The sequence below is a fragment of the Sander vitreus genome, chromosome 15 (assembly GCF_031162955.1).
Source record: "Sander vitreus isolate 19-12246 chromosome 15, sanVit1, whole genome shotgun sequence".
NCBI classification, from domain to species: Eukaryota; Metazoa; Chordata; class Actinopteri; order Perciformes; family Percidae; genus Sander; species Sander vitreus.
This window is the reverse complement of record NC_135869.1, coordinates 11,279,719-11,351,807: the sequence shown is the minus strand read 5'-3', so window position 1 is coordinate 11,351,807 and position 72,089 is coordinate 11,279,719. Positions and strand designations below refer to the sequence as shown.

Here is a 72,089-nt window from a genome sequence, read left to right as displayed (position 1 = left end):
CACTGCACAATCTGCCTGCATTGTGATGCTTTATACATTTGACTCGCTGCTTTTTAGGAGTTTGGATTTTTGCAGTTTGAGTTTTGTTTAGATGCTCCCGGTGAGCAGAGAGGTATGCTAACCCATTTTTGCCAATAAAAGAAAAACATGATGACATGACGTTTTATCCGAATACAGCATAGAAAATCTGCTTAGAAATATAGGAACTATTGGATAGGATAGAAGCCAGCGAATTTGTGAGCAGATGATAACCAGGACAAGAATGAGGAAAAGAGTAACATCTTTAATTACGGCTTTCGGTGTGTTGGGATGCGGAATCAGGGCCAGGAGTGGTGGGATTGTGACGTGAATGGCTTCATTGAAACAGATTTCATCCTGAATTTCTGGATGTCAAGGGCTACCTTTAACTATCCTTTAATTATCTGACAGTGTCTCTCCACAGCAAGACACTGAGTTCAGGCGTCCCATTTCCTTGACCGTTCACACTGTCATGAAAAAAAGTGAGCTGAGTCACATATGAGCAAAGCAAAATCTGATTTTGGCCACTTTTTTCTGCAGTGTGAATGTAGATGATCAAAACAGCTGTTTGAGATAAAAACCTTGTAATTCAGTTTCATCACCTCTTGCTATACGAGTGAAGTGGTCTTTTCCTGCCTCTTCATTAACAGTGTTGTTTCTAAAGACAAGAGGAATCTCAACTGTGGGAATACAGGAAAGGGACGAAAACATTCCCAGAATGGACTTACTGGAGGCATAATAGCAAAGGAGTGATTTGTAGGTAATCATGGTCTATTTATCTCTGCCAGTCTTCCTCTCGGGGATTTCTCTCTTTGCATTGTACCTCTTTGAATACCATTACTCCTTCAATCCCCTCTACCTGCGGTCTCATCATTTATCTTCCTCCGTTTGTCAACATGTCATTCCTCCATTCTCCTGCCTCTCATTTTCTCTCAACCCACTCTCATTTTTTCTGTCTGCCATCCCATTCTCTCCTCCTTCTCTCAAATCAAGTCCTGAGTGCTCAGCTCCCCCCCCTCTCAAAAAAGGAGTTCAGCAGCCCGGGAGGAAGCGCAGGAGAAATGGATCTCCTTTCTCTCTCTCCGTCATTGAGGCTGTTCGGAAGACAATTCCGAGCCCACATCCATCTCCATTAGCGGGATAGAACAGCGACCGGCATGACCCACCCACCCGCTGCCCTGTATCACGTTTCACTGCCTGCTATTTTTCCAGGTGGAAAAAGAAAAGCAGGCTGAGATATGGGCAGAGGCTGGGAACATGGATGGAGAAAGGATGATTTAGACCTGGTGTAAAGGAATCATCCATCCTCCACTTCCCTTCATGCTCTGATACGATGACGCCCCCCCAGGGGGTGATGTCTGGGACAGGGTACATTTTCGACCAGTGCACCTCAGCGGGAGGACTGACCTTTTCCACCCTTTCCAGCCCATAAAGAAAGTCTGTATCACGACCTCACAGTGCTACTGACAGAGAGTACAGTACAGAAACAGCTGGCGATCAGGCCCAGTCATGGTTGGGTGATGCAAGTTATTGGAAAGTGTAGTCCCAATCACTGAGGCTGAAACACCATTTAGGTCAAGGCTGTGATGTCACTTTGGTGATGCCACATGGAGTGTGGGCATGGATGCATTATTATTTTTAGAGTAAGCTTTTCTTCCACTTTAGGCTCCAGTTGTGTCAATTTCACACCAACAACATTTCCCAACCAGAGCATTTTGTTTATGTGTTTTGGGGCAGGTCCTAATCAAGTCTCATTTAAATCAAATCTCAAGCAACTCAAAACAATTGGTCAACTCTGGTGTTTCCTCTTGGTGTTTCCTCTGGTCTAATTTAAGTCCTTGAGGACAAGTCCAACATTCACAAGTCTTCATAAGCAAATTACATAATTTGCAAATCTTTCAGGTCTCTGAATGCCGACCATTAAAATGAAACAGCATTTAAACCTTTCTTATTTCAAAGCTGTGTTAAGAGTGTTTTTCTGCCCAGCTGAGATTATGTGCTTTCAGAGTAAAAGTTTAATAAATTAGAAAAGTGACCTGTTGCTGTCATTCTTTTTTTTTTAACATCCGAAATCGACAATCAAAGCTCTCTTTTTCATTTTTCACAAAATTACCTCTGTCACTTTTCGTGAATACAACCAGAGAGACCGTCTGAAAGTGTGCGGTGTAATCCACTCTTGTGCCATTCATTGCACCTCTAACAGCAGGCTTTTCTTTGTATTATTCTGTTCATTTAATTCAGCAGAACTTTGGGTCAAAGCACTAATGATGCAAGATGTGATCATGCTGCACAAAGCCCACCTGCTGCTGTCTTATTTTTATTTTTCCAGTTTCAGGATTTTCAAAAGAGGACGTGAGTCTTGAAAGTTTTGCTTTGAAGTTTTCAAGTCTTTAAGGACTGAGAAAGCTCCGGATCCCCCAGGGTGGTACTATATGGAGAAAGACTTCTGGGCTACCTTGTGATGGAGAATAGATGGACAGAAGGACGGATGTAAATCAAGTCTTCATGAATCTGTCTCACAGCAGCCAAGTCAACGTCAAGTCCTTGTTTTAGTGACCTAAAGTCTTAAGTCTTCAGCTCTGATTCCAAACTGTAATCAATCAAGGAAGCACAAGACATTAATGCAGGAGCTTCTGGCCTCATCGAGAACCCATTACAACGTCACGTTCAGCCTGTGGGAACAATTTCGCTGGAATTGTTCAGGAATAGTCTGAATAAGTCCAGGCTTCAAATGTGGAGGTGATGGAGGAGTGTGTGTCAGAAGTAAATGAGGTACATTTGGCTTTTGCTGGCACCTGGATTGGACCAGCATCAACCACACACACATGCACACACTCAGGACTCACCCTCTTCCATCTTCTCAAATCCACGTCTGTCACTGAGCCCCATCAGGATATGCCGGGTCAGGGAAAACCTCAAGGGCAAAGTTCAGGAAACAATTAAGGGTAATAACTGCACACCAGTGGACCGAATTCCAGCTCCATTTTGAATATGTTTCTGTTTCTCAGAAGGTCTCACTTGTTAAATCATTAACCCCGCGACTGGAGACCACAAAAGAGGAAAAGCAACACAGTTGTATGTTAAAAATTTAGACGCCATCTGCTTCACAAGTGGCTATTACGAGAGCTATTACAGGGAGGGATGAGAGGAGAGCCCCATGTAAATCAATGGAGGCTTACTGGGTTTGTGGTTTCACCCTGAAGTCAATTTCACCTTCAGACATTTAGCTCCCAACGCCGGCCAACGAGGCAGAATGCTTTCACAGCGTTTTATTACTGCGATATGTCAAAAGCACTTAAATAAGATATATATCATACAGAACCTAAACATCTGCTTTTACAACATGTCCACTATCTGCGTCCAGGATTGCAGCGTGGCAGCCTGGAAAATACCTTTATGGTTGAACTGCATCCAAACATGGTTTCATAACAGGTCACAAACCAAAAGTGTGGGATCCACTGGTTTATTGGCTAGTTGAGTTTGTTTGTGCATGAGTTTATTTGCAGTGTCACATTAACATGCTAATAGTGATTATTTTATACATGGCAGGATCCATGAATTTATTCTGGCATTGATACAATCTTTGACATTATATTTGGGTGGCTGACTTCAATCCTCTTTTGCTAGTATATGATACTGCAGTCTGTTTTCCCGAGGAAGACAATGTATGGTTGAGTAGAGAAGCCTGAGCCTCTGTGGCTTGAATGACAACAGCATAAAGGGATGTGAGGAGGTTATTGGGATGGGATGCATGTTGTGTAAAGAGAGATATGTGATGGTGCTTCCTGGGGCCCGTTTCAGTAAGGTTTAACAAACTCTGAGTCTAACCCTGAACTCTGAGTTGATTTACCCTGAGATGGGAAACTCTGAGTTTTCGTTTTCAGAACAGCTGATTTGAGTTGGTTCAATCAACTCAGAGTACATTCATATCAGAGAATCGGACAGCGATCGGCGGGTCTTTAATGGCAGTATCGCTTCAATGTACATATTTAATCAGTGGTTTTGTCACCAGCAACAACACGTTGCTCAGTTTTGTTCCAGTAAGTTATGCACCTTAATAACGTTTAAAAAAATCAGCGGAATACTCCGGAAGTAACGTAGTAATTACCGCTCGGCGGATAGGAAAGACAAAAATACATAATATTCGTAATATTTATGTTTTTGTCTAACGTTGTATTAGCAGAAAAACAAGAGCCGAACAAGTCCACCAGTAGAAGTTGGCAGTGTAGAATTTTGGCTACACCCTGGTTTTTTTTTGGGATGGGGAACACACTGGTGTCATCAGATTTTGAAAATTGAATCGTTAAATAGGTGAAAATAGGTTATTACCATATTTGACAGTGCTTACAGTGGGTAAACTTTGGTGACCATATCTACATGACAGCTGAGGTCCAGCGCTTTCTATAACAGCTGGTCCTATGTGTGGAGCACCTTCTGTTGCTAAATGACAAGTCATCAAACGTGTACTTGGTTCAAGGTTCAGAGGTCAATATTTCAATGCAGGAGTAATGTATCCTCTTCAGACTGACATATGTTACCGTCGAGGTTGAGACCTTTCCAACGATGTGTTTGCTATAGTCCTACGACGTTTTAATTTTTACATATCATGGAGACCACTTTGCAGGCGATAGTTGTCCCCAGAGGGATATTTGCCTTGAGTTCAAATGCTTCACACATAACACTTGACATATTGTTTTATCATATAGCTGACATATTCTTACAATAAAAAACAACATAAACAAAGTGATATGTAGCCAGACTGAAGCACATCACACAGCCACCATCTATTGCTCATCTTTCACAAACCTACACCTAACTCTATGCATTATATCATAAAGCTATTGCACAACCCCTGCAGCCTCAAGCAACATTATTCAAAGTTTTAATTGAGGATGGTCCAAATTAGGGCTATAGTTCTTCTTCTATCTTGTTAGTAGAAAAAAGAAAACCAAGAATGAATACAGATTTTATCTTTAGAGCAGTGAATTGTAGTTAATGCAATAAATACAATATATGGTGTCTCACACACACACACACACACACACACACACACACACACACACACACACACACACACACACACACACACACACACACACACACACACACACACACACACACACACACACACACACACACACACACAGGTTTTTTGTGTCTGTGTTGAGGATTTCCAGGACATTTGCAGCCAGCCATGTACGCTGGTTGAGTGAACATGTCCGACCCACACAAGGTTACAGCCTTTGATCACTCGCCAATGAGACGAAAAGCATGATGGGACAGAAACAGAACACGACTACACACCTAACAAACATGACACACAAATGCACCTAATAACTTTACACATTGCATGCAGCAATGGATGCATGGATTTTCAAAAAGTGATCAAGCATCTGATTTAAAGCCTTGATTACTTAATATTATTTGAGAGTATTGAGCTGTTTGTGGAAGTCCAGAGCTCAGGAAGATTAGGAAGAGTTAAGGAGGCTTGGAGGATGGTAGAGGAAGAGGATCAGGTTATCTGTGATTCTATTCAATACCATCCAACCAGCTAATCGTGTTATTTCCCTTTCTGTGCCCTGCTGTCGATACTCATCCTCAGGTTGCTCTCAGTCGACAGCTCACCTTTTGACAACCATCTCTATTTCTCTTTGCTCTTAACACCTCTTTTCATTTGTTTCGATTTCTCTCCTGGCCTGTTGTGCGTCCCCCTCCTGTCTCCTTCCACATGATGTTCCAGGTGCTGAAGAAGTCAGCAGCAACAGCGGCAACCTGTATGATCCCAGGATGCTCATACAGACCAAAGGAAGCCTAAAACAACAACGTCCTGCCTTATTCACAGACATGTAGCTCCTTTGATCCCAGGACGTCATGCCTGCGTGAGACAATGTGTGCAAGGCAAGTGAAATGTAAATGTCTTCACCTGCAGAGGGGTATTATGCAGATGTTCTATTTCTTCTATTTCAGCAAACAGAGAGAATATAATTGCTCAAATTTGAATATATTTGAATCGCAATTTTTGCATCACAACGATGGTTCTTCTGATTGGTGCTGAGGAGACAGTCCATTTATCTGCCGAGGCACTCAATGCACTCAAGAAGCAGGGAATAATGCCTCGATAGACATCAAGGTTTAAAATCACACCAATGCCATCATTGTTCCATTACCGTTACCTTGAGTGAAGCAGCCAATTCATTTGGCTTGTTATAGTGGTTAGCTGAAGAGGGCGAAGAAAAGCTGGTAAGAAAGCAGATAAGAGCTACTTCTCTAGATAACAGTGGTTCATAAATGGTCTTATCTGAGGCAGCGCTTCACCTCACTGCAGGGAGAGGAGTAGGTGAGGAATAAAGGAACTAAAGGATGCTTTGAAAACCACTTTATAAACATCTTTATTGTGGTTTTCAAGAGGAACAAATGATTAAGGCAATAACTCAGTTTTATGTAGCCCCTCTGGGATAATATAATAAAAGATAGGATTATTGTTAATAAGATGCAGCAGGAGAAAAAAAGTTACAAAAAAAGGCAACAAAGCATCATCTGGTCCCCTGAACACAATCACACAATCTACATGGGAAAATGTAAAAGTGTGCTACCTTTTGCAAAACTAATAAAGCTTTTTTTTTGTAAAATAAGTTATCTTATCTAAACAAGGTAAAAAGTAATCTCGTTTAGAACAATGTAGCACTTAAAACCTTTTAAATGGTTTTCTCTTAATCCAGTAAAGTGTTTTTATTAGGGCTGTCAAAATAACGCGTTCATTTCGATTAATTAATCTGAGAAAAAATAACGCGTTAAAAAAATTAACGCAGATTAATCCATTCCACATTGACGTTTGCATACAGACGAAAATCTGGTGCCACTGATATGTCTGCGCTTCTCTCTGTTGCTCTGAAACAGACGTTACAGGAAACACAAACACCGCTGCATGTGACGCTAGTTAACACAATACTCAACAGCAGCTAACGTTAGCCTACCGCTAGCTAGTAGCTGGATTAAACACGGTTAAAATGTTGACAGCTAACGCTAAACGGTGTAAAGTTTGACTGTGTTTTACAGTAGAGGATTCAACACCGGTATGTAGGCACTGTTAATTATGTATGCGATTAATTTCGATTAATTAATCACAGAGTATGTAATTAATTAGATTAAATTTTTTAATCGATTGACAGCCCTAGTTTTTATTAAATCTAATTATTGGTAGAGAACAGCAGATGTTCTGTGTTTATGATCCTTTCTGTTTACTGTAAATGGGAATAAGGGTTATGTTTGAAACTATATTCAGTCCAGCTACAGTACAGCAGAAAACTGAAGCAAAATATGTTATATATGTGTATATTTTCCCATGTACCCTCCTTATTCGATCATCTAAAGCCTTTATCTAACCATACAGATAGTTTCTGTTTTATCTGTGTTTTGAAAGATCTATAGCCTTCTGCTGCTACCCAGAAAGTGTGAAGAAAAGTGAATTGGATTTTGTGGTGTAAAAAACACTGAAAAATTAAATTGGAAAACTCAACTGGAGCCTTTCTTTCCAAAACAACATATTGTAATGCGTGTGCAAGTTAATTAAAGATGAATGCCCAAAACTATTTTATCAGCAGGCAAGAATTTTATTCAATTCACAACTTTAGTTTGTCTTTGATGGCGATACAGGTTAACAACGTTAACTACCTCAAAACAGTGGCATAGGTCTTAACACTCTGCTCCAACTCCCCCTTAATACAACAAAAGAATAACAGATTTAAGGATACAACCAATACCATGAAACAAACAATATAAACCCATAGACAAAGATGCGTACCGGTCTAAAATCATTGACTATAAGAGATATTCAGACGAGCCTCACCGCGTCCGCGCACCTTCACACTATAAACACAGTACAAACAAACGTTCACACACTTCATACTCAAACCATCTTCACAGTTCACATAACACAACAGTTTAAATAACATTAGGCATATAACAGGATTCACACATACCATTAATGAAGCCTAAGCGCCCGAGAGGAAGCGACTGCCTCACGCTGCCAGGCAATCAGCGTCCAGCAAACATTACCCTCCAGCTAAGCTTGACGCTTCCGTATGCCGTCATCAGCAGCGTGCCCAGCTACCATGCGCGCAACCACACCTGTAGCTGCAGCACCTTACATTCAGCCCCCCAGAACATAAATCATTGCCCCGATAATAGGGCTAAGAGCCAAAAACTAAGTACCTGCCAGGTCCAATTCCTTACAGTATTGAAGTTTTGCTTAAATTATCCATAACGGTGGACCGAATCTCTTTTAAGGTACCCAACCACAAGTTGTTAAGATGAGCCACTACCTGAGCGCCAGCCTGTCGTCCTCGACTTGGGACCGCAGATCGTGGTAGATGAAATGGACAGTCCTGCCATGCTTCTAACAGACCGCTGCAACCCCACTGGAGAAGGGTCCCGTTCCTCTGAAAACTCTGTGTCCGACACCTGTTGGGCAACAGCTGCTACATCCCTTACCTCACTCTCTTCTGATTCCTCAGGGCCAACCTGCATGCCCATCTCCGCCTCCTCTGAATCGCTGTCCTGTACCAGGGATTCATCAAAGTCACTTCTGTCCAACCCCTCCTCTGGAGAAACCTTCTTGAGCATCACCACCAGTTCCTCTTCTGACCCCTGATCTGCAGAAACCTCGTTCCGCTGCATGCCAGCTTCCGCACTCAGCCCCAGAGTTAGTTCCACGGACCGATCCTTACCACAGGGCCTGAGCTCCACCCGATGTACATTACTGGGGACCAAGGACCCATCCACTGGAGCCACGGTGTACACGCCCCCCTTGGGATTCGGCCAAGACAGCACTTGGTATGGAACTGGCAGCCACACGTCCTGAATCTTGTGCCGACCCTTGAACGTGTGATTCCGCCTGTAGACCAACTGACCCTCCTGCAGAGCACTCTGCCATGACGAGGTCCCATGGCTTCGTCTCCGGGTCTCCGCATGCAGTGCCATTTGCCTCTGCACATGACTGTGAGCTGCCTCTAACTGCTGCTGATGTGCACATATCCAATCATCGGCTGTCCCCTCAAACTCATCTTCTCCTACTCCCAACAGAACATCCACTGGCAGGTTGGGGGACCTGCCAAACATCAAGAAATATGGGGTGCAGCCAGTGCTGGCATGTTCTGATGTGTTGTAAGCAAAAACCACCTCTAGCAAGTGCTCCACCCATCTCCTCTTTTTCTCTGGGGGCAGCGTCCTCAATAGGTCGTGAAGGGTGCAATTAAAATGCTCGCACTGGTCGTTTCCCTGGAGGTGATATGGGGTGGTGTGACTCTGGTTCATTCCATACACCTTGATCTGAGTGAATTCTTGTACTCTGTACTTTTGAATCCACTCACCAAGACCCTTGCCACCATCACAGCCTTCTGATCTCGGGTTGGCACTGCCACTGTGAATTTGGAAAATACATCGGTGAACAGCACATTTTCGCAACCATCGCTTGATGGCTCCAATACTGTAAAATCCATGGCCAGCACCTCCAATGGCCGAGATGCCAGCAAACTTTCCCATTCCGTTACCACTTTCGGCAGTGGGGCCATGGCCACAACACAGCGCTCGCATCTCTGGCAATACTCCTCAATCTCCCGAACCAGCTTAAATGTCCTCTCCACGCCCTGATGCCCATGACCATCGTGCATATGGCGCAGGACTTCCGCACGCAAACTGTGGGGCAGCAGCAGCTGCTTCAGACGTCCCTGTCTCGGGTCTAGTAGCTCCTGATACAGCACCCCTGCCTCCTCCGTAATATTCTCCCACTGCCGCAGGAGCTCCATCGTTTTCCTGCGCCTCCAATACTTCAGGAACTCCATGAACACAGTATCAGCCTGCTGCTTGGAAGCCAAAAAGTCACTAGAGTACATTGGGAAGCTTGATGAGGCCCCCATAGTATTCATTGCAGCTGTGCACTGGCCTCCATGGGATAAGCCACAGACTTCACTCTCATCATAACTATTTCTTCCATAGATAGTATTTACAAATGTTCACAGTGATGTCTGTGATTATTCCGAGGAACCAATTCACATAATTGTTTTTAGTAGTTATAATTCAAAAACTACAAAAAAGTACCTAGTAACTTACCTCAAAAGTCCCAACTACAGTACAGTACAACTACAGTATAGGGGTATATGAGAAAATGTGTTTTTCAAAATTTGGATGAACTGATCCAGTAAGTCGTATTTTCCTGATGACACTTTCTTTTTTTCTAAATTCCTACTGCTGCTGTGGAAACATCTGACTAATATAACCTCACCCTCCTGAGAGAGATTGTACCAAGAAAAATAATTGAAAAAACTAAACATGAGATGAAGTGAGTTGGTAAAATGGACATTTTTTGCAGCGAGTGTGTCAGTAAAATGATCTGTAGACAGATTTCCAGAGCATCATCACCTGTGTAAATACAACCTGTCTTTGCTGTTCTTCTTCTGCACCTTTTAGCTTCTGGTTCCCAGGTACATCAGGGTCATCTATTCTGAGGGGTCATATGTTTTACAACCTGGTGCTTCTGCCTCCCCACCACACCGTGACAGCAGGGGATCTGAGGCTGAAGCACGCTCCGTCCACCAGCCATGTGGAGACAGAAACAGGAAGAGCACTGATGGCTTTTTTTTACGGCTGTACAGGAATGTGACAGTGCACCTGCTCAACGATACCATCCCCTGTATGTCTCTGTCTGGGTTTGTCAGGTATGAAACGATTGGTGTTTAGTGTCTGTGTGTTGGGTCAGCTGTATGAGGCTGGACTCAGATGCTTCACTGCACCTCTGTTGCATCCTGTCGCTGTCTGGGACACAGAGGGAGTGCAGAACACGAGCCTCTGGGGTCTGCAGAGAATCCACCCACTCTGTCAGGAAATATAGGCTTTCTGATGAGATATGCTCATCCTGCACATGTGGATCAGGGCCATCAACACCACTCTGATGGAGGTGCTTATGCAAGACCTGTAATTTAAATGTCAACTGGAAATACTTTACAATTGGGTGCACAAAATCCTGAGTAGCTACCCAGGAGGAAGGAAGTTTAAATGAATAGCCTACCCAAAATGAATTATTAGGTATTACAGTTATTATGATGGCCAGACACTTGCCAATCGTGGTCCCTCATTTGCACTCACTCACAGCATTCGCAAATCTAATGGCATTTATTTAGCACTGATTATACTGTAGTCATATTGTAACCTTACCTCGCACCAGATGTTTGGAAGTTATTTTTCATTTCCGCATGAGATGAATGAGTTTTCTGGAGCGGACAACACATTTCACACTCAGAAAGTTGGATGCAAAATAAGAGTCTACTGCCATGTACTTCGGCACTGTGCTAAATGCTAACATCCGCATGCTACTATACTCACCATGACAATGCTGATAAAGTAACATGCTGATGTTTGGCAGGTACGATGTTCACAATCCTAGTTTTAGCATGCTAACATTTGCTAATTTGCACTAAACAACGTACTGAGGCTGATGGGAATGCTGGTTAGGTATTTGAAATTTTGACTGGAAGATGGCACAAGATGATGGAAGTGAAGAGATCACTAAAGTTATTACTATTTATCCTGGGGGGGGGGCAAAAATAGCAAAAATAGCAAAAATACATCACAACCCATCCAAAAGTGCTATTTGATAAGACATTTTATTCAAAACCACAAATGTCAACCTCATGGTGGCGCTAGAGGAAAAGTCAGGGGATCACTAGACTGACTGCCACTAGCAATATCTAAAAAGGTAATCATTATATATAGAGCACATTTCTATAGATATGTTGATGCTGATCCAGAACGATACACAGTGTCTACGCCAGAACAAATCTGATGGGCGGGCAATAGGTTGCCACGCATGAAACTACAGGTATAATATATAGATCTGCAAACTACCTACATCAATACAAATAGCCAGACTGCTGTTCTAGGTTTCTAGGAGGCGATTAAGAATATTAGAGCTGATGTGTACAGCGCATTGCTGCTGTGTACAACACAGATGAAGCAAAATTTACAAAGGAACTCTGCGTGTATAGGCACACGCATGCGCGCACGTGCACACACACACACACACACACACACACACACACACACACACACACACAAAACCAGAAGAGACATACACAAACCTTTAGCACATACAGTACATTAGTTTATCAACCCACCATTAGAAGAACTAACCTTAAATTAAATTATACTGTCTGCGTGAGCGAGTGTGTGAGGGTCTGCTGGACTCAGCATGATGCAGATGTCATCATCAGAAGGTACATGCGTAGGCTCTGTGCAGACATAAGTGTAGAGCCAATTTTTTGTTAGCATTTAGTTCCTAAATTTATTCCTTGTTTGTTTCTTGTTACCTACTCAGGAATTGTTTTAATTTATGTAAACCGTTATGCTGTATATCTACTTTATATACTTTGTCATGTCTGCGTCCAACTTGGTGTCTCACATGAGCGGCTAGCTGCAGGTCAGCTCTCCTGGTCAGCTCTCCTGCTCCGTCAGTATGGAATGTACATTGGAAGTATATGGCTGAAAACAATGCTTTAACATCAAAGAACAATAAATGAGAGGAAAACTGCATGATGGAAAGTCCTGAATTTCAACTCTCTGCTTTGATTTTCCAATAAATTGCTCGTGAACTCTGAGAGAAAATTCTGGCTTTGTAAAAATGCACAGTAAACATTAGTCATTGCAGAACATTACCCAGGAAGACGGTGTTTGTTTCTTTCTCACACACACACACACACACACACACACACACACACACACACACACACACACACACACACACACACACCTTACGTAAAATAACATAAAGGGAAATTAGGGTTAATCCTGTTTGGTACTTCCAAACAGTGGAAGTCATTAATCACTTACCGACTGTGATTAGCAAGGGAGTTAATTCATACTTATTCTACTTCGTTTAAGAATGCTTGATTCTGATTGGCTGGGAGGAGGGCATTAACCCGGCAGGTTGCCCGCTGACTGAGCACAGCGTCATCAAATAGTAGATCAATACGCCGCTTGTATTTTTTTTTGTATCACAGAAATTTCAAACATGAGGTCCATTGTAAAAATAAACCTTGTTTAAAAAAGTTTCTAAAATATGTCGGAAATCTATCGGAGGGTCAGTCGATACATAGTTTCGCAAGCGAGATACAATGTAGCAACTACGTTATTAAATCATAATAGTGATAAAAGTCATAGAAAGTCATAAAAGTGATCAGATGCAGCCTTGTGTGGTTGCTATAGAAACTAATTAATGTTAGCTACAGTTGACCAAACGTTATTCACCATAGTTCTAAACATTACAGTGTTTTAAAAATGGACGAATTCATTGTCAATTTTAATATATTTGGCGGAGGGAAGACATTTGAGGACTGGTTAAAGAGCAACGAGGACGATGGAATGACAAAAGAAAAAGACAAGGCCCAGGGTCCCCGTTTCAGAGATCTGACAGATGAGGAGCTGCGTACAATTGAAGACGGGGCCCTTGAATCAAACACGAAAAAGGCAACTGCCTTTGCTATCAAGGTTTTCACCGAGTGGAAGAGCCACCAGAAGGATAGACTGTGACAACTGACCCGGACTGTGGTTGCTATAGAAACTAATTAGCTACAGCTGAGCTAACGTTATTCACCGTAGTTCTAAAGGGGACTACGTTTTGAGGGAGATGAACTCAAACATTTAATAAGCATGCAATACGAATAAGAAAAAGCATAATTATTAAAGTATTTGAATTGTTTTATTATGTTGTCAAGCAAGAAGTAGAATAAATGGGATAATCACCTCAAAGTAGGGCAATAGACAGTTTGATATGCCCGGCTTGTGGAAGGTTACCGTAGGTAAGGTAGCCGTCCACAAGCCGGGCATATCAAACTGTTTATTGTCCTGCCTCTCTGTGATTATCCCTTACTTCACCAATTCACTTGGCACTGCTCAGAGTGAGAAGAGCTAGTAAAAAGCTCAGTCGTTTAAACATGTAACAGTGCTGGCAGACTTAATATATCAGCAATAAATGTTGTTGAATGTAGGGAAGCCACAGGAAGGAGAAACCACTACCATTGGCCATATATCTAAACCCATTGATTACAGCTTGAGCCAGTCTGGGATAAAAAAATAAAACTGTAATTTTAAGGTTGAAAAGGTTTGGTCGGCATGTAGTTTTACATAAATATATGTGATATATGGGTATATTTCTGCAAGAAAAGCTCTCTGGGTTCTGTAATTATGCTGTAACATGGTCAGTTAAAGGATTCCGATGGGATCGTCTGCTTAAAAATCCATTTGTATTCTTCTCTTTGAACCTCTGATATTGAAGCTTAACATTCTGGACATAGGCAATATTTCAGAGTTAAAGTTAACCAAGGAGAAAAAAACAAAACCATGAATATGACAGCGTAAAGACAGCCTGCCAGAAGAAAAGTGTATGTTCCCCGGCAGCTCTGGCTCTGCTCCAGCTTTCAGCGTGTACTTTTTGTGGTTTATATTTGCAAACTATTTGTGAAGGGTGAATGCATCTCCTCCTGTTTCGAATGGGAACTATAATTCTTGTTTTTAGATGTTTAACCAGTCACAGGTGATGTCCTATCCCCTACTTGGCAGAGTGTTCAAAACATATGGTGTCCACCCTCTGGACTCAATATGCCTCCCTGAGCAGTTCTCTCAATGCATGCTGTGCAATAACTTTATACTGTGGCCATCCAACTCTTATATCAGCCCCAATCTGTCACCCCAATAGCACAAAGACAAGAAATCACAGCACCGCTGTAACATCACACCAGGGTCACACTGAAGCCTCTTGTCTTGACTAGACTTTTCTGTGTCTAAACAGTACAGCATCTGTATTTTATATTCAACAAGTACTGCATTGAAGAGAAGAAATACTTTCCTCCAGTTTGAATATTTCACCGGTTCTCTTTAGATCTTGAGCCATGTTTATGATAAAGTGCTGATAACCTGGACATTATTTTGTTTCACTCCTGCAATCAGGACGCAAACAACCAAAAAGTCATTATGTGGATCATTTATTCTCTTTACATGCAAGGCCAATGAGTGACAATAGGTGGCGGTAATGCTTTGCCGGCTGCAATATATCATTAAAAAGAAGAAGTGGCTCAGTTGGTAGAGCAGGCGCACATATGTGGAGGTTTACTCCTCGACGCAGCGGCCGCGGATTCGACTCTGACCTGTGGCCCTTTGCTGCGTGTCAATTCCCCTCTCTCCCCTGTCATGTCTTCTTCTGTCCTGTGAAAATAAAGGCCTAAAAATGCCCAATAAAAACAAACTTAAAAAGAAGAAGAAGAGTCATTTCCGGTCGATGTATAACGGCCGTTCGTTGAAATCTACGCACTACACAAGTACATAGTATACACAGTGTACTACATGTAAGTGTACTCAGGGATGTATCCGAATTGAGACACACCTCAACCACACACCACTTTCTTGATGTCGGTACATACGTTTTATACTTCATATTCAATTTTACTTTTCAAAATAAATATTTTCAGCAGCCAAAACGTCTAACTATTGCAGTGAAATGACTAACAGCAGTAATAGGCCTTTTTACACGGAAGACATTTTGACTTCACCACAGTAGCAAAAGCACAGATGTAAATAATGAAAGGAATGATGGTTGAATTCCATTTAGCAGCTTTGGGTATTAGTGCATGCCTGCTTACTGTCACTGGAACACTTGAATAGAACAGAGACATCGTTATTAAACACCTTTGCTTTTCCAACTATGACAAGTCAAAAGAGATTTCTACACAGACTGAATAAAACCGTGTTCCAGTGAATTTCATGTGTTGCTGCCCCTTGAGTTGCTCACCGTGACGACTTCCGCTGGGCGGCAAGTCATCTTCATCAAGATTGTATTTTATTAGTGACCTTGCAGCCTGACATGACATTTCCTTTCGCTGACCAATCATATGGCTGGAAATGTGATACATACAGAGAAAAATACATGTATCCTACCGAAGACCCCTGTCAGCACATATCCATATATCTATAACACTATTAATAGAGCTCACATCCAGAGGACATTTTTCTATTTCTGGCTATTGGGTGGATCCATTTCAGCCTAGGGTTGTAATACATCTGTTACACTGTTGTTGGGATCAAACAATATCAACAACATGCCTGGAGAGTGTTAATATTAATTATTAGCATTTATTTGACAAACGAGTTGGAGCCCATCAATGACCACCTGAACGCCCACGGTGATAGAGTGCCTTTCCTCAGACTGCGGACAATAAATACTGGATTCAAAGGACATGACATGCGAATACAATATCAAAGAAGAGGGTATTGATGGAGAGGAGTGCTGTCAGAGTCATCAGAATGGGGGTGAGTCGGAGGTGCTGCAGGGGTGATCTCAAAGGAGGATGTAGGAAGTGGGAAAATTGATGTGTCCCGAGATCAATACTGGAGAGCATTTGGATCTACAACAGTGTAACTAAATCACCCTGTGGCTGCTGCTGCTGCTGCTGCTTCAGGGGCAGCAGCCTCTGATGCAGCTGATGATCGGTGTGGAGAAGGTGGAAGTAGCAGGGTCAGGAGGATCGTACAAGATGGAGATCGGGAAAGATAAAGCCGTCAATTTTTTGGTGACTACTGCTGCTTTATCGTCACATTGTCTTGGATCAATATCCATCAACACTGGTTCTCCTTAAGTGTAAAGGCTAAGTACCTCGATGAGCATCAAACCCAATTACAATACTTAGATGTGCATTAGTGGTTTTGGCGTGGTCTCACCAAATTTAGTATCATCTTAACATAAAAATATCCGCGATGCAGCAGGCAGCACTTAATGGATTAAAACCTCAACATGTTCAGCAGTTTTCCCAAAAAAGTTTTCCAAACTACAGTATATCCATCTCTGCAACAGAAGTGCTAAACACTGTATGGTACAGCCTGTCATGGAAAATAGAATACTATTATATCACCACAATAAAATGATAAAATAAACGTCTTGTTATAAAAAAATTACAATACCATATCTATAAACTCACGTTTGAGCATCACAGACCCATTTACAGATACATCAAATCTAAATTGCCATGTTTTAATGGAAGCCACTGTAAATGTATAAAGTACTAAATTGTGTAGCAGTATGTTACAGTAACGTGTGAAGCCTGAGATCAGTAAAAATGAATCCTTTTCACAGTGCACATCCCTCAGTGAAGGGACTTCTCTTTAGAGAAGAACAACCTCATCCTTCATCGTTAAGCTGCTGCTGATCTGAGCTCAGCTGAGTCGCCCTCTTGTGGTGCATGATGATAATTCACCTTTGGAAGTTGACTGATGGGAATATGTTTGGACTTTGATGTTGCTCAGTAATTAGCTGAGACACACAAGCATTTGTTTTGCACAAACAAAAAGTCACAGAGTTCATTTAAAAAGTTGGATTTTGTTCAATTTACTCATCCGATTTGGAGAGCAAAAAAGTAAATCAATAGAAAAATAAAAAACACCTGTTATCCCTACAGTCATTGATGTAGTTGTTTGTGTGCTGACCCAGTTCTCAGGACAAGTTTTGAGGCTGTACTCTGTGGTGGTCTTGTCTTGGAGTGCATAAGGTGTTTCTAATATTTTGGCTGCCTCATCTACATATTTGGGGAAGAAACAAATATCAGAAACACACGTCAAGATAATTCAATCCAGCCCAACAACGGCACAGTGTCAACAACTATTGAAAATTAGATTAGATGATGGAGTATACACTATACGGCCAGAAATATGTGGACAGCCTGATGTTACACCCCAAGTTATTGTTAAACATGTAATGTATGTATGTCATGTAAAACACTGCAGGGATTTGGTCCATTTCAGCCACAAGAGCATTAGTGAGGTCACATTGCCACAAAATATGGTTGTACAGTATGCTGCATCATTAAGATTACCTTTAAAATGGAGCCACTGGGACAAGAGAAATACATGAAAAACAGCTCCAGACCAAAAGTACACAAAAGTACATGTGTCTACATACTTTTGGCCACATTGTATATAATAAAGAGATAGAGAAGATGTTGGTCCTTACAAATGTAAATCATGTTTGTCACTTTTGAATTTAGACAGACCTCACGTGAGATTAAAGCAGGAGAGAGAGAGAGAGAGAGAGAGAGAGAGAGAGAGAGAGAGAGAGAGAGAGAGAGAGAGAGAGCAGGTTGTATAGCTAATACTGCAGGAGTATAAGGGGTAATAAACTGGAGGGTGGACGTGCCCCCTCTCTCCTCCGCAGTGCACTTGCAGCTTAGCAGCACTCCGGACAGGACTCTTCTTCTCCTCCTCTCTGTGTGTTTGTGTGTGCTGGTAGTGGTGGTGGTGCTGAGGAGTGCACCGACAGTCGCAGCTGACTCCAGTCCAGAGGTCCCGGACAGAGGCGTGATGGTGCGGACTCATTGATAAAATCCGCTGCCGCTGGAATTAAAATGAGCACTCCCGCTGAGCGGCTCTCCTCCTCCACATAGCGCTGCCTTCTCTGCACAAGATCTGTTTGTGTGTTTGTGTGACTCCAGCAGGCGACGCAGGATGACTACTACCTTATCTCTGGTGATTCTGTGCGCTTTGGTAAGTACTCTGTACAGTAACTAGTGCGTGTTTGCTGGAATATTTGGAATAATTTGGGTTACTCAGAAAATGTAAATTAGTTTTTAGTGACTTAATGCACTTTGTGATATATATATATATATATATATATATATATATATATATATATATATATATATATATATATATATAAACATTTCGTTTCCATGTTTTGGTTTTTAATTTGCATGAACATTTTATGGAGACCTTTCTTAGATTGATATAATATAACATTATTAGTCCTGCTGGGACTTTAGTAGTGAGTTTTTCTTGACTTCAGAGCTCTTCGTGGCATTTATGATCCCTTTTTGTGATGCCTGTGATTCATGTAGCCTATACGATATTTTGAACAGGGTTTAAATGTGTACTGTATCAGTGCTGTGGTGTTTCCCTCTTAAAAAAAAAGCCATATTAAAAGGACCAATGTGTCGTTTTTTCCTCTGCTAAACATGCAGGTGCTGCATGTAGCAAAACAACTGATTTGCATGTGATATTATGCCGGTTATGTTATATCCCCTTCAGCTCCACACATGCAGCTACATGCGCGCACACGCACACACACACACACACACACACACACACACACACACACACACACACACACACACACACACACACACACACACACACACACACACACACACGTAAGTCTTGGTTTTCATTCACAGAGGAAAAGTTACAGTAGACAGCCCTGCTGGGATTAGTGTCTGGCAAATTGAGATTTCTGCTTCACATTGAGCTGCATCCAGTTATCCAGGAGCAGTCTGCTGAAAGGCGCCTTGGCCCAGACTTTAATAGCATTAATGAGAAGCAGTAATTTCCTTCTAATTTTTAGTCTAATTTCAGGATATTAAAATAAGAAGAGATAAAGATGCTGCAGTAAATTGATTTATTGAATTCCTAGCCGACACGAGCAGTTCATTATTTGCCTCATTTTGACATGAAACGTGAGGCTCTTGTCTTCTGATAATGTGAGAAAGTTGATTATGGGAGGATGGTGGTGATGAAGCACAGAGCAGACAGAGAGGGCACATCCTCCCAGCACTCTGGTATGTCCACAGCAGCTGGTCTAATTGGGCTGTGCAGCTCAGTCATCACGTGAACAGCCCTGGATGTGAGGGGACACTCTGTTATGACAGCTGGTTTAAAGGGTGGCGACGGTCGGCTGCACTTTGGTAGAATTAAATTTAGAAATAAACTCTCAAATTGACCATGAGATTGGGGAGAGTACAAACCAAGCACATCACAGCTGGGTCACCCTACATTGTTGTTGTTGCTGCGAGTGTGTGTGTGTGTGTGTGTGTGTGTGTGTGGGTGTGTGTGTGTGTGTGTGTGTGTGTGTGTGTGGATGCATGTTCCTGCTGCTGGTGAACAAATTTCCTGCTGATTTTTGCCATTAATCTGTATTTGAGTTGAGTGATATTCCAGGGAGATGTCACAGGAAAGGGAGCTGGCGCAGCAGTCAGGGACATGAATCCTCCCCCTGCAGATACAGGAGGAAACTCTCTTGAGATTTTGGACTGTATCCAGAGTTCATTTTTGCAGACAAAAACATGACTTTAATCCTGATGATATACTTAAAAGATTTGTGCAGAATTGTTGAGATAGCAGGTTGTAAGGTCAGGAGGAGAAATGCACCATAAGAGCAAAAAGTGGGATGACAGAATGGGGGAAATGTTGAGCAAGAACAGCGAGAATGAGAGAGAGAGAGAGCTGCTGGCTGCTCAGTACATCTGTTTCTGAATGAAAGCAGGGAATGCAGAAAGAGGATGGAGGGGAGGGACAAATGACTGAGAGCAAAGATTGAATTGACGTCTCAGCAAATGTGAATTAAGTGGAAATGAGTTTTTGCTCGTTACATAATAAGAGCCACAGAACATGAAAGTGTTTCAGTATAATGGTTTTCTTTGTTCTAAAACGTCTGGATATGAATTTCTTTTATTTAACATTGTTGCATACACACCAGTGGAACAAGCCTCAGTTCTTTTGCCAGTAGAGCTGCGTGGCATTTATATCAGAGGACTGAGGAAATGCAACAAGAGAGGTGGGAGAGTAAGAAGGTGATAACTAGAGTAGATTAGAAGGGATGAAGACATTCAAACCAAACCATGTACGCGAATACATATGTGTCAGGAAGAAGGACAAAAATAGAGCATATGCATGTGTATTTACAGTCCAATGTCTGCATGCCACAGGTATTTAAGGGAAAGTTAAAATGTGTTTATATGATTGATATGCAAAATAGGACAAAGTTATAGAAATAAAGCATGTATGCGTACTTCTATTGATCCACTGGGAACACAAATCTGTTCACACAATTATATTATGGGGACTCATCTCCCATTTAGGTAAAAAAAAAAAAAAAAAGTCCCCACAAAGTAAACCATTAAATTGCACTGTCCTCCTAAGTTTTGGACCCCGAGGACAATTTTGGTAACGGGGAACATATTAGACGGTCCTCACTTCGTTATGGAGCTGTCAGAGTTTTTCTTTGAGCATTTAGGGTTACAGTTAGACTTATAGGCTCAGGGAGGGATTTAAGCCTGCAGTTGTGATGGTTAAATTTAGGTCATAGGGAATGCATTATTCCCATGAAAAAGTCCTCACAAGTATAGAAGTACAAGCATGTGTGTGTGTGTGTGTGTGTGTGTGTGTGTGTGTGTGTGTGTGTGTGTGTGTGTGTGTCAACGCTGATCGGAAGCAGGGGCTGACATTCCCAGCTACTCTCACCTTTAGACAGTAATTAGAATGGGCATGTGTATAATGTCGTGCACACATTATTTTATGGTAACTGCCTCGGCCGGAGTGTGTCAAAGGTTTACTATTAGAGCTGATGTGCCTTCAGGGGAACTATTAGGGCAGTTTAGACTTGTTCAAAGTGTGTCTAATTCGGGTGGAGACAACATGATTTATGATGAATCCTGATAGCGGTTGGATTTAAGGAACAGGTTGGACACCTGGCAGTAATTTACACCAATATGTTTTGCTGTGTATGTTTAAGTCACAGTGGCCCTGTACTGTGTGTTTGTGTGAAAGTGCTGCTCTGACGTACTGTACTGCTGTCCCAGGTGGCGTTAGCGTTGGCGTCTAAGACGGAGCGGGCGGTGCAGCTCCCCTGTGACTCCGGCCAGTACACCACCAATGGAGAATGCTGCCAGGAGTGTCCACCTGGAGAGGGAGTGGTGAAGAAATGTGGCGTCACACAGACTGTCTGCTCCCAGTGTTTGGACAGTGAGTAGAAATGTTTTATTAAATTATGGAGTTACACACCAGGACTGTCAACTACTGTACATTCTGATCAAATCAAAGACACTGGTACCACTTATGCCTACCATACACTAGAATACTTTGAACAGACTGTGAAAAGACTTTGGTGAAAAGACTAAAGTCTGACATCATCTCACATCTAAAGACTATCGTCTCACATCTAACGTCAAAGACTATTATAATATGTAAAGACTGGAGATCTTGCAGGGTCACAAATTGCAAGACTACAACAAGATTAGTTTTAAACGATGTACCCAAGCTAGCTAGCTACAGCTAGCATTAGCTGGTAACTCAAGGGAAAGTTTGCAGATTTTCTGTTCTGCCATACATGCAGATAAATGGCGGCAGTACTCGGAGGTCCGTGTTTATCAGCCGGTAAAACTGAGTTTTATGACCACCTTACACCAAACGATAAAGATGACGGGAGTGCGCCCCAACCGCAAGACTCTCATGATTTCATTCCGTTATTGGAAAATTGTCTGCAACAGTGGAATCGCTTGAAAAGTCGTTTAGTGTAAGGTCGGCATTAGGCATATAGGGTTTATAAGTTGTAACAAATGGTTTAATAAATGGTTAATAAATCATTGAATAATGCTTTATAGATCAGTTATTAGCCATCAATACCAACAACTTCTTGGTTTGCAAGGTTGTTAAAAGTGTTATCAAAACATTCTCTCATTTTGTTACCATCAGATGTCAGTTTTGTGTTCTGAGGTTTTGAGAATTTTTCCTCTGAAGCTTGTGCTGCCAGCCCCATTCGTGGTGTTCAAAATGAAAAATTACATTTAAAAAAACTCAACAGTGACAAGTCTTTCCACAAACAATGTCCATAGACTTGCTGTCAACAATTTTCATCTTTGGTACAATGTGGTTCCAATGAAATCTGCGCATAGTCGGGTCAAATTGTTTTTTTATTAGATTGATTTGGGTGAACTGACCCTTTAATAAATGTAACTTATAACACCAAAATGCTAAAACGTGACTTAACAGAAACTCCACTTTCTAAAATAAAAGGATTACATTCAATCTGGAGACAATCAAAATACAGGAAATACACATGTAAACGACCTGTCTTTACCAGCATCACACACACACACACACACACACACACACACACACACACACACACACACACACACACACACACACAAATGCAACGTTTCTGCACTGACATCATCTTTATTTATATATCCACATTCATTTTCTGTGCCTAATTTAACGCTTAATGGCAGATTGGGCCCTGAAATGAAAACAAAACAAACTCCTATTGTCCAATTTTCTCATTTGTATGATATGTCTGTTTCGCCTTTATCGAGTGTCCTGAGAAATAAGACAGGAATTCACATGTTTGGTGCTTGTAAGTGGGTCCAAATGTGTTCGCTCGCAGCTCGGCTCAGGCTGTGAACCATTAGCACTCGCTCTACAGACCAGAGCTGGGAGAGGTGCCAAGACCGCAACATCCCAGAGAAGAAGAAGAAGAAGAAGAAGAAGAAGAAGAAGAAGAAGAAGAAGAAGAAGAAGAAGAAGAAGAAGAAGAATCCACTCACATGTAAAAACATGTGACAAATGATGTATGTAAACAAGAACTTGAAGTCTTTTAACAGCAAATCACAATAATATCAACTGGATGTTGTCATGATAAATTCTGTAGGAATGTTTGCAGGCTGGCATGTTGGAATGTTCTTTGTGAAGAAAATTGATACTCTGATTATCTTTGCACTTGTGAACTTCTTTGCACAACAGATGCTAATCTCAGTGTTGTGTTATGTTATTAAGAATCTCAAGTCTGGCTGATATCACCCTTTTGAAGTTTTTATTCTTTGCCTCGAGGAACTCAAGAGCTGCAGCAATGGGTTCAGGCAGGGCAGAAAGCCAACTCTCAACATCTAGAGCGCAACAGTGCCACAGGGTAAAAAGGAAAAGGACTGCGAGTCAATTTCACATGAAGCTTCTCTGTCAAACAAAATTAATGTTAGGAAAGGTAGTGGTGTAAAATTAGCAAATAATATTTCTTGTGCAAAAATAAAAGAAAAAAAACTTCTTATGGACTTCTTATGCTTATGCATTTGTGTTGTTAGAAATCCAGTCACACCAGTAGATGAGCGTGAGCAGTGTGATTAATTAATAGTCTTTATCAAATGTTGCAAATGATAGACTGGAGCAGGGAATTGGTTGAGTGGAGGTGCCTTGAGTCTGTAGAGACACAGGTCGCAGCTTCACAATCGTCTAGACTTTATCTTCAGTTTGACGTCATGAGGAATTTTGTCTCGTGCGTCACATTCCTTTTTTATATTCCTGCTGTAAACAGTGGCAGACGAAGCATAGATGGTAAACCACAGCTTCATTTTCCTATAATGTGGGCTGGCCCTCAGGACTGTAGTTTGTGTCCGTGTAGTGTCTATTTCTTTTTTTTTTTTTTCATTCACTCCCTCCTCCCCCACCCCTTCACACGGGCGAATCACACCAACTCTAGTTTCTCCATCCTGTACTCGCTTTTCTCAGGGAGCACCCCTCCTCTTCTCTGTTGCTATGACTCATCGTCTGTATTAGCGGATAAAATGGTATTAGAGAGCCAGGCACCAAAGGGCACGATCTGCACATTCATCATGCATACTGTTACATCATTGCATCTTTACTCATTTGATCCAGCTAATTAAAGCATATTGAGAAGCCTATTGTGCCTCTAACAGTGAACAATTATCTTGCTCTGCACTACATGAGGGGTATTCACTGCTGATAAACACTCAACAATTAAGATCAAACACCCAGGCGGTTGCACTCAATTTCCGGTGCAAATGCATTTTCGTTGGTTTAAAAAAAAAAAGAATTTGGTTTAGCAGCAGTAGTACCTGAGGCCCACAGGAGCACATAAACTAAAATAAGACTGAGTGGGATTTATATGGAAGTTAGAGGCTGAAAGACTGACCTTACTTGGAAAACTAAAGCTATGAATACATTTTCTAAAGTGCAGAAATGAATAATTGAAGAGTAAAAGTCAACACATCCATTTCCTGTTTCATGGTAAATATGGGAGAATCTTTATTTACCCCCTTAATTCCCCACTTCCTGCCAGTGTAACCACCCCCTTCTTCACGGTCTCCCGATCGCGGCTCGGGACGAGTGCCAGCGTCAGCAGTGCTGAAATATTTATCAGTCTCCTCCGCTTTTCTCTGCGGTCATGGGAGAAAAGACAACCGGACCTGCCTCACTAAGTGAACCATTCAGAAAAAACTTGCCCTGCAAACTGACTGAAGATCTGAGATAAAACAAAAAAAGAAGACAGAGACTCACGAGTCACCGTAGCGTTTAAGAAGAGCCCCGCTGGCCGACTGGAGCTCACTGGGGTTTTATAGGGGGAAGTAGAGTAGAATCCCAGCTGGCGATGGCTGAAACAGAGCATCAAGAATCACTGCCAACGCTGGATCATGAGGGATAAGGAAAGGGGAAATGAAGATTTTCCTCTGGCAGGTCCTCTGTGGCAGTTTCAGGTGAAGCTTCGTCCCTACATGGCACCCTAACGCAGAAAAAAACTGCTCAGCACAGGATACAAGAGCAACTGTTGATTGTTAAATTACAACGTCCCTCCTTTGGTCTCCTTATAATAGCTTTTCTAATATCCTAAAACACCAGTTTCAGAAGCATGGCGATAATTACACACAAAAATATTTCATGTTCAAAAAGACAAATAAAGCCGCCACGCAGCTTTCCCCATGTTGACAATATATGTGCAGTCAGCAGAGGGTCAGGAAGAAAATGGTGCCTCTGCCGAACCGGGGACCCTGGCACGCTGTGGAGTGACAGAAATGGCCATCCTCACTAAAAGCTTACACCTAAAGTACTAATTGTGCAGATCATCAGGCAGTTTCAAGGCCATCCAGAGCTACATTATTGATGACACTAATGGGGCCCAAACACATCAGTGTTTTGGAGGGGGGGTCTTCACGGGCTGAAGTGGCACATTTTAAGTGCATCATCCCCCGGTACACAGCCAAATCCCTGCTTACCAACGGCCCCTTTTTTTCCTGCCGAACATAAAAACTGATTGCTGAGATGCGCTGGTCATCGCTCAATTGGGGGCAATTAGAAAAAAAGGATCATATTTTATTAAAGACGACACTCTCCACCTGATTCTCGATGCCCTTTTACTTTCTTCTTATAGCCCCCAGATGAAAGCGCTGACACAAATTACACAAACCACACACACACTCCTCTCAGTGCATATGGTGGCATTTAGACGTGTTTACACACACAAGGACTGCAAAGGGGCTCATGCATGCAAGTTAAAATTAGCCAAGGAAGCCTGCGCGCTGTGGGATAATTGAAATGAATGAGGACAGCTTTGCCGGTTGAGCCTGACTGCAAAGAAAAACAAAGGCTTCAAGCTCACAAATTCAAATAATCCTTTACCTCCGAGGTCTGTTATTTGTCTGGTCCGTGTCACTCTCTTCTATCACTTCTGCCTCGAGATAGCAATAAGAGCAAAGGTTGATGACAGATAGAGAAAAGAAAAAAACACTGAATCTAGTAGTGTGTGTGTGTGTGTGTGTGTGTGTGTGTGTGTGTGTGTGTGTGTGTGTGTGTGTGTATATCTATCCGAGAAGGAAACTGAACTCACTCACTGAGTGCCCCATTTCCCCCTGATCCTTCAGTCATACATCAACACTTTGATCTCTAAATCATGTTTTTTAGACTCAGGTTGGATGTCTGACTCACGGTCTGTGAGGGTGGTCTGAGCAAAACAGTCCCGAGATTCTCTCGAGCAAGTTGACCGGCCACCCTTACTTGTTGATCCGTCTTTCTGCCTACTCCCTACCTGTCTCTATATCATTACCTGCGTCTGCCCTCCTCAGTCTGCCTGTATAATGCGACAGCTTTCATCGTCAGCTTCTTAGCTGTGACGCTGTTTACAAGGTGTTTAGAGCTTCAGTCTGTGCCAGTGTTTACTTGCCAGAGCCGCGCTACAGCGCAAAGCAAGTGCTGGGACATTGCTACAGGGCTTTTCACACTGACAATATGCTGTTGCTCAACATGACACCCACTAAGCACTTCCCATGAAAAACACACACACACACACACACACACACACACACACACACACACACACACACACACACACACACACACACACGGAAAGACTCACACATCCACACAGTCGTGGCTTTATTTACAGTTAAACCCAGTCCCAATGATTTATTTCACTGTAAGACAAAGAGCATTCAAACACTAAGGAGATTGATTAAACCAGTGTTAACTTGCTATTTGCTTCATTTTGTGAAATCAAGAGTGACACAGGCAGTAACTTAACAGTTTACAAAGCTGTTTCGACTTACATTCTTTTCTGATAATTTAATATTGCTGCTCCTTGCCATCCCGCAATTATTTTTTTTTTGGTATGCAGCAGTCAGCAAAACGTCACACATTGGGTCCGAACTGCAGCTCTTGCAAGGTGACCGCTCTCATGTTAAGCATGTCACAGAAAAAGTAAAATGGGATTTGGAGAACAGTGAAGCTGCCTCTGTAGTGAATCTGAGCTGGAGATTTATTTCCCTGTCAGTCTCTCTACTCCACTCCCGTCTCATTCAACCACTAAAACACACTCAGGGACCCCCCCCTCCTCCCCTCTCTCACTGTATGCATAATTGATCAGGCATCCAATTATATCTGAAAATTATTCTATGTGAACATGCAATATTACATATAAATTACTTTGAGCCCCTAGGAACTCTCAGTGTAAGAATAAACTAATTTGAGGTCATCACTTCCTCAGCGATGAACTCCCCCGAATCCTCCTGATGCAAACGTTCCTGGAGAGCAAATCTGAAGTGTTTGAAGTAATTGAAAAGCAGCAGGCAATTAGTCAGCATTGCTTGCTCAACATGGATCTCCACAACTCAGCTATGGTCTGCTATCTCAATGCTGCTGTTCTTTAAAATGGGGAAGACGATGCAGTAAATTTTCAGGACATTTGTTTGACAAATGTTTGACACAAACCGCAACTAACACAAACTTTGAACCACGCTGGCACGTTTGTCCCGACAGAAATATCTCAACAACTACAAGATGCGTTGCAATGACATTTTGTACAGATATGTATGATTTCCAAAGTCAATAACTTCGGTGATCCTTCATCAGGTAAAAGTTTAAATTTGTCAAATACTTTGGTTTATGACTTCAAAACTAATGATATTGCCTTCAGCCTCAGCTGTACTTTGCATTTTATGCCGATTAGCTGATATGAAGATAGTGAAAATGATAAATATTAGTTCTTCCATAACCCTGCTGACACACAAACAAACCCACAAAGGGACAAACCGAAACGAAAACACAACCTCCTTAACGGAGGTAACAAAGACGTTAAGCAAAGTCAAAGACTAGTGTGTTCTCCAGGCTCCTTAGCGTCATCTAAACGGACTGACAAGCACAGACATAAGTATTAACCAATCAGAAGCAAGAACTGATTGAGGTCATTATTGGTCCTAATTCAATATTCTACACAGGAAGTTAATAACTAGGTTAGCAAATTAAAGAATACAAAAATTATTTTGACAAATATTTATCTTCTGTATGAATGGCTTGAACAGCAGTATATTCAAGAACACAATATACTGAATACATTTTCTATTTAGCAATGAATTAATCATTATAGATGATATAATGGTAATCCAACAGAATATGTATGTGTTTAGATGAGTTTAGATCTAGCAATGTGAATAAACTATTGACAAAAGATTTACACAAACTTAATTCAAGCAAGACAGAAATGCCCCATTTTGGCAGAATGACTCCCAACACTCTCTAAAGCCTTAGAATATACCTGACTGATTGCTTGATCACTTGGGTATACTAAACACAAGTCTTTATCATCTGCACATCAGCGTAAGCATGTCGATGCACCTGCACTTCACTCTGTGTGTATGACTGAGATTAAAGCCGTTTACTCGGCACAGCACAAACAAATTGGGATCGATATCGTAATAAGCACTGCAGGCTTTTGACTCACTCCGTTACAAAAGCACCTTTCTCGTCCCGGAGCACAAATCACTAAGAGCCCAGTGGATCAATGTGTCCTCCCTTCTAATGAATGTGCAGTAAACATGATTAATGTCATTAGACTCACTGTTTATCTCCTCATATTTCCTGCTCTTTCCATCGTCTAACCTCCATGTCTAACTCTTTGCCCCTTCTCTTGTTTCCTCCCTCTCACTTTTCTGTCTCGTCTCCTTTGACCTGTCCTCTCACCTGCAGGTGAGACCTTCTCAGAGAACTACAGTCACACAGAGCAGTGCAGGCCCTGCACTGAGTGTACCGGCCTGATGCGCATGGAGACGCCCTGCACCGACTCCAATGACGCCATCTGCGTCTGCAACTACAACTTTTTCTTCAACGGGCTATCCGGCCAGTGTGAGCCGTGTACGGTGTGCCCAGTGGGCCAGGGTGTGTTTGCGCACTGCGAACACGACCATGACACGGTGTGTGAGGAGTGCGTGGATGATACCTTCTCCGACCGCGAAAGCTCCCTCGACCCCTGCCTGCCCTGCACCATCTGTGATGAGGAGGACAGTGAAATACAGCTGGCTATTTGCACACCAAACAGCGACTCGATCTGTCACAGTAAGTCTGCCACACACGCAGGTCGCTTTCACACCTTCAGTTCACGCAACTCGGTCCAGAACAGAGAAAAGAAAGACATATACTGTTGTCTGACTTATTATAAACAAACCAAGAGGTGCAAACATGAACTCTTATGACCGATGGGTAAATCATTCATTGGACATCATCAGCATCACGTAGACTCAGAGAAGAAAGAGCTGAAATGATCAGCCGATTGACAGGAAATTAATTGGCAACTATTTTGACTAATACTAATCGTGGCAGTGTTTCTACAGGCATAATTGCCTCTAAACACTCTTCACACTTCTAAAATGTCTTCTAAAGTTATTTTCTTTTTAATGTGACAGTACTGTTGGTTGGTTGTGACTTGAAGATGTCACCTTGGGCTTAGAAAATAGTTTATAGACCAAAAAATTGATTAAATTGAGAAAATATTCATTAGATGCAGCCCTTAAAATAAAGCCTTGCTGCAAAATTATGGGTTTATGTGTTTTCTCTAGTGGAATAGGTGGTTGAAAGTATTGTTAGCTGAAACTGCAACTGGACCTCACCTGACATAAACAATAACTGACATGACAAAAACTAAGCTTCTCGTACTGTAATATAATGGGGAGGGATAGTTGATAGTTAAGTTCACACGAGCCAAAATGAACTGAGCCAATCAGTCAAGTGCACCAGAGTTTGTTCGAGCGGCATCAATCAGGTTAGGTGTGAAAAGCAGAGCACATACTGCACACTGGTTGGTAGGAATTTCAAAGCTGTGTAGGAGCCTTCATATATGTCTCAATCACACATTCGAACTAGCCACCAGTGATTCCCACGTGTCTGTTGGAACAGGCGAGGTCAGAGGTCGGTGCTGGTCATGTTTTCAAATGGCAGGAAGTTGAAAGCTTCAGCATTAAAAGGTCAAAGACTACTGCAGTGTCAACACAGAGACAATGAATAATCTGCTCTCCCACAAAGCAGAAGGCAACATGCAAGGAGCAGAGCCGAGCTGCTTGTATTTAAGAATAGAGGCAGCTTGTAACTAAGGAAGCTGTAAATTCTCAGGTTGGACGAGGCATGAAATCGAGCTCATCAGGGGCTACAAGGCTCAAATCTGGCAGGTAAAAGACTCTGATTTCAGAGGAAGTTTGTGGTTATGGTCGGTCCCTGGGAAAAAAGCTCTTTTCCTTTCACTTGAGGTTTTTTATGCATGCATTGACCAGAGGCAATGAGGTAGAGGTACTTACGTTGTGGAGTGATTAAATGTATGTAAGAAAGCATTTAATACCACAAGCACTTGCTAATGCAGGGCATTTATCGATCTCCCATGTGCATTATAATTTTTGAATGAACATGCTAATTGCGGCTTCTGATATGAATGTTGGGATCTATACACTAGCTGCAATATTCCTTTTTCTAAGGCAGACTTGGTAGGAATTCCACGGCCTAATACGCTGGCAGGTATTTGGATCCACCAAGTTAATGAACCTCAAAAATCTGTCAACACACTGTTAGTAACCCATAGTAACGAGGATGCATTTGCACTGCAGGGTGGGTGTACATTCCTCTTAATAGACTGTAATAGCTCTGACAGGCAAAGGAGAGATAGACTGGGGAAATATAAGAGCAGGAGTGGTAGATAAGGTGGAATAAGGGCTAATAACATTGACCAGTGGTTTCCAAAGTGGGGTCCACACCATCAGAAACGCAACATTAAAACTTTGATCATCAATAAATTGTCACCACAGTTATTTTGAAAACAAACAAGACTATTCAAACTGTGACTTCTGCTCGGCATTTTAAATCATGTGCCACCAGGTCAAGTTTTGCATGAAATCTGCCAGATTTATTTACAACAGGACACAGAAAAGTAATAAGGTGATGTACTTCAAGCAAAAACAGAGATAGTTTTTTTTTGTGCAGTTTTTAGCCATGATGAATGATGGAAATGTCAGACTCTTTCTCCGTCCAGCTGTTTGGCCCAAACTTAAGTATCTCAACAACTATTGCCATGAAACAGATTTCTTCTAGTGCCACCAGCAGGTTGTGGTGTTGAGTGAAATGTCTTGACAACTATTGTTTGGATTGCCATGAAATTTCATTTCAGAAATTCACGTCAACCTCAGTTTTACATGATTGAGTGGAAAGATGATGCTAAATAACAATAACAAATGGGCATGGCACCAGGCAACGTCTACAACTGTGTCCATGCAAGCTGATGCAATGCAAAGTTCAGCCTTGTTGATTTTATGGAATAGAAGCAAGGACATAAGAAAAAATCCCAAAACCTTCCTGAACTAATGCAACAAGTCTGAAGTTGAAAGCTCTGTAGAAGTCCTGGAAGCAAGTGTGCATACCAAATTTCTCATGGTGAGATGCCAGGAATGACTATTTTCCCTGCTACTTGCAAACCCTGCCTTATTTTTTTCCCTCAGACCTTAAATTCCACATATATCTAACAAAGACTTCTGCTGTACAGTCATGCAGTCTAGTCAAGGAGAAAGCCATGTCCACTCTGAAAGACTCATCAGGCTGTTGTGTGACAGGACTGACAGCCATCAAAACAAACCCTATGCCCCCTAAAAAACACGCAGAATATCTACTGTATTCTAGACATATCTGATGTATGGTAGGCCACAATACAGCCTTTTGCTGCCCATTTAGCGCCCACCCATGCAGCTGGTCCCACCTTTGACCCGCCTCGTCCTAGGCGATAGTAATGTAGCGGTAGCCGCTGGAGATAAGTGACCTTGTGGGACGTCCGTTTGAAAGGAGAGCCCTGTCATATAGCACCAGTGAGCCTGTGGGTAATGGCTGTAGTCACTTGTGGTGGTGATGATGTTTCCAGGCCTTTCATGGTGGTCTATGATGCATCCAGATATGTTTTCTACAGCAAACAGGAAGTTGCCTCGCTGGGATTCACATCCCGTTTGCGTATTTTTTAGGTGAGGACCTGCTGTCTCTCTCACTTTCTTCTGCATTCAGTTCAAAAAGAAGAAGATATGATTGGGGCATTCTTAATCCCTAAATCCCCAGTTCATATCCAGCTGTCACCAAGTGTAAATTACATGATACCATGACAGAAACGAAACGAGGGCAAGAGAAAGAAATAGAGATGAAAACAGACAGAGGGAGCTGCAGCATATGTGCTGTGCTGGTATTCTATGCTGAGGGGTCGATTCGAGTCCTGGGATTTCTTCTGCTTATGCTCAGGTTTCGCTGAATGACCTCTATGAGCACACACACTCGACTACAGCGCACGCACACACACACACACACACACACACACACACACACACACACACACACACACACACACACACACAAGCTTGGTTGTCTCCAGCTTCAGACACAAACACTTTTTATGAGCATCCAAAATCAATACAGCTGATAACAGGCTAACTCGGCCAAGCGCGCTTTAACTTGTACATATTTCATTAAACTCCGGACCCCGCACATGTGTGAACCTCTTTGATCTGAAATTGAAAACACCTCCTGCGTCTTTTATTGAAAGGTCTCTGTCAGTTTTCCAAAAGGTGCTGTTCAGTCTCCAGTGGAGGAGATTTACATCGAAGTGTGGAGCGTCTGATCTAGTGTTTGTCCTCAAGAACAAAAGAGGAAAAGATAAAAAAAAGAACAGATAATCACAGACTTCTTTTTCTCTTTATTACACCGCTCATCACTCTCGCCCCTCCTCCCTTCATTTGCTCTCTCTATCTCTTCCCACAGTGGCCCTGGAGTGGCTCGGCTAGCCGAGTGGTGGAAGGTGGCCAGTGTGCATTCAGCGCCTTCACCACTGCAGTATAATTACTCCTACTAATCAGAGCACTTTACAGCAGCTCCTCTGTTCATTTGAACCCCCTCCTCACTCTCTCCCAACACTCTGCCTCTCTGTCTACCCTCCCCTCCGCTCTTCCTATTAACCCTCCCTAATAGAAGACAGAGCGCTCACTTGAATAATTTGTAGTATGTGAGTGTGATGGATGTGTGCGCGTCCGGCGACAAACACAGAGGAAGATTGAGATAGAGGCAGAGCTGAGAGAGAGGGAGTGTTTGGCGGCTGATAAAGAGGTCATTGTACATGTGCTGCGCCTGATAGTTGCTCATCTCCACCCTGAACTGGCAGAAGCCAAGACACCAACCTCTGCACAAGACCCTGGGGTTAACTTCACCATAAAGACCTCAATGGCTCATAAAAATTAAATCTTTTTTTCTCCCCCTCTCGTCCACACCCCACTAATAAACACATCTCCCTGCACACACAGCCCCACGCTCATAAAATCCTGGGCTAGTTTTATTTTGTTTCATGAGTGTTTTAAACCCACTGAAGCCAAAATTAAATTGTTAAAGCTCCACCGCCGCCTTTTAGCTCCCATTCTGTTGCAGCTGAGGTATGCAGCCTCTGGAGCCCCAGGTTTATCCTTTGGTCTACAGCCAGTCGTGTTTTCTACATCAGCCTTGAGAAGAAGAGGGAAAGAGGGGGAGTTACAGGAAAGATGTAGTATACTGTACTTAAGCTGTAGCTCTGTGTTGAGTCAGTGTTATATGAAGCAGACTCCCAGGAGAGCTGTCATCTTGGCTCATAATGAGGAAGACAATTTACGGCGAGTCCTCAGGTGTGAATGATGAATATAGACATCTGCATGGAGAGAACATGTCATTGTACCAAAGAAAGGCACTCATGGTAGTACAGGATGAATGCTAGCCCTGTGTGGTAAAGGAAAGGTCTCTTTGACAAATATACTGTATATAAAGCCAGACCGTCTGCACACTTTCACACCTTCCCATTCACAATCTATTCTATTTGCAAGCTTGTGTTGCATTGCTAATACCATTAGCCAGCCCTGCATTAGCTGGGTGATGTATGGCGGAGCTGAGGAAACCTGACTACATCCCAGGAAAGGTCAAGAAATGCGTGTAATACAGACACTCGTGTTCCACTCCTCTGAGCGCTCCCTCCTTTTAGACAGATCTGAATCAATAGCACAGCTTTAAATAGGCCTCTGCATTATTTCTGTGTTTCTAAGTATGGCATGCACATGTGGTGTATTTCTCTGTCCGTGAAAGATACTTTCTACCGTATCAGTAAACCAATCCCCCCCGCCACACGAGGCAGGAATGCCTCGTCATCACCACGCAGGCAGAGAGACCAACACGGACTCCTAACGCCCAGCAGAAGTTTTTTTTAAATATGTCCACATAAGTTGCCCATCAAGGTCCCATCGGACTAATAAAGCGAGTAACCGTGTGTAAATTATGCAACAAATCAATCAATGTGGAGAAACCTGACTATCTGCCATGTCAGTGAAAAGAGAATATACGTGTAGACAGACTTTGTCCATGATGGTCTGCTGAATTTCTTCTTCCTGTTGTATTTGACCACATCACCCTCTCAAAATTCTTCTAAGGGATCTAGTATTAATATATTTAGTAGGTGTAAGTATTAAAGATACGGAATGAGTCAATGTAATGTATTAAAAATGAAGACTGAAATCTAGTTACATTGCATGGCAACCAGTTAGTGATCCATTTTGCTCGCTGTAAATCATCACACTATAGAGTTTAACCCCTAAAAAACGGAACAATTGTAAAGTAGGACGACCCCTTAATAATTTGGGATGGAGCGTCCCAGTCTTTGGCCTTGAAGGAAGCCTCGGTGGTCTCCACAGGGTTAAACCTGTGAGCGTCTGTACGAAGCTAATGAGGAGCAGCCTGAGGTTCTGCTGGGAATTACGGGCTCAGATCTGAACCAGGTTGTACATTCTCTATCCCCACCAGGCTGCTGAGCTCAGAGTAGTTTTGATTTTGGCTGGACAGGCCCTCTTCTCTCCTGCTGTACCGTACCCTGAGGGAGCAATAACCTGCAGACAACTCTTTGAGCCTTTCTACCATCTGACAGGATCACTGCAGTGTTAGTTACAGCGCTATTCAAAACAGAAGTATAATATGACAGGACTTGTAGGAGAGATCTGATGGATAAACTATGTTTTCAGGACAAGTCATGCCCATCAGAGTGGGCATGGCGCTGCTGCTGCAATATAGGAAATTATACTGAATCATTAATAGAGCTCACAAAGAAAGAGGAAATAGGACAATTTATGAAAATGACTCCTCTCTCCAGGCTTTGCTTTGATAGAAACCAGACCCATCCAGTAGCACAGAGCCTTCCTGCCTCTCTGGCCTCAGCAAAGGCTACACTCAAAGTGATGACCTCCCTAAAGCCCCTGACTTTGTTCTACATGGATCCATATGGCCTTGATGTCATGCAATGAGCAGAGATCACATAGATGGGGACGTGGTGAGAAGAGACCTGGCTTGCAGGGCACAGGCCTGGTGTGTGGTGGGCTGGTGGGGGGCAGATATTTGCCCCCCTCATCGAGGAACATTCCTTTTCTTTTTGCACAAAACAACTCAGCCAGAACCCATCTGTCTATCTGAAACAGCTGCCACATGTGTGCAGTGTATGAGACATCTGGTTGGGGACTTGGTGACTAAAACCCCCAACAAACAGGCTCTCAGAGAAGATATGAAAGTGTCTCGTCATGATTTCCTTTTTTTTTTTTTAATCATGCAAGTGGCATGGCTCTGTGGATGGAAATGTAGGTTGGTTGGTCCAGACTTAAATATCTCACAAACTGGCTGTATTGAAATTTGGTACAAATACTCATAAGAACATTGCTGATACTGGTCTTTTCTTGTGAGAGTATGAGTTTGACATTGAACATGAATTTGAAAAAGATTTGGTACAGGTTCATGTTACTCAGGATGAAATGTACTTTAATTACTTTGGCATCCTCTAAATGTTCATGGTAGCACCATCATGACGTTAAACGTTCTATGTTTTGTGCCAATTAGCAAATGTAAACATGCAAACACACTCAATTAAAATGGTGAACATTTGAACCAATTGCCCTTCTACTTAATTTAACTTGAACATTATGACTGCTAAACACACAATGGTAGGAAGTAACTAAGAACATTTAAGCTACTCACTGTATGTAAGTACTGTAAGTACAAATCGCAGGTATTTTTTCCTTGAGTATTTCCATTTACTAATTGATGATGTATTATTGTAAGAAAAGACTTAATTGATTCTAGAGCTACCCAGTCAGCAAAAAAAATATAGCCTCACAGAGCTGCTAGAATGGCCGTAGACTTAATTTAGTCTCTTTCTCAGTTGTATCTAGGCATTTCTTTTCTCACAGATGATCCCTTTTCTCCCACCCAGATCCTCTACTCCCAACCTATATCTCTCCCACCTCCGATATGGGCCTGTCTCCACCCTCCTTCACCAATTACTTCCTCCCCGATGGCTCCGACAGCCCACTGCCTGGAGGACAGACGACCACGTCCAGCGCCGGCTCTCCTCGCTTCCTCGGCCACGGGCTCAACGAAAACCTCATCCCCATCTACTGCTCCATCCTGGCTGCCGTGGTGGTGGGCCTCGTGGCCTACATCGTTTTCAAAAGGTCAGTTAGTAGAAAAGAATGGGATGAAAAGCTGCTTTGTGGTTAAAGACATTAGCACAATTGGGTTTTGCACCTCAGCCACAATATAATCTAGGACAAAGAGGGTGATGGAGTTGGTGGCCTGCTGGGTGGTGTTGGATAGAGTGACAGATGTTGCTCTGGGCTAAAAAAAAAAAAGGCAGGAAGGTGGTGAAATGTTCAGGCCTGCCATGGTCAAAGAGGTTTTGACCCACTTCTAGAGAATCACTCAAATGTACCAAAATGAGCTTTTCAAAAAAAAATAAAAAATTTAAAAAATAAAGGTCACAACACTTAATGCATTACAAAGGTCACACACAAACACATCAAACCACACGTATGCAAGCACTCATACAGACAGATACAAGCCCGGCTGAAACACATCTAAAACAAGTAAACAAGCTCATTAGTGGAATTGATTGTTTGAGAAGTGCCGACCGGGGGAAATTCGAGTGCCAGAGTCACGCACACATCTGACTAATAATCCTCATGTATTTGCTGTCATGCAGAAAACGGACTGCAAATTATATGAATAAGTAAAACACTGAGAGGTGTTAAATATACCGTACAACTCAATACCTAATGAATATTTTTAATTGATTCATTCAATTAAAATCTTTCAAAGAGATGCATTAGTAGAGAATTGTAAAGTTTTGATTTGAATGAAAAGAATGCAGTCTTTACCTAGACTTTTTTTAATGTTTAATGTTTAAAGGATCTTGTAAAAGGGGTCTTGAATATGTTCTTGAAGGCTACAGTAAATACATGATATTGTGCTAATAGACTGATGCTATGCGGCATACCCCAGGTGAAAGGCAGCATCCTCATCTAATAGTTTATGTAGAAGACATGTTAATAAAGAAACAGCATTGTTCTTGTATTGCAGTGTGCAATGAAACATCAGACTGTCATTTTGTTCTACCATAAGCCTGTTTGGCTGCTTACTGTACATACTTACATACATACAGTATGCTCATATTTTCACTTTTAATGTGAAGAGAAAAGGCTTTTAGGATGAGGACTAACTGATGCCTTCTGCAAAAATGGCGTAATACATCGTAACGTTGGCTGGAGTTGCTGCAGTGTAAATTTAACTTCCCCAAGTCCAATAAAAAGCAGGACAGAGCCGCTAGAGGCTGAACTTTGATAGAATCCTGGAGCAGCTTCCACACAGTGGGGAAATACAACACTGTGCAGATGCTGGTCGTGAAATAACCTGTAACCCAACAAGCTAATGCAATTAGCTGCTCCCTTGGACACACTCCGTTACTGTAGCTGCAATGGTTAGCTGGGCATTCTAACGTTTGCAGCTGATGTTAGAGCAGACAAACACGCCGTTTTCTCCTCTTGTGTGGTTTAGTTTTCGAAAGTATACAAATGGTTAAGATCTTTTCTGGAAAAAGCAAAAAAAAAAAAAAAAGTAAAAAAGTTTGATTTTTAGTTAGCATGACACACCACCTCTTAAAATCTGAAAACAATTATTGTTATTATTATTGTTTTATAACTGCTGTGAAATCCAAATATCGACCTACAGATAGGATCACACCATGAATCCTATCGAGGGGATCGCTATCCTCCTTTGACATGCCGTTTCTCCACAGGTGGAATAGCTGCAAGCAGAACAAACAGGCAGCTAATAACCGCGCAGCTACAAACAACCAGATGGTGACGCCGGAGGGAGAGAAGCTGCACAGCGACAGCGGCATTTCGGTGGACAGTCAGAGTCTGCAGGAGCAGCAGCAGCAGCAGGCCCAGGCTGAAGTCCAGGCTCAGCCCTCACATTCACGCACACAAGAACAGATAGGTAAGCATAAAACTCACTCTTTGTTTTTGTGATTAACAGAAGTATGAATATTTTAATGATGGAACCAGAGCATTGATTAGGGCTGGGTGACCAATATTATTGTAACCTATCAAGTACATTTAATTTACATAACCCAATATCACAAATATTTGCTATAATGTGATGTACACCAAGTGTCTTCTTTATTAGGTACAGCTGTACAGTGTAATGCAATCCAATCCAACTGTCTATTTTTACTATGCGTACAATGATATATTTTAGCATTGAGGACATAGTTAGTAACGGTGTTTCTAATTTAACTATGACCGCAGTAATAAACATATAATTAAATTCACACATTTTCGATAAAGTCACCAAAAGTTAAACATCATGAGCTTCGTAAAGATAGATGTTATGGCAGGGCTGTTATTTCGGATTACATTTGCTTGTACAGCGGTGCCTAATAAAGTGTGGAAAATATTGTAATCAATATTGTTATATGGATTTCAATCAAATTGCCCAGTCCTAGCGTCAGTTACTGTAAATAAACCCCAAGGCATGTCAACATTTTTACATCTACTATCTGTTAAATATAGTCAAGATTCCAGGCCCGGACCCACGACTTTATTTATAACAGAAACTCTTAACATAAGACACTCCTCCAAGCTTGAATACATTCCTCCTTGATGCTGTGATATTCTAGTTGTCCTTATCGATTACATCAAGATACTCTGATTTTGCGTGTAGTGGTTCTCCAGCAGTGTGAAAGTCTTTTCCCCGGAATAAAAGACACATTTCTGGAGGTTGCGATCAAAAACAATACATCACCTATGCACAGGACACCTAGCTGCCAAGAACAGCCAAACCTTACATGCATGATGTATTAGACTGCAGGAATGTAGAGAATATGATTGAGGCACCTGTAGTAACAGGAATATATGGCGCGTACTGAACATTAGTTTGGCTGTATGCCTCCTAATCATAACTGTTGAGCTATACCATCAGTATGAGGCTGAAGAATACAGCGCTGACAGATGTTGACACAGTTTCTATCTTAGTGTGCAGTACATTTAAAACATGTAATGTATAAGGAAAGTATGTAACTGCATATGTTTGATCTATACTTGCCTTTACTCTTACTACTCCTCTGTATCTATATTTGTCTCTGTTTGACTCAAAGTATTTTGGGTTTGTTTGTGGGACAGACTTTACCATGTAGTGTTACAAGCCAGACAAAATCTAAAAAGGTTTAGGGAGATTAACTCAGTAGATCATGCTTGGCTTGGAGGGATAAAAACAACATTATGCACTTTAGAGATCTATTATAAAGCAACTTACCATGAGCTTAATTTACTTCTTTCGGTGCAGTGCAGTGTTTAGTTGTATTGCTTTTAACAGTCCGTATGTATAGTGCACATTTTCCCAATCTCTTGTATTAAATAATATATTTGCATTTAAAGGATATGACATGCTTTATATTGTTATTGTTAAATGCCATGAAAAGACCAGTTGGTGAATTATGTATTAATATTTATATTTCAGACCTATTAGCAGCCCTCACACTGGGTACCAACACACACAAAATGAGGCTTGGTGCATTGTCGGGAAACTGCAGAGTGGCTACAAAAAGAGGATAACCTTTAAACAGCTTGGAGAATAAAAGCAAGTGCTGCAGGAATGAGATGTGACCTCAGAGCAGTCTACCTTCCTTCAATACTCAAATAGCACTCACATTAAAGAGATGAAACTATGGCTCTCACTCGAACTATACTGTACACGTAAACCTGAGAGGCATTTTACTTGAAGAAGAACTCTTAAGTTCAGTCCTGATCTTGTTATTCGTTCAGTCATTCATGCTTCTCTCCCAGACTTTCTCTCTAAGGATCTCATCTATTTCCTTCCTAGTCTTCTTGTGAATTATAGTAAGGCCTCGAAAATGGTTATGCAGGAATAATAATGTGCTAACAAGCCATTCAGCCGATACATCCTCCCTTGAACAATCAACATCACTGTGTCTTTTTTGGTATAACCATTACATTCTAATGAGGCTTGGGAAAAGCTTATTTTGTTTTGTTTGAGTCCCTTTTTCTATTCTTTCACTCAACAAATGCAAAGCCTGCTGCACGTCAAAGAAAAGAAGGAATTCCTTTTGGGGGAAGAGCTTGGGATTGGTTCATTGAGAAGATGAGTGCCCAGTTAACCCTGTCGCCTCTTTAACTAATTGTCTCATTAGCAGGTGTTTTGAAACGGGATCCAGGCCTGGTCTCGCTGCTTTTCAAAATCTGATCCAGTGCCAGCGTTTAGCACGTGCTAATTGGCATTAGCAGCGTCTGCGGGTACGGAAGCCATTAAAAAGGCAGGAAATGCTTTCGTGCTGGGGGCCGTTGGTTCTTCCACAACCAACTGGTTCTGTTAAAATACGCGAGAGGGTGAGAATATGCACAATAAATCCACAATAATCACAGGGGGTTTCCTGTTTCCAATGAACCATATTTTACTGCTGGCTAAAATAATGGGAACACCTCCAGTCAAAACAAGTGAAATAAGCCTTTAAAAAGAGAAATAGAGCAATGAAAATGTCTTGTGTTTTGACTGACAACATTCAGAGAGGGTATTCCCTGCATGACTCACTGGTGAGGGGTGAACGCTCCTACATAAAGAGTACTCGGCCTCATTTCTGTCTGCTCATCTCCATTAAAAAGGACCGTCTATCTGTGCAGCACTCCTCCATGCCTGCTTCCCCCTCTAAATCGTGCATATTGAATGTGTTTAAAATTTAAACAAGACTCTAAGCCCTTACTCACATCGCCCATCCATGCATTACTGTCCTGTGTTTGACCTCACAGTCTACACAAAAAAGAATCAAGGCAAATGTCAGTCAAAAAAGAAATTTGAAGGAGGGTTAACTCTTGATTTTTGAAAAAGAAGGGGTACACATCACGCTTTTAAAACTGACTGAAAATCATGCAGCAGCAAGCGTACAGTCCTGAATATCAGCAACACAGATTGTTATTCAAGTAAACTTTTCTATGTAGACAGCACAACGTAATGCATTCCAAAATGCACTGAGATGCTTCATGAATCAGGTGTATGTGAGCCTTACTGAAAAGCCTGAGGGAGGAGGGTCATTATTACAGCACTGCAACAGCTATAGAGGGGTTCCAGTTTAGTTTGCGTTTGTGATTATGGACAAGAGACTGAGGGACCTGCAGGAGCTCAACAGTACATCCAGTGCGTAACACTATCCAGCAGAAAGTTACAGTAATAATGTAGCTGAGTCATGTAACAAATTACTAATGCAATTTCAACAATAGCAGATGGATGACTCATAATTTCTCCCTCATTTTGATGATACTTCTTCGTGTGGAAGTATTCCCATCACTGTTGGGTGACAACAACAACATTAGACATACAGTAATCAGTATTTTAGATTAGATTCAACTTTATTGTCATTGTGCAGAGTACAAGTACAAAGACAGCGAAATGCAGTTTGCGTCCAACCAGACGTGCAAAAAAAAGCAGAAAAGTGCAATGTGATATACAAAGTATAGACAGGTGGTACATAGGCAGGACAAGAAATATATTGCAGTGTTATAAGAGCACAATAAATGTAGCTATGTAATATGAACAATGTATGATCAACATGTACAGATATGTGCAATGTAGTAGCAGTGACATTATACTAGTAGTAAGAATAATATAGATATATGCAGTGTATTAACAGAATATATTAATATTAATTTGCCTTGTTCATTTAGAGGTGATGGGATTCACATGTTCTTTCCTCATTTTTGGCCTACAGTTCACATGCCCAAGGGTCCCAAAGCCAGAGCTTAGTGACTCAGGAACTACACTAAAGAACTAGAAATCTTTTGTTTTGTTTCGGATCATTTCTTTCCCCTATACAGCTACATAGTGCATGCTTTAGGTAACGCTAAATGTACCCCAAATGAGTAAAACCATTTATTATATTTGACAGCAGAAAAAACATTTCAAGAAAATACATGGAGGCCTTTGGGGAGTAGATAAAAGATGATTTAATATTTGCTTAACAGATCTGACAAATGAAATTAAAACCAGTGAGCACAGAGACAAAAAGAACTACATAAATCTCTATATTTAAATAAACAAAACTAACTTTGGCAACAATAAAAAATGCTGTGTTTATGTGGGATCCAATCTCTCATAGTAGAAGCTAATTGAGAAAATAAGTTTTCTGGGTCTTTAAGAGTTAACATTATCTTACACAATACTCTGGAGAAAGATGCAAATGAGTGAAAGGGTTGGAGCTGTGGTCGGTAAGATGTGACTGTGCCCAGGGGCTCATTGACTTATAATATGTACATGGAATTTGGGGTTTAAATGGAAAAGTAATAAAATAATGCAGTGAAGTACTGTCTCAAGGAAGCGATTAGTCAAGTAACAAAACAAGTAATATATTTTTCAAATTAGTAAAACAATCCCAATGTCTATTCAATTTTCCCCGGGAATTCTTGTGATTACCATGAAACCATCTCAAATTCCATCCCAATCAGCAAATTTAAAAGCTTTTATCGTGGCTTAGGGTCCAATCAGGATTGCCTCAATGTGCTGATTAAAAAAGAAAGAAAGAAAGTTGGTAACAAAGCTTTGCTGTGAGTTCACATTTCAGAACAGATTGAACTGATTCAGTGAAAGACAGCTTGTATCGATTCTTGGAATGAGGTCGGGCTGAAAACATGTGGCCACTATTATGCCTCCAAAATGAGGTGCAATGAAACAGAAATAGTTGCACTGACAGTAGAAGTACAGGTGCAAGCCACTGATCCTGTTCCTGTGCGTTACAGATGGCTGTGCATTGGCCAGCATCTGTGTCTCTCTGCTCTTTGTCACTGCTGATGCTTGTCGTGTATGTTTAGACTGAAAGGAAGAGAGAGGAGTGCTATGGACTGTGGCCGTCACTGGACAGAATCAATGTAGGTAGAACCAGTGAGCAGAGAGGCAGAGTATAGCACTCAAAGTGTATTTTATAACAGAAAAATGTGAGGAAGAAGATTTTCAGGAAGGGAAAAGGAATGAAAACTGAAAGGAAGGTATGACATTACAACTCGACAAAAGAATCCCCCTCTTCTAAAGCTTTAAAATATACCATCTTGTAAACTTCCCTGGCACAAGGATGCATTGATACTAGAATACACCCACCGGACTCGTGGGTCCTCTCAGAAATGCCTCTGCATTCCCGAGGCGTTTCCATGGCTTCCCTCAATGGACAACAGGTTAAGAGGTTTGTGGGAAAAGAGTGCATTTGTCTCCCATCCTCATCCGGCTAATGATTCCAGTTTAGGAGGTTCAGATTGAGTGAGTGAGTGACACCACAGGGCCCCCTGCAGGGAAAAGGGTGATTATCAGGTTTTTTTTTTTCATGCAGAAGGTTTTTGGTGGATAGGAAGTTATAATATTTGTGGGAAGGGAATCGCACTGAAAAATATTCAGACGCTAATCAAGGTGCCCTTAATCAAAGGACTTCCCACTTACTAAGAAGAACTGCTCAGTGGGAAACACAAGAAGACTGTGTTGGTACAAGTGAGAATATGCTTAATTGTGTGTGTAAGAAAAATGTTCATGAACCACCGCTTATTTAAATTTCACCACAAATCATGTTCATTTTTACTTTATCTATGCAGTGGTGAGGGTGGATGGCGGCCCCCAGCCTGACACGCCTTCTCCTGAAGTCTAAAGGAAGAGGAAGAGTAAGAAAAAGAAGAAGAGGAGGCGTCAGAGCTAAGGACGGGGAGAGGAGAGCAGGGACTTGAACTGTGGACCAAAAAGAAAGCAGGGGCGAGGACCACATGGAAACATCAAACTGACTGATTCATATCAGAAGTGGACAAAGGAGCAAAGACTTGTATGGACCTTTCAGCACCTTTGGGCCACAGTCTGACTCTTCATCCCTGCATATAGAGTCCAACTCTATCAATCAGTGTGTGCCTGGACACAACTTCTACGGCAATATCAACCAATATCTGTACCAATGTCACTGCAGATACATAATCATAGATATATGCCAGGGCATCTCATATTAACTGACTATTCCAGTATCTAATAATGACATAATTCTCACTAACTGCCAACTTAGTCTCCTCAGCCCCTTCTTAAGCTTTACATTGTCCCCTTAATTCCACAATCACTCGCCATGAAACATATGTGCCTGACAGGTAAATAGGTAGAAAGGTTCTCCATTATCTCCTCTTTCTTTTCCTTTTGCCTCAAAGAGACTTTCTTCCTCAGAGACCAAGCTTTTTTTCTCTCACATCTTCCTCTGTGGCATCCCACTCTCTTATAAACCTCTGTCTCTCTCCATAGAATTCCCTCTATTAGACCCCCGCCATCATCTGCGATACAAAAAGCAGCGGGGGAGCCGTGAGTCACTCCCGAAACTTCTTCTGAAGTTCCTTATTCTTTTATCATTTAGCCACAGACGCTTTTCATGGCATGTTGTCTTGTAAAATGTGTCATTGTTTGAGATCGGCTGCACCGACAGATGCAAATGACTCATATTTGAGACAAAGGTCAATAGCTGTGCAGCCCACTCGGTTATCAACGGTTTTTTTCTTTGGGTGAGATGTGTATTCCGGAACTCGATGTTGACCCCTTCACAGCGCCTCCAGGGATTGAATTTCATGGTTATAATCTAACACACCATAATGTTCGTTCCTCCTGTTTGTGGTGCATTACTTTCATTTTGTGGCTTGAGTTACACGGCTGATTCAGCAGGGTGCCTCCATGGCCCTAACATTAGAAAAACATCTCCGGACTGTGGAGCTCTGCTGACTCACTGTGATGCTGTCTAATGACGCCATCAGTGACCCAGTATACAGAGCTGCTCATTAAACAGACGCTTCAATGAATTTGGTACTGAAAAGAAACTGTACAAAAAGGAATCCCATTTGTCGTTCTTTACGCTTACTGAGTGGAAAATTGGGACACCCCTCAGAGGCACCCATCCTCTCCACACTCACTCTTACAGTCTTGCGTACGACTCTGTCTGCGTGATAGAGCCTGATAAACAGTGCAGAGGCGCTAATGCATCGGTGGCGGCGGCGCTCACGTCAACACGGGGCCCATTAGATAGACGTCCTGACAGGCAGGTAGTAATTACCTCAGGGTTTCAGCTTCATTTAGCCTCTGCTTGGCTCGGCTCAGCCACGTCTCATCGGGATTAATGCTGCGGACAACAGAAGGGCGACACGGCTCTCTTTGAAGCCTCAGCATGACATTACAGATCCCTTATCTAAGTCTGAAGCCACTGACATTTACTATATCGCCATGGTGATATAAAAGCACTTAGTTGCAAGGCAGGGTGGCACCTTTTATCACGCAGGACCACTTTAATCTGCCTCCCTCCCGCTGCTTGCAGTAACTGTAAAAGCAGTCAACATAGATATCTAGTAAAAGAAGTATAGTGTAGCAGAGTTTGACTGCACTGCTTTAGCATTCATTTCTACAGAAGCGTGTACTTTCTCAGGGTACCTCTTGTTGTGGTGTGTCTAAAGATTATCAAGAGATCTGTAGATGATTTCTGTAAACAACCTGTAGATGTATGATAGAGTAGGTAGGTAGGCAGGTACAAATATAAAGCAGCTGTTGATGTTGAAAAAAGACAAAGATACGGGTTGATATGCTAATTAGCTGGTTCCGACACGATTCCGACACTGAATTTAAAGACATAGTTCGACATTTTGGGAAAAAAAGTTATTCACTTTTATACTCAGACTTTAATAAGAAGATCGATACCACTCTCATGTCCCGTACAGTAAATATAATGCTACCGCCAGCATTTGGTTAGCTTAGCTGACCATAAAGACGGGAGTAACAGCTAGCCTGACTCTGTCCAGAGATCACAAAATCCACCTAGCAGGACCTTGAAAACTTACTCATTACTACATTATATCTAGTTTGTTTAATACAAAAAACACAAGTGTAAAACACAACATGTTTGGTGATAAGCTGGACCAGAACTTCTTGACAAGGTATCTATCTTCTTATGTAACTCTGGCAAAGAAAGCGAATACCTGTAAGAACTAAGATATGTTTACTTGTCGGCAGAGCTTGTAGAGTTTAGTGAGCAATGGATGGATAAGAAATGTCTGGAAGACAGAGAAAGTGAGTCATTAAATCATGTGCGACGCTGCATGGATCGGTCGCATGGTCACCAACATCTCAAGAAAATTAAAGTTTGTGGTCTCTTCGACTGTGATTCATCTGGAATCAGTGCAGCGATATGAATGGAAACTAATAAAACACTGCTGTTCTTTTGCTCACACACACACACACACACACACACACACACACACACACACACACACACACACACACACACACACACACACACACACACACACACAGTGTATGATTCACTCCTCTACTGAGAGAGCCGGTGTGATTCATTCTGATCCTAGCTGTCGCAGTGACATTAAAGCAGACGCTGCTACAGTATGAGTGATCAGAGTGTTGATTTAAAGAAAAGAAAATCCTCGACTCTGTGGCCCCCCGAGGCCCAATTGACCCTCGAGCAGCGCACTCATCCACCCTGAACCGACTTATTCTCTTTCTCCTGCAGCTTGTGAAGTGAGACACACAATGGAAGAATGTACAACCTGAATATAAACAGAAATATGCAAGACACATTCAAGGATAAGGTTTATGTTTGCCCTCATTCTGTTGTTGTAAATTTGTCTTTCCTGTTGGTTTATATTCTTAATAGTATTACACTTTTTGGAGTCAGTATTTTTTCTAAATATGTTATTTTGTCGCACTTATTAGATGTAATATGAATGCACTCAAAGAGTGTACCAGAGTTCAAGTGCCTGTGTACAGTGTCAGGTCTTTAAGTTTAGAAGTTCGACTATATATTTTTTTGTGCAGTTTTTCCACTTATTTTATGATTTTATTTGTGCATTTCTTTGATATGTTGAGAGCTAATAAAGGTTTTTAGTAAACTAAATTCAGATGAACTTTGGAGACTCAAGCAAACTGTATAAACCTGGCACAAAAATAGAGAGACTTACAGTACACATAGTTTGCCAATGAAGACATACTGTATGTTAACATGCTATAAATACTTGCAACTAACAGGAGGTTCGTGTAGCAGTACAAAAACATACACATGACACCTGAGACGTCTACTCTAAAACTCACATATGCTATTAGTCAATAGAAATCACCTCTCCTGTGCAGAGGTTTTGCATGTACAGTAAGTTTCATCATGTACCTCCAGAGGCGACGAGACATGTAATCTGCCGTAACATGAAAATCGTTACAAACTTGAAACAGATGGATCAGGAATTGCTCCTGAAAAAGCTGAATGTCACCTGTACTTACCTACTAATGTTAAATGCATTGTATAAATGTGAATTTCTTAGAGTTGATACAAGATACAAAAATACACTATAAAATGTAAAAAAAAAACAACTAAAATGTTTGCAAATTAATTGAGCATCTATAATACAATAAACAGAGAAGTCATTGCATTATGTCTCCCATTTGTCTTTGTAGCTAAACTAAGGCTGGCTATGTTTAAATGCACAGAGCAATTTGATGTTAAATGTGTTAAAAAAAACAACTGTTTGACATTTTGTGAAATACGCTTATGTTTTCTTCTCATATTCACAAAACAAAAAGGTATGAAGACATCATACGAGGGTTAGAGAAACCTCGGTAAGCTCGACTCTAATAGAGAAACATTTGAAATTATTCAAATTATTACCAAAGTCGACTGTAAAGACCTCAAAATCTCGAGGAAATGTCCACAGTACATTACACACAGACTTGATGTTAGGCTAAAGAAATGCACTTTTAGTATTTTTTTCACCCGTCTTTACAAACACCCAAAAACATTTGTGAAAATTACCTCAAGCAAATGAAAATAAAATGCTGAAACCAGAAAGTATGGCGTGGCAGACTGGCAGCCAAACCACAGTCAAAAGCAGGAACATATGTGTGTGTCCATTGGACCCAGAGTGTGGTTCCCTGCAGTCTTATCGCCACTTAAACATTCTGGGGTCCAACAGGGTTTTCCCCTGCTACATTCATGGATGTGTCACTAACCATTATCAGATAAAAAAAAAATATCTAAGCAACATCTCCATATGTTAAATCTGGGATGAGCTCACAGTAAGTAAGGAGTGAGACAACATATGCAACAACTCAATAAATCTAAAATAACTGTTGCCAACCTAAAGGGTGACCACATACTGCTAAAAACCAAAACCTGCACTTAGCTCTAAAAAACAGCAAAAGTGACACACTTCCAGTGCTTGCTATAATGCATGTTTGTGTGGAGACCAGATTAATCCTCAGTGATAAAATCTTCCAGAAACAGAAAGGACAAAAGAGGACGCAGAAGAGGAGGGAAGTCACCAAATACAACAAAACATTTTGGGGATGCACTACAATTCTAACAACAGTACTTCAATGTTTACGTCATTGGTTTTGTAGACAAGTGTGTCTCTAAAAGCAAAACAAAATCAACAGTGTGAAATGTTTCTGTACAGCGTATTTCCCTCCTTGACTGGCTCCTATATGAAGGGCCTGAATGCAGCGAACCACACTGATGGTGGGTGACAGATTAATTTGATCAGCAGGGAGCACTTATATGGAGACACTAATCAAACTACGTTTTCCATCCGTCAAGATAAATCAAGACTGCAAGTCAGCTGAAATGGCAGAAAAAAAGTCTTAAATAGATAAAAGGAAACAGACATGCCTATTGTAGGAAAAGCAAAAACACATACTAAAATATGCTCAGGGCGATAAAATTAAAACACAACTCAACCCAAAAAGAAATGTCACATTCAGCTAAAAGAAGATGAATGTCTGTGCTGCTGTTGTGGCGCTCCTTTGTTAATTTATGTTTTTATTGGCAATTTTAAATCAGTAAATGATTGCTGGATTCCGCCTAAGACACGTACCAAAATATTGCCGAGAGGGTTGACAGCCTCTATCAGCACCTGCTGCACTGAAAGTTACACGGTGTAACATTGTGTCTGATTGTTTGACAACCCAAAGACAGAAAAACAGAAAGCTATTTTTTTTTTTTTTAAAGAAAATACTCTCCTTGAAAATCTGTCTTTTCAGTTTCAAATACTCAGGTTTGAATCTGACAAGTTTTTGGCTTGCCACTTTATAGAGGACGAAAGCTGTTTTCAGCTTACATCAAAGCACGAAAAGAGACTGTGCTCTCCATAAAAACCACATAATTGGTCAATGTTCAAAAGCTCAAAATCACCATGTTTACGTTCACCTGATAAAAGCCCTTTTCTGGTTGTGCAAAGACGGAAGTAGCATAACACTGCAAAGCCTCTTAGGGGTGGATGGACGAGTTAGCAAAGTGTCTGACTTAGACATGCGCGACTGATGTTCCCATCCTGTCTGAAAGTAAAAGACATTGCACAAGTCTTCTCTAGCAAACGTTTTTGGCCATCTTGCCTTCATCTGCTACAAGCTTTTCATTTGCCTACATGCCATATCTGCAACTCAAAAGACTACAGTATCTCAATGCATATGGGATTGTCATAGTTCTTATCTTTCACAGGCAGGAGGGAGAAACAGTTAAGTCCCCGGAGACGGGAAGCACAAGAATTTATGGGAAATGTGGCTCTCATTTTGAAAACATAAAACACTACATGTCGCACCTCAGAGTTCCCATTTCAATGCAGGTTGGGGTGAAATCAAAATGCTGAAACACTGACACACATCTGTAATGACACATCCTGGACTGTGGCTCAGTTAATCTACATCTGCACACAATGTGAGCTGGCGTCCGGAGGGAGGATATTTTTGTGAAAAGGGCATCTTTCCACACCGTGTAGGAAGGGGTGAATCGGTCTTTCAATGTGCTCCAAATGGTTGAACTCCTCACTGTGATTTCAAAACACTTGACAAATAAATATACAAAACAAAGAGGAATAAAAACACTGCACGCACACAGAACAAACTGGAAACATGGGGCCATACTAGGTTTCTGATTTATCAGTGTTTTCTTACAGGTCTCTGCAGGGTGAGAAATCAGTGTGGGAGAGCTGGCTGCAGGCCTGGATACCAGCTCTGGTTCACGTGCGGGGCACATGAGGAAACCATCCGGCACAGCAGCAGTTAACACATAAGCAAATCAACCAATCCACCCCTGACCTCTCCCATATGCCTGCATCCCACGTAGAAAGAAGGGGACCATCCTGTCCCAACTCACTAAGCTCTATGTATAAGGACAGAGGAACAAGAGTCAAAAAAGATAGAAGTGGTGCTGGGGAAATGAGACCTGAGAGTGATGGAGGCCAGCTGTGGGAGCCCCATCCTGTAACACCTCACTCTGGTGGCTAGCACGACCCACCAAGTCAAACACACCCAACCACAAACCCTCATCAGTCAGACTTATTCTAATTTATCACGTTGCACTTGTTGCCGTGGGACATCTAAGACACGTTGAAGATGAAAAGAAGAGAGAGTGTTTTGTCTCAGTCTAGAAATATGACCCTCTAGGTATCACACAGTACCAAATATATCTTATGATCTGTCCAAATCCATATGTATACAGACCTCTACTTCTATTTACACCTTTGCAGTAGAAAAGGTAAATATATAGTCAGCTTCACTGTATAAAGGTTTGCTCTTTTAATGACAGGTAATCAACCAGACAGAATCCTTCTTAAATAAACCTTTTTTTTTGCTTTAGTTAAATTATTCTTATTTATTTAACGCTCTACTTTTAGAGTCAAGTCAGTAAAAAAACTCAAATATGCTTCCGTGCATGGGTCTGATTTGCTTATTTCCTGCTCTGCTATAAAGCAGTGTGACTGGACAGCATATTTGACTAATGAAACGTTAGAGTGAGACTCAGTGGGATTCAGTTTGCCCACATCCATTACTTGACTGTCACCTCGTATCAAGACAGAGATGAATAATTTCAGGGTAGGGTTAGATTTTCTTTTCTCATTTCAAGGAGAGAAATGAAAATGTAAGCACCATCTACTTTATGCCCAGTATTTTTATTTTTTTTTATGTAGTAGATCACATTGTTTCACAGTAAACAAGGCAGAAAGTGACAGAGTGTGTGCCATTTCAATGTGAGAAAAAAACCCAAAATAACTCAGTAACTTACATTCGAAGGAAACGCAGTGTAGATGCACAAAATGCGAGAAAAAACTAAAAGTATACTTTGCAGCAAAGGGAAACAATATAGACGGCCACCTTTTAAATGAAATGAACACATTTACATTTCAAAGAATACTTTTCATGTTAATATTTTTTTTTACCTTTTAGTTTTTGACCACTTCCTCATACCAAGAATGTTATGTTGGATGTTGAATATTAAACTAGCAAATACTTCTGGAGGGCCCTAAAATTCAGCCCTGAATCTGGCTGATACCGACAGAATTGAGACATGAAGCAGGCCCATTACTGACTCTTAGCTCGCAGGCTACATTTTGTCTCTTTACCTCTTCCCACTGGACGTTGTGTATCTAAAATTCCATTTAAAATAGGCAGCCAATGGCAGGCTTATTCCAACAGTCTACATCTGGTGAGTCAGACTAATCTTCTTGCAACCCATGAGACACATGGACACAGACAACTGGAAAAGTCAGAGTGAAAGAAGGAAATTTGTCAATAAATTACATTTAGAAATAGTAACTGAACCCAACCTGTGCCTCGAAGGTTCATGCAACACAAAAAAAGAACTCTCTAGCAGCAGCAGCAGCTTTGACAGTGGACTCGTTCCTTTAACTTGTGGATTTCTTAATACTGGATTTACTACATTCGTATTGGGCTGATTATATTAATCCTATTGTTGGATTAAGACAAAATGTATTAACTGTTACAACATTGTGTTCATTGTCTTACTTTCAGACAGTCTGGGTTGTGAACCATTGCTGTTGTGAGTTGACTTGCTGTATATACCCGACAGATGATGCAACTACCCTATAACTCTCTGTCTTTGTGATGGAGTATCATTCACACAAACCACAATAACAGCACTACACCATATGTTTATCTGTGAGCCCCACAGGTGGCAAAATTAAACCATTACTACTATAAATATCTGCATTGCCAACAATAAATGTACAGACTTTTTTTAATCCTCTGGCCTCTCTGATGCTATATGTGCCACGTTGAGACACCTGGTCTTATGTTCTCAGAAATTATTTTAAATAGAAAGCAGACAGAAAATCAGACAGAACACACACTGTGTTAATGTTTGTGAGACACACCTCCTCTGTTTGATTACAAGACAAGGCATGATTTCTCCTCTCTAATCATCTTGGCTTTCCATCCTGATGAGAGTTTGTATATGACAAACAGATAAACAGCTCACACACATACAAACATATATTTAAGCATTTGCAGGAACAAATTAAGCCTTTTCCCCTGCATACAGACGGCCATATCAACCACTACCTCGGGGTACTGAGGCTGATCAGAGGCATCACACCAGTGGATGATATATAGAAAAACAGGCCAAGGTAAAGTGATCTTACATCGTTACACTGGTCTGAGCTTCATAGAGTATTGTTGATATCAGTTACATGAAGTGAAACAGTGAAAGAGATCTAACTCCTGCTTTCAAAACCCCCCTTTTACAAACAGAATCTGACTTTCAAGCAAAGCGAATGTAACAATCAGCTTTTCCTCATTACTTTGCCATTCTCACCTTGTAATGGACTCTATTTCTGTCAACAACAATACATTCAGACATGTTTTCTTGCATAGAACCTCTGCTGCTGCTGGGGCAGCTGCAATGCCCAGATGCTTTCAGCACTATGCCTCATGAATACTGAATATCCAACGCATGCATAAAAAGACAGATAGGTGGCATCCGCTGTGTGTGTAGAAGGTCTGTGGGCAAGTCAGCAACTGGAGTGTTTCTGATGAACAAGGTGTTGTAAATAAGAGAGAGAGAAAGGGATGTTTTTGAAGGTACAATAAGATAGATTGCAGCCAGCGAGAAGTTAGGTTGCTATCTCCTCATGGTCAGAGATGCTGGGTACCCACAGCACGTCTTGCTGTATCTGCACCGATCTGGCTGCGTGGGTGACAGTAAGCAGACAGCTCGCTCTGCTCCACAGCACACCTCAGTCCAGCAAATGGACCTGGAAATCAGTTTTATAATAAAGCATTATCTCCTGCATTTGTTAAGGCAGAGACTATTACACTGAGACAATAAAGTACGGCTGTCTCCCTGCAGAAGGAATTATTTCCATTTCTCCCTGCTCTTCTCTGAATAAACACTATTGGGGGAAGTCATCATTTATAAAGGCAGAGACTAGGAGATGGCCTACAGCGACTCGCCTCCCTCAACCAATTTTATACCTGAAAAGCCAAGCGGAAGGAAAATACAGTGGCTTTGCTTTTCTAAAATGACAAAAACATACACATTTTGAAAGGCCATTTTTCTATAAAAAATAGCATCGTTGTATAAACAAATAAGCCTAATGTAAATTTTGGATGTGGAAGAAAGAGCACACATGTCCCTACTGGTAATAAGTCAAACTCTTTTGTCTTTTGTTTGTCTCAGTTCTAGCATTACTCCAATGTTAACCTTTTTTCTGTTTCCTTTGCTTCTCAGTAAAAGAACCACAGAGGGAACAATGAAGCGAGATGCTACATCCGCGAGATATTTTTGTGTGTGGACACCTTTTGTCCGCTCTCAGTTTGATTCCTGATTTTTCCTTTGTACCTTTTTTCTTCCCTCCATCCTCCACCCTCATTCATCCAATTACCCAAAACTTTGTTTTATTTAACTGCTATTGCTGTACCACTTTTGTCCGGACTGAAATATCTCAACAATCATTATCTGGATTGCCACGTGTACAGACATTCATGGTCCCCAGATGATGACTCCTATTGACTTTGGAGATCATCAGACTTTTCCTCTAGACTCCCAGCAGGTTGACATGTTTGGGTTTTAAAGTAATGTGAAAAGAAAAACATTAGACATTGGATTTCCATGAAATTGTGTACCCATGGTCTCCAGAGGATCAACCCTAATAACCTGACTTTCCTCTAGCACCACAATGAGATTGGCATGTTGTGGTTTTGAGTAAAACAACTATTGGAAGCATGACTTTCGGTACACACATTCATGTTCCCATCAGGATGAATTGTAATCACTTATTGGATGATCCCTTAACCTTTCTTCTATTGCCACCATCAGTTCAACTTTTTAATTTCATTTAAATGTGGGTAATTTATGGTGGTTTTTTTTGTCTTTTAGTGCTACGGAAAGTCTGATATTTTATTGTTAACATACATAGTTATTGGCCCTAAAAATCTGCCTTGTCCGTCCTGTCCTTGAACAGAGGAAAACTTTATTTATTTCCTCTTTCCCTGACTTTGAGAGGCATCAGGCTTAACAGGCAGTTTCTTTAGAAGAAATAATAAAAAGTCAATACAAATGCTTGCCGTTTTCTCAGCTGTCTACCAAGACTGCCCTTTAAACTTCTCTTTTCCTTCCCTCGTTTTTTAGTAACAGCTTTAAGCATCTGCCATAAAACTTTTGAATTACAAATAGTTTAAAGAATTCAAATCTGGAAGTATGTTACTTCGGTCTCACGGATTTCTGTAATGCATTCATTTTGAATTTCTGTAAAATTTGCATATGAATAGCATGTGGACAGAATTGAACTGTGCATGTTACCAATATTTGTGGTTTGACTGATTAGCTGGAAAAGACTGCTGCCATTCAGCTAACCAAGAATGCATGACACTAAATGTAATACAGGAAAAAAACAAGCATTAAACTATTGCAGAACCAATATATCAGCACTTAAAATCACATTACCTTGAAAAAAAAGAATACAATTGAAAAATCGTTTAGCAAAATGTGTTTTTTGTTTTATTCAACCACTATATATATATATATATATATATATATAGTAAAATTGAGATGAATATTATATATGTAAAGCATATATATTGATTCAACTCAAACCACTTAAGGACGGTTACGGAGTTGTTGTTACTTCTTACCTTCACTTAGGTCATGTATGAGAGCTCATTACCTGTCATTACGAGCTGACTTGCAGAAAAAACTAAAATCCCACACATGCATTTGGCTGACCATCCAGAGAACATCTAATATATCTGACAGGTCTAATGGATAATTACTTCTCTTGTGAAAAACCACACACCAACCACAGTGGTTTTTATTGTTCCGAAAAGCCATGCTGAAACAATGCTGGATTTCACAATGCACTTGGCACGTCAACAAAAAAAGCTTTATTTTCCCACTAGAATCCTCTGCTGACCAATCCCTGACTGCTGACTCTTCTTAATGAGATAAAGTGGTGATTAAAACAAAGAGAGACTGCAAGATCCATTACGGTGAGAAAGTAGACAACACAAAGTTGAGATAAGAACTGTCTCAAGACTTAGTGGAAATTTTTTACTAAAAACAAAACCCTTCCATACGTCACCCTTGTGTCTTTGCAGGAAACAAGAGGTTTTTCTCAGAGGACACCCCCAAACTGTAAATGAACCCCGGAGCCCCGGCATGGACGTGCAGTCATCAATCACAGCTCTGCAGCTTCATCAACACCATGAGGATGTGGGTGTGTTGAGAAGCCTCACCCTCACCGAAACCCACTGAGTCAAACATAAGACGTCTTGGTTAACAGAACTCTGCATTTGACAGTATTTATAACCTGTTACTTGGCCAAAAGAATTAGGTGCCTTTGTCTCTTCGCCACATGCTGCGTGGCCGTGGGGTCGAGGTTTTGAGCGATCAGGTAACAATAAGCGGCAAAGCAATGAATGGCTTAAGGTATTGAGTAAAGAGGACAAGGCAGACTTGAGTGCAGCAGTCTGAAAAGTTGACACAAAGTGTGTCATGTTAACTCCCAGATGAGGTCATCAATCAGCGGCACAGTGCGAGGGGGTCTGACAGCTGCTAATTTAGGGGGAGGGATAAAGGCACAGTCTGAAAGATAATATGACTGAGCTGCAAGTCAAACTGAGCAGAAGAGATACTCTTTTTCTGGTATTTGTTCTTTTCTTTTTTTTGGCCCCATCTGTCCCATTTTCTCTTTTCTCCACTGCTGCCTCATGCCTCTCACAGCATCACACTGAAGATTTTCCTTTTGAGGGCTTATCAACACATCTGTCTGGAGAAGTTAGTGTTCTCATCCATTTTTTAACACCATGTTTTCCTAAAGCGCCACTGGATCCCTGAACAGCTTTGCTAGTTTCCCTTTAGGCCTCCCAGAGTAAAAAAAAAAACAGGGTGTGAAACAAAAGACCCCCGACTGCCCACCACCTCACATTAACCTGCAGAGACTCCCTGAACCCCCCCAGTCTGATCAGAAAAAGCTTGTGTTGTTATAGTATGGGAACTCATGAAGAAGGGACATGGTGCAATGGATTTCACTGTAGCATGCTGGCTTTGCATGAACAGGTTGATCTATAAATGGAGTCAAACTGCTGTTGAGTCACAATTCCTTGTTAAAGCTCGCCACTCATTGTGGGCTCTCTTAAACATAAAGTCACCTTTACAGATGGAAAGCTAGTGGTTTCCAAGTGGCCTGACATCATTACATTTATTTGTAACTGCACCAGTAAACTGTGAAACATTGGTGAACTCAATGAGATTGTATTCCATAGCACATTCATAATGCTGTAATATAACAAAAATATCTCTGTCTGAGCTATGCTTGGAAAAGCTGTTTTCCATCTAGAAACCGCTCCTCAGACATTGGATGAATATTTTACTTCCCTTTTGACATGTTGATGCCAAACGGCATCTAAAAATGTCTATGAATAGACCCAGTGATTGTCTACCCAAAGAAAAATAGAAAATTTGCAAGCTAAGAAGGTACAGCCAGCAAACCCGAACCTAAGGAGCACTAAGTGACGGCCAGACAATCATTTTCTATGAGGTGAGGGATTGGGCAAATTTACAGATGCAGCTGTGCTTGTCGTTAGTCAGCCCACGTGGATCCACTCACCATCTTTATGAAAGTGGTCCTACTAAATTGTATTATATTAGACTCCATTGTTCCTCCCCTCCCTTCCTCTCTGGTGTCACACTCCTTCTCTCTGAGCAGCACTCAGCTGATACTGCCAGAGCAGAGAAACTGTTTCTTTGGCTAGTGGTTCAGGACACGCTCTTAGCTACTTCTTGTCTTTGATGATGTCAGGGGAGCAGGAAACTGGACAAACCCTGCGTCTGTATCTAATCAATGGGTGTGAGAGGTTGTAGAGGCGATATGGAAGCTCTCCTTTGTAATATTAAATATGCCAAAATACCCAGAGGCCCTGTTCACTCTACAATACAGAGACAGTTAAGTTGTGCTTAGAGAGAGTGATTAAAACTGCATTATCGCACTAAGTGCTGTGAGGAGAGTAACTACAAATGAACACTTGTTAGCTTTATGGCACTGGTGGTATTGGCATAGAGACTGGAACCTACAACAACACAGGCTTCATGGGCCACAAAAAATGTATTTCAAACAAGGTCGTTGAGGTCCTACTGAACCAACTCTGAGTTAAGTAATGCGAAATCAGCATCAGCAAAGAAAATACAATACATTTAGACTTAAACAATAGCTACCTCCAACATCTATTAACCAAACAACCTGAATACAGCCCGAAGTGACAAAAAAGAAAAAGATGAAGGCAAACCAAAATCATTTTGTGGGAGTCTGGCACAGAAGAAAACACCGTGGAGCACAGAACTACCAGCACTATGGCGAAAGCTTGTTTTTTTGTTTTGCTGAAGACTCATCTTCCTCTCTTCTAAAATACCTCAAAGCTGAAAACATATAGTCTGACATAGATAGCAAGCAAGATTTTATTTGACACATCTTGCACAATGTGACATGCAGTGAAACTGTGAGGGCGCTGTTATTGCAGTGTCAGAACCTTTAAACATAAATGAGGAGGTGATTTCTCCAACAGCCTAAAAAAAAAGCACCTCATAAAGCAAATCATTTAGACGTCATTTGTATTCAGTGCCAACTACAACAACATTACGCGCTACGAGCAGCATAATGCACCACTAATGCACAACATCGTGATAAGAGTAATTTGTTACCGTCTGGCTTTAAATGTGTCTGCGTGGAGATGGGTGGCTTAATGCACTAAAGAGTCACATTGTGCAGAGAGGGCTGGTGGGCCAGATTTGACAATGAGTGTCATAGTGCTGCTCCTCAACATGAAAAATGAAGTGACTCATGTATGAGTGCATCTGCTGAAAGAAGTGAATGAATGCATCAGACAGCTGGGGGAAGATCAAAAACAAAGACCTGAGTTCATGTCTGCAGGGCCGTCCAGGAGAGTGGACATGTTCCTCATGAATGCCACCCTCAAGAAATCACTCAAATGCATCACAACTCGCTGTCTCTATAGTGAGCTTTGACGTAAATGCAAAAAGTGCATTAATGGTTTTGGATGAAAGCATTGTGTGCAGCGTAGAGCTCTCCATTTCTGTATAATGAGCTCAGTGATAGCAAAGTTAAGAACGTTAGTTACGTAAACTGCACTTTCGGTCTGGCGTCACTCAGCTGTTTGTATTACTGTGAGTCTATAATTAGGATGGTACAGGCATTTGATTTGAAAAAGGAAACGGTCACTGAGGATTTTTAGTAATAAACTTTAACTGGCTTAAGCCATAGTCAGGACTAACGAACGCTGATGTACACGCAAGAAATCTTCCACTGATATGTATTCTGGCCGTTTCTGTTGTCTCCATTGACGCAGACTCTTTGACGTCTCTTCCCAATAACAACCCCGCCTTCAACGTGCAGCATGTGTTGCAGGTGTACACCATATTCTGTGGTTCAAAAGTTTCTGCATCCACTGCTGTCATCACGGCTGATATATTCTGCAGCTTACAGACGGCAGATGCTCTCCTCTGCATGGTGCCTTTGGTATGGGGCAAGCTCATCTTCACCTTTACGTCCATCCACTGACATTTTCCATCGACTCGCATCAACCCGTGAACCAAACATTATCCAGGTCTGGAGAGAGAACTGCATTATTTCAAATGTGGAACTGATTTTATGTCTTAATCATAAAGATATTATTAGGCTCAATCAGAAGCATGACTGTAAAATATGTGTAACTCAGTCCTCACTGAGATCTTTTGGATCCAGTTAAGTGGAAAATCTGTTGATCTAAAACTAGGGAAAAACCCACTCCACTCTCTTAAATCTACTCTCAATTGCATCTTTACACCAATTTTAAATATTTTTATATTAATGAGAGGAGTTGCTCCAAGTCAAATTTCTTGAGTGTGCAAACTCATTCCTCCATCCAGAGAAAACTACCTTCTCCTGAAGCTCCTTGGAAAAGTTAGCAGGCTGCAAGAAAGGTACAACACCCTGAACCTGCTGGATGCAATTCTAATGAAATTATGTCAGATTTGATAATTAAAAACTACATTCAAAATGTTTGCAGCATTAGATGATTTCTCTTCGGAGCTTTCAAAGTTTAAACAGCTATTTTTTTGTTGCGATTTGCTGCACTCTCTCTGGTCGTACAGGAGATACAATGGATGAATCATTGTTGTATCCTGGGTGTGCATTAATGTCAATGTCACTGCTATCAGTGTCAGCTCAGGGAAAATGCAAATGAACAGGCAAAGTCCTGGTCAGGGTAGAAATGGCATTCTGGTGGCACAAATACCCACTTAATGTACATTTTCACTGGCCAACTTTTGTTGTGGTTGTATAGGTAGTGCTGAAAAAACTAAACAAAAAAACTAGGCTAAATGTAATAACAAAACATTCATTACCTGTAATGTACTGTGTTGTTAAAGGTCAGACTTCACACACACACGGAGGTATTTAATCCAACCATGGTTACAAGCAATAATCGTTTAAAACAAAATATAAAAATAGGCATTGTCATCTGTAAATGGTTTCATTATTGGCTTGGATTAACACCGTATTAAGCAAAATAAAATCTCCTGACAGTTCTCTTCAAAGGTTCAACACTCTGAACCTGCCTGGATGCAATTTCAATGAAATAGTTTCCGAATCGTAAACTTAAAATCTGGTTGAAAACATTTGCAGCGTTATATTAGCAGCAGGTGAAGTTGAAGCTATCGACTAACCACAGGCCTTTCAACTGGTTTGGGGGTAGATTCCTCTTTTTACTGCAGATCAGGGAGCAGTTTGTGATCCCACAAACGGCTGCATAGAGAAGTATTTACTGTAAAAGCCTAATTGAAAGAACAGAGAAGCTGCAGTTGCTGGCAGAATCTCCGTTAGGTTACCTTTATTATTTTCTGATCTACTTGGCCTTATTTTTTGTGAGGGAGTCTCTGTTTATTTCTTTTTCTCTTTTCCTTACTCCACTCTTTTATTTCTTTGTCCTCTTGTTTTTTCCTCAGCCACACCTGTTTCTTCGTCCTTAAATGCCTCCCTGTATTTTCTCCCTTCTGCAGTGAGGCAACTATAACTTGTGAGGTGGTTCCATATTAACTCAAAGTGACTTCCATGTGCCTCTGATTAGCTCATCAAAAGGTAAGAGGTTTAAAAGGACAAGTTCTACTGTTTTGAATTTCTTGACAAAGGTTGGAGGTCTGAAATATTGAGCCATGCTAGCTGCTCTGAGGCTCTACTTAGGCCAAATGCTAATATCAACATGCTAACATGCTCAAAATGCGCATCAATCATTTTTCTTTGTCACATACAATCGTGTGAGGTACAATTTAATGCTATTAACTAAGTATTAGCTAACAATGCTAACATGCGGATGTTTGGCAGGTATAGTGTTTAACATCTTCACCATCTAAGTTTAGAATGTTAACATGGTTGCTAGTAAAAGCAAAAATTAGCACCAAATTAGCACCAACCGTAAAATACAGCTGAGGCTGATGGGAATGTCAGTTTTGGAAGTATTTTGGTGAACATTTTGGGATTTTAAGAATTCTGACTTGATCATTGCTCTAAATGAAAAGTCAGGGGATCACCAAAGTGATAACAATTCATCCTAAGGGGGTAAAAACCACAAATGTCAACCTCATGGTGGCGCTAGAGGAAGAGTCAGGAGATCACTAAAAGTAATATTAGGATTCATCTCCTCGGGGGAGAAAGTGGGAGAAAGTTGGCACTTTCTGTCCACCCTACCAAAATGGGTTTTAACTATTGAAAAAAATCTCCATTCAAGTTACACCGGGGCTGACAAGTACCACATTAAGGAAACATACCAGCATACAGATGTGTCTGAACACACCCAGACAAAAGGTCATGCCCTGAAATTAGCAGACAGGACCTCAGTCTCTGCTGTGTTGTGACAGTTGAGACAGCAATGGGTGTCTGGATAGACTGACTGACATGTGAACGAAACTCCACAAAGTCACAGCAGGTGTTTCAGCTCCAGTCGGAGGAGTAAAAAACCGAACTATGTCAGGTGTCGGGCACAGACGGACCAAAAATCACCTCGCCTTTTATTCCTTAGGGGGCTAATTCTTCTTATACCAAATAGTGAGGTCTCTACCAGGCCCTGCTCTCACTGCTGTTATTTTGCAACTGTCCAAATTGATTTCACAATAGTTGTAAATAGGCACCAGCTGTCAGGAGAAGTAAGAACATAATCAAGCTTTGTAAAGGTAGTTATGTAAATCAGTTTATAAATGAGTTTGGAGAACCTATGCCCCTCTTTAATCGTCGTTTTCAATTCCTGATTCTCACCATTTCCCTCCATTTCTGGTAAGCTTTCATCCACGTCTTTTATTTCCTGTTACCCGAAGAAAATGCACACACCAGTATGAAATACACTGCATCTCATTGGGCCTGTAGTGCAGAGACCAGTACATAACGTCGGGGGGGTTTGTTTGCGAGGCGGCGCAGAGGCTGAAGGTTATTTTCTCAGCGCAGACATGCTCTCAGCCCTACGGAGGGGGAATGCAGTGGTGTGGAATGGAGAGCTTTTTAAAAGCCAGTGAATAAAAGCTTTGACATCCCCTCTGCCCTGCGTCCCCGCCGCCGCTCCCATCATCTCTTTCCTCCAGCCGCCCTCACGCCACAGTTTCTACCAGAGCACGTTGAGATGCAGCGAACACAATTAGGCCTGATGTAATGAAATCACACTGTGCTCTGGTTAATGGAGATGTTGGAGAACAGGGTCAGCGGGTGGACTCTGTGTGTGACTGTGTGTGTGTGTGTGCAGAGAATAGAGGCAGTTGTCAGGCATTTCTTTTACGATTTTCAAATGGACCACCAGCCTTACTCCTCTCAGGTTAAGGATCTTGTTAATACACTCCTATAAAAATCCCCCACTCAGATATGTTATTTAATTAATATAAAGTATCTATCTAAAGACCGAAGTCCTTATTGTTGCTTCGGACACTACAGCTTCCAAGGTTACTCAGCTCTTGGGGTCCCTTTCTTCAGCGGTACAGTCCAAACTGAGAAATCTTGGTGTTATATTTGATAATAACATGTATTTAAATCATCATATCAAATCACTGACCCGCACGTTTCTTTCAATTAAGAAACATTGACAACTTAGAGCTGTTGTTTCGCATTCTGAACTTGAGATGATCATTCATGGATTAATATCATCCCGGCTTGATTACTGCAACAATGTTTTCACCTGTCTCAGCAAGTCGTCCCAGGACCGTCTACAACTAGTCCAGAACTCTGCTGCTAGGCTGTTGACCAGGTCCAGCAGAATGTCGCACATCACTCAAATTTTTTACTCATTACATTGGCTTCCGATCAAGTTCCGGATCCAATTTAAAGTTCTTGTTCTGGCTTATAAAGCTTTGCATGGTCTGGAGTTCTCTGTTAAAGCTTTTAAAAAGCAGCTGAAGACACATTTGTTTAAATTCGCTTTTGACTCTTGTTTGTAAACTTTGGGTTTTAGGTTTTAATCGTTGAAATGATTTTCATTGGTCATTCAATAATTATTTTCTTTTTTCCCTTGTTTATTTTCTGTTGGATTGTACTGTATTTTTACAAATGTTTATCATGTGAAGCACTTTGTGACTTTGTCTGTAAAAGGTACTATATCAAATAAACTTATTATTATTATTATTATTATTATTATTATTATTATTATTATTATTATCTATTTGACAGAGATATTAGAGTGGATTATCCCCAAACCACATGTTCTTGATTAACCTCGTAAAAATGTGTTTAGTCTGGCTGATGGACAAAGTAAGTGATTATATCTCAACCTTGTGCATGCTGCCAAGAACGCCCGCCGACAAATTACCTTGAATAAGTTCTTAAAAGGTAAAAATATTTTTTCCACTGCACGTCAAATAATGATAGTTTTAACATCACTGCCAAGCTGCCTGGGCAAGAACAGCGCACTAAAAAACACATTACACCGAACATAACAACACTTCATTATACTCGGCGCGACCTTATCCAGCAACACCTCTGTGCAGAATCCGATTAAATACTCATTGACATTTAATTCCTGCATCACATCATAGCGAGCTAGTGACCTCCAATCAGTGCAGCATGAGTCAAACTGCCGTCTCATTATACGCTGTACTGTAGATGACAAGCCCTCACACACAGGACTGAGCTACGCTCCGATCCAGGAATCAAACTTCTTTCTCGACCTCAGAGAATATTCAAGTGTCCCTTGGACACAGTGATCCTGAGCAGTAAATCAGCCAGATAATGAAAAAGGTCCATATGAGTAGCAGTAGAAGCACAAGACCGGATTAATGGACTTAATGAGGTATGTAGCACAGCAGCACTGTGCTGGTGGCTGTTTGGGATATTAAGGACATAAGGTCATTCAGCATGTTCCAATGTCTTAGAAAATATAATAATTCCTCTGTTGGAAAATAATGTGTTATCTAGCAGAGCTACCAGATTTTGTTATTGTTGGAATTAGAAAGTAGTAATAGAAAGTTGTTTTATTTGGAGGTGTGTTGTAGTTTTGTTCAGTCTTGAATCCATAATAGAAGCTTTTTTCTATTATAAATGAATTGGATGATTCTGCAGGACAGGATGTATGTCCAATGCCAAGGTTTAACAAAGAAGAAAATAATAAAGGTTGAAGACAAGGAAGTCTTGAACTCTTTTACTGGAAGCAATCGTAAGAGTGCTGACAACATATTCAATGATATCGATAACAAATCTGAAAAAAGATGAGATACCATGAAAGAGTTTGACTGAAGGTGCTTGAAAATAGTTGGTACATTACAAGAAATCTTGTCTCACAAAAGTATGGACTAAATAGGTATTTCCAGCCACTGTTTTTTATGCACATTTTAAATGTGTACATACAAAAACAAACAGAATGGAAACGCTGGATATTCGAAAAAGTTGAAATATTGCTAAAAAGTTTTTACACTTGGATTAACTCGTAATATTCACATAATGGTAGTGAATGGAGATCTGCATACATTTTCTTTTGCCGATTTCCTGTTCTGTTCAAATTTGCGCTACATTTGGATGGAAACTTAACTAGTGTCAGATTACTGTTTCTATTGCCAAAAAACAAACAAAGAATCACCAGTGAAAGGAAGAACAACACAGTAATTAATCTAGTAAACATAAAAGTACACAGAGACCACACGAGTAAAAGCACCTCCAGTGCTGAAAAATGAAGCCAATGCGGAAGTGCCAAAAACTGCAGTTCATCGAGTGGCCACTTGAAGCTGGCTCCAAAAGAGAGTCAATCCCCATAGACCCCCATGTTAAATGCCCAACTTTACAGCAGAATTAAACATGTAAACACATACAAAAAAAACCCGGTTTTGGTCTCTATAGCTAATAGCAAAAATGTTTTAATCACTTACCCGTTTAAATTATATTCAGGCTTAAAGTTCTGCATAATTAAGGGAGTTCTACTTTACATGACGGGTGGCTGCTGTCACAAGAGGCGAGTGTAGACTGTAGGCTTCATTTTGCCCACCTCAGCTCCATCCACACTCCACCTCTACGCCCACTTTTGGATTACCTGACATCACAACATGGCATCATGACTTTGCGTAAACATACACACCACTTTCCTAAAGCCAAATGGCGTGTTATCTGTACGCATTTTGAGCTATCCACGTGTATGTCTACGCTGTATACAGCGGATGTAAACATACACACGTGTTATCGCAAGAACGTGCCGTGCTATCGCGAGATAGTCACACGCGTGTAAAAGAAAAAAAAAAAAAAAAAAACGGTTAATAAACGCCACATGCGGGACGCAATCCCTGCTCTCCTTGGTGATGGTCCTGTGTTTTACCTATCCGCCACTCCATCCTTTCATACTACTCACTACGGCGATAATTCACATGTAATGTATGTCAGTGGAGGCCAAACAACGTTGATAAACATGCTAAAAAACAATTATGCGTCTTGATAACATGCAAAAATGGCATACGGTTGCCATTGGTGTGTCATACATATGCCAATTAGTGAGATCAGTCTGGACATCAGGCACTGCCAAGATCGCTACCGTTGGAGCTACTGGAACCCACTTTGAGCTTCATTTTGGCTCTTCAGAAACCTATGGGTGACATCACGAAGACTACGTCCATATTTTATACAGTAATATTTAATACAGTCTAATGTTAGCCCAACTGTATATTAACAGTTTCTTAGAGTATTTTATTAGCAACATATTAGCCTTAGACAGCTAGTACAATGCTAGCTTAGTTAGCAAATTGCAGAAATTTGGGGGAGTAGAAAAAGAAAGAAAAAGATTCCAATCAGTATTTGCCTAGTAACGGACAGGCCCCCAGGAAGTGTGCCAGGCTTTGAAGCAAATTGAACATAGCGGCTCAAACCGTGGAATTGCAACTCCTGGGCCGTCACGTGATGCCCTCTGGCCCAAAAAGACTTTTTCCCATTAACTTACATGGTGAAAGACATGTATGTAAATCAGTGGCTTTTTTTTAACCATCACAACAACCGCAAATGACTCGTATCACTATCAGAATTTGATCCATTCTGCACGATTAAATAATTGTATCCCCATTCAAGTTAGCGGAGAGCTAAACCGGAAGTAGCTGGCTCGGCTGGCGGAGGTCTCTGGTGTCCCTGCTCTATGGGCCGCACAATACGGAAGCAGTGCCGATCATCCGGGTCATTTTTGGCTCCATGAAAGCTTCATGTACCACTGACCAACTCTCTGGGAATGAACAGGGCTTCGCCTCAAACACTGTATCCAGGTTTTTTATAATACATCTATGGTAACAGCGACGAATGTAACAAAGTCAGTTTGTTTGCTATAAAACAAGTGTGGTGCATGTAGTGGTTGCCATAGCAATGGTATGTTCAACTGAAACTTAACATTAAACTTTATTTTCTTTGTCTGTTTCTTAATCTAAGTACTTTAAATGTTGTGCTTTGCTGCCTAACTCTAACTAAACAATATTTGACACACTGACATTGTAGGCATACATAATTTAAAAAAACTGCTGCGTACATGTTCACTTCTTGTGTTTATATTTGCCTTTGTCTTTAATGACTTAATGAGAGATTTGGGGGAGTGCTGTGAAATGACTACTGCTAAGGTGCTGTTCTGTTCTGTTTCAATGTTCAATGTTTTAATGACATTTGGAGGTGCTGCTATTTGTGTTCTTACTTGGGAGTGTGGTGTGTAAACATGGAAAAACACGGAAAAAGCCCAGCAGTCTTTTGCACTAGTTATGGTTTATGTTCAAGTGCTTGTTGCTTATATGAGCACAAATAAAAGTATTACAGTGTATAAGTGTGTGTGCTGAACAGAGGTGATTTATTGTTAGCACACCGTTCTGCTCTCTATGCGCCCCTCTTTCCTCTCCGACCCCTCCCTCCCTGCTCACCCTCTCAGACAGCAGTAGTAATGGGCAGGTCTTTGGTTACTGGGTCCTCTGGGGTATTAATCAGCTAACAGCTGCCATGGAGGTGGCTCCTTACGCTGATGCACAGGCTTTTTAATCAAAACTTCCTGCACAAATTGCCCTTTGTTTGAAAGACTGATTAAATTACCGCTTTGATTTCTTGAAGCCAATTTAGCTTTTCCTGCCGGATTGCACATGTATGTTTATGTGCAAACAAACGCACATACAAGACAAATGTGAACAATGCATCAAGCATGTGGAGAGCTGACCAAAGCCCTTAAAGTGCTCATATTATGCTTTTTGGCTTTTCCCCTTTCCTTTATTGTGTTATATACTGTATCTTTTTGTGCACGTTATAGGTTTACAAAGTGAAAAAAGCCCAAAGTCCACCCCAAAGGGACTTACCATCTTCCAGAGAAAACACTGTTCACAAACTGCTCCAAACAGCTCAATTGTAGTCCAGCCTTTACTTCCGTGATGAACGTGCGTCACTTCGTAACACACGTTATAATGCGCCTCGCCTGTAAAGTGGACAAGAGCAGGCAGCAGCAGCAGGGGGGCGGTGACAAAACTCCGCTGTCAAGTCGGACAGTTTCCAGCCGTTTCCAGCAGTCTTCAGGCTGAACAGGAAGTGACAGAAACACTGTGGTCCGATTCCGATTTAATAAAATGTTATCAGATCCATATAATCAGCTTGTACACAGTTTCCAGTTGTTTGCTTTACATGCGAGCTGATGCTGATTTTAATAAACACACTGTAGATGATCCGTAATCTGAACAGATTTTGTCTCTCTGACTTCTAAACGTAACTACCCGCACACAACATGTGGTTTATACAGAATAAGCCTTTAAATCAGACAAATAGTTAATATCCCTCCAATTCTAAATCAATAAAAAGTTTATATAAAACGTCATCATGTTGAGTCGATTCTGAACCAATCAGCTGTTAGATCAGCTGAGAGGCCGGCATTTCCCAGCATGTCCTGGGTCCGCCTGGGTCTTGCAGTCGGTGAAAAGCAACTGCACTGCCTGCGTCTCAAAACTGCGGCCGCCTTGATTTTGTGAGGTTATCGTTGCCCACATGTGCATGACGTCAGAGCAAGTCGGGATCAAGTCGGACACAAATCTAACCGGTATGCATTGGGCGGCAATCGAGATTGATTCTGCGCAGACCTGGTTCATCTCGAACGAGCCTAATGCTCGCCTAGCTGCGAGCATGGCACTCCCTCATGCTCTGCAACTGACAAGCTAGCAGTACTTACTGCGCATGTGCGACTCCCAACAAAGATGGTACAGAAGTGAGATGCCTCACTCTGTAGCTAAAACAGAGAGCTCAACACACAGGGTGAAAAGAGGAGCTGCAGCAATGTGCAGTACAACAAATATATAGTGTTTTCTGAAAATTAAACCAGATAAACCTATTCTGGTACAACCTCTAAATACAATTATGAACCTGAAAATGAGAATAATATGAACACTTTAAAAACCGTACAGCAGTTAAGATTTATGAATCAGAAGCATTAATGCTGCATCAAATTAAAAACTGTTTTCCCCACAACAGTCCCGGAGAATTGTTCTTCCGATGGTTCATGAGCTGTATTGAAATCCCTGTTGGAAATAATGCTGCATTTTCATCTGCTTACTGAAAGCCTCGCTCAGGTGCATAATGCAGACATCCATCTAACAGGCCCTCTATAGCCGACGCTGGCTCCAGACCAACATTATTATTGCTGTCTCTACATTTAAAGGCTCACATATGGCTTCATCCAGAAATGATTTGTGCGTCTGGCGTTTCACACTTCAGCAAAATGATTCGTGGAGCTTTTCAAAAACACTAACCTGGGGAGTTGAACCCAGAGCTCAGTGATCACACGACACCAGAGAAGCTGCAGGACTGACGGAGGAGAGGGGTAATCATGAGATATGTGATAGGAGAAAATGTCCGACAGCGTTGGCATTGCCGTGGCGTTTGGTTGGTGCATTTGTTGCCGTCTGCTGCTCTGTGTGGGTCAAATGGTCATTTAGAAGTTTTTTTTTCATTTGTTTTCTTGGGGAACACCAGATAGCATAAGGTAAGTTGAGAATGACAGAATTTTCTTTTTTACTTTTTTGTTCTTCTTGGCAACCTCCAAACATATCTGGCAACCAAGCAAGCTCACACAAACCGCAAAATGTATTTGCAAATGTAATGTCAACCAGCTCATGTGTGTACTGTTGAAACTCATCTGTAGTCCATTAAACTGCCCGTTCAGGAAGAGCACTTCAGTTTCATGGAGAGGTTTTCTGTCAGGGCCTGTTTGCTGTAAACTCTCTATTCCCCTTTAAGAATTATACAGATTTTAGTACAATACAGAGGACATTTCAGTTATCAACAACGAAGACAGTGGCCACACTTTCAACAAGCAAATGGCACAGATAAAAAGTATCAAAACTAAATTAGGGATAATTTAATCCCTACCATATAGAGGCACTTTGTACTGCAGGAATCCAGGAAGCACAACACTTAAACAGAGGAGTGAGTGAGTGAAAGGGTGGTAAAGGAGAGTGGCTGATGGGGAGGTAATATAAGAGGAGGGAACACACTGCAGAAGGGATAAAGAGCAGTCTGGAGAAGATGGCATAGAGAGGAGAGAGGACTCTCTTTCTCTGTGGAGGACTGTCTGGATGAATCATGAGGTGGACCAAACGCCGTCCAGTTTAAACTAATGGGGAGGGAATTTATGGTAACACTTAAAGAATGAGATCAATAGGGCCAGTGCTTCCAGCAGTGAGGAGGAGAGCGCTGGCACAACAGAGGGTCAATATCATCCAAACAGGATCAGTTACAATTCTGTTACAGCAGTCAGAGAGGAAGAAACAGAGGTCAATACCAGTTACCTGGGGCCCTGAGACTGGTTTGTATAATCTCACAAAGTAAATGTTCAAACAAACACTCTTTTACCATTTTCAGTCACTTTACTTTAAGTGGCACTCAAAGCACGCACTCGCAGTTTTCTGTCTGCCTGAATTTGCTTCATCTTTTTTAGAGAATGGTCTAATTGTCTATGGTCTAAATAAAAGACTTTGGATTGTGAAAGTGTCCAAAAGTCTGTGAGTATTTTTATGCAGATGCATTTATATGCTGCCAACTTGTTTTTCCCGTTTCGTTTTTGGATCATGTTTTCTTCCGGGGAAGGAAGTGCTACAATGTTGTGCCTCACGCAAGTTTGAAGGAGGTGGTCAGGGTGGAAAGTGGGTGTATAAAGCTCAGGAATCTGACGCTGGAGACCAGGGTCACTGGAGTCCTGTGTGTGGTTAGGTTTAGGCAACAAAAGCTCCTAAAGCCAGGGAGAGATCTTAATTCCGGTTAAATGTCAAAAAGTGAACATCCTGTCTCATGATTTAAGTCACTGTAGACTTTTCAATGCTGAACCAAGACCACAATTGTTTCCCCAATAACAAAGGACTGTGAGTCCCAAAAGATGACCATAAAAAAAGTTTAATAAAGCTTACACAAGTGAATATTGTTTAGCAAGAGCGGAAAGTGTAGGCATTAAATACATTGTCAGTGAACAATTTACTGATACATACAGCATTATCATTTTGCGGCCTGACAGATATGACACTTTATTTTTTATTATGTTAATAAAAAATGTAAGTTGGGTCACATTAGGTTTTCTTTCAAATGTATTTTCTATTACAAACATGAGACTATTATAGTACATGAGCATACTTTCTAGGAACCACGGTTGCCAGATCAGAGTGATTATTGCAGTAAAAAAATTACTGAATTGGCTGCAGCTTTTTGTTTGGCTTGTAAAAGGTTCTAAATCAGATTATCATTATGCAGAAACTGAAATTATTGGTGGAATTGTCAAATTGCCTAAAAAAACATTACAGAGTACGCAATTTCAAAATCACAAGTTCCTGGAGGGAATGCCACCCTACCAGAGAATGTTGGATAATTCTGCTACAGGTTACAGTGTGTTCAGTGGCAATGTTTAGCGTCCAATGCCAACATTTAAAAAAACAAAAACTTCTTTCTACGGTATCTACACCTGGAAACTCTGCTATGATTATAGCGTTTTCACATAAAATGGATATATACGTATAAAAAAGGATGTGAATACACTGTTTCTACCGCTGTACTTTCTGCTTCACTAACTAAACCTGCTTCATGCCAGATTCACACCTTCACCCCCAGAGGAGACCCTTTCTTTTCTCAATCAGATTTTCTCCTGACCCTGAACGCTGTTAAGAAGGTGCTACAAAAAACGCTGGTCTAAGGACTCAGATTTGAGGGGGTGGAGGAGTGCAGTCTGTTGGGCTTAACTTCTATTAAAAACAGTTGTGCAGTATGGAGACGCTGTCTCGCTCCACAGTGGAATACTGTTTTCAGCAACAATTATCCAAGGTGTTTTTTCTTTTTTTATATTCACCGCAAAGCGCCTTTTCCTTTACGCTTGGCTACTGCTGATACTGCATTTTTCTCAGGCAGTGGGTGGATGTTTTTTGAAGATTTAAAACGCTTTGGAGATGAATGAACAGTGCTTGTATTTATTTTCCTCTGTTTCCCACATTAATGTTTTTCTCTTTTCTC

General features: G+C 41.3%; 1 protein-coding gene across 1 annotated transcript; it reads left to right on the top strand.

Moving 5' to 3' along the window:
• The first annotated feature begins 18,223 nt into the window (after positions 1 to 18,223).
• On the top strand, positions 18,224 to 48,267 carry ngfra (nerve growth factor receptor a (TNFR superfamily, member 16)). The gene is made up of 6 exons (XM_078270019.1): positions 18,224 to 18,591; positions 21,678 to 21,840; positions 29,122 to 29,487; positions 36,701 to 36,941; positions 38,561 to 38,763; positions 44,406 to 48,267. The coding sequence occupies exons 1-6, from the start codon at positions 18,553 to 18,555 to the stop codon at positions 44,456 to 44,458; spliced, it is 1,065 nt and encodes a 354-aa protein (XP_078126145.1). The 5' UTR covers positions 18,224 to 18,552; the 3' UTR covers positions 44,459 to 48,267.
• The last annotated feature ends 23,822 nt before the right edge of the window (positions 48,268 to 72,089 follow it).

Excerpts from the sequence above, each read along its gene's own strand:
- ngfra (XM_078270019.1), top strand. The coding sequence starts at position 18,553 with ATGACTACTACCTTATCTCTGGTGATTCTGTGCGCTTTG. Across the intron at positions 29,488-36,700 it reads CAGCGACTCGATCTGTCACA|ATCCTCTACTCCCAACCTAT; the intron begins GTAAGTCTGCCA and ends TCTCCCACCCAG. Across the intron at positions 38,764-44,405 it reads ACGCACACAAGAACAGATAG|TGGTGAGGGTGGATGGCGGC; the intron begins GTAAGCATAAAA and ends TTATCTATGCAG.